Here is a 72,089-nt window from a genome sequence, read left to right on the forward strand (position 1 = left end):
CTGCCCCTTAACAGTGACCTTCACAGTGACCTCCACAGCAGCTGCCCCTTTAATAGTGCCCCTGCCCCTTAACAGTGACCTTCACAGTGACCTCCACAGCAGCTGCCCCTTTAATAGTGCCCCTGCCTCTTAACAGTGACCTTCACAGTGACCTCCACAGCAGCTGCCCCTTTAATAGTGCCCCTGCCCCCTTAACAGTGACCTTCACAGTGCCTGCCCCTTTAACAGTGACCTCCACAGCAGCTTTCCCTTTAATAGCACCCCTGCCCCTTAACAGTGACCTCCACAACAGCTGCCCCTTTAATAGTGGCCCCTGCCCTCATAGGGTACATTCACACATCCGCATTTCCGTTCCACCAAAAAATAGAACATGTCCTAGTCTTGTCCGCAATTGCAGACAAGAAAAGGCATTTTCTATGAGAGTGCTGGCAAAGTGCGGTCCACAAAATGCGGAACGCACATTGGCGGTTTCCGTGTTTTGCGGATCCGCAAAACACATACGGACGTGTGAATGGACCCTTAACAGTGACATCCGCTGCCCATTTAATAGTGGCCCCTGCCCTCTTAACAGTGACCTCCACAGTGCCCTGTCCCTTTAAGGTTAGTGCCACATGACAACCTTTAGTTGTACCAATGTGGCGCAACAATTTGTGACATACTGAGACATGACAGTCTCAAAAAATCCATCCATGATGGATGCGTGTCGCAGTGTAGTTGTTACCTATGTGTTGTGCGACTTATTGTCGTTGTGTAGCCCTAGCCTAAAGCTGACCAATAGCAGTGAATATGGCTGGGTTTGTTATGGAAACCTGGTGTGTAAAACTGTGTATATGTGGAGACTAAGGGCCTGCAAGCTTCTATTGGCTGATAAGGGACATGTACAAGGGGCTTGTATTGGCTAAAACAGGTAATTTTTTGGGAATATCTCAGGAACGGTACGTGCTAGAGAGTGGAGACCCGGTCTAAAACGTTCCCTGATGTACCTGTGTGCCAAATATGGTGAAGATCGGTCCAGTCATTTGGTCGTGCATAAAGAACAGACAGACGGACAGAAACTCGTTTTTATATATATGAGACTCTTTCCTTTATCTGTTATCTTTTTCATCATGCAGGTAGTTTTACAGCACCATCCCTCCTCTATATCGACAGTATAGTAACAATGTTATTCATAATACACTTGCTGCTTATCCTCTTTTTCCCAAACAGGAAGTGACGTTGTGTGTTCCACTGTGGAACGCATGTGCTTCACTTCAGTGTGTGGCCACACACGCGCTCTCCCCCAGCTGTTTATCGTTTAACCTTGCTATACATATATAAAAGGTGCCCTACTAACACTACATGCACACCCCCCTTGAGGAAATTTACGTGAAACGCACGTCGGGGCTACGGATCACTACTCTGGTATTTATGTGACTTCTATCTATACCTTCCAGTTACATTGTACTTTGCACTTTATATACACGAGACCGGTGTGCCCATTGCCGTGCCTAGTACCTGGCGGTACCATTGACCGTCGAACTGGAAAACGTTATTTGTAAGAACGAGGTCCAGTCCTTCATGGACGAAGTTTCTAAACACTGCATCCTTGTTGCTTCTGCTAAGGGCAAGGCTAATTGCCCGAAGCCCCAAATCATGGGGGATTCTAGTGTATAGACTTTCGACGTCTAAGGACACCAGGCTAAACTCACTCCGCCACTCAAGGGATCGGAGTGCCCGGAGGAAGTCGCCCGTGTCCTTTAGGTACGTCGGAGTGCTGGCTAGCAGTGGTCTAAGGAGCCAGTCGATATAGCCGGACAGGGGCTCAGTCACTGACCCGATCCCAGCGATGATTTATGAATTTTTGGTACAAAATACCAAATAGGGACCTTGGGATGCGCAGGGATGAGTCCATCTATCATACCCTTTGGTAAAAATCCAGCCAAAGTATACTGGGTTAAAAGTGGAAAGAGCTTAGACGAGATCTCAGGAACGGGATCTCCCCTGAGCTTTAGAGTACACTGTACTATCCTCTAATTGCCTGTGCGCTTCCTCTAAGTAATACTCCCTGGGCATCAGGACCACATTCCCTCCCTTGTTGGCTGGCTTTACTACTATATTATCCTGTTTATTCAACCACAAGAGAGCGCAAGATTCTTCTGCCGTAAGGTTAGATGGTGCCACGGGATATACCAGGGCACGCATATCTCTCAAAACTCGTTTGTGGAACAGGTCTATCGCCGAACCTAACGCCCCCTGTGTATTTATCAAACTGGCCCTGGTTGTCCAAAGGCTCCTCTGGCTCCATATCGGACAAAAGATGAATGCAAGCTATCTCCTCCTCACTGAATCTACCCTGTAAATGGAAATCAGTTTGGGACATAGTTGCTGGGACTTCCCCTGATAGAGGAACAGAGCCCTGCATAGGAGTCTCAGCAAAAAACTTTTTCAAGTACAGTTTGCGAATTGACAGAAATAAGTCAATCTCAAAATCCGGTGCTGTGGTTGTGTACACTCCGCTCTGTGGTGCTTAGCGAGGAAGAAATCAGATCAATGGTTCTTTACCTGATGTGTCTATCAGATGTGTCTCTTATGGAGACCCAGTTAGAAGTTCTGAGTTTGGGTCTTAATTTTGTGCCTGCTACCAAATTTGATGTTTTCACAGCGATAAAGGATCTGAATCTGTTTGCAAGGAACCTGGTTTTTAAAAATATTTTTAACAAGGAGGGAGACCGTTTGACCACACTTTCAGATAACGAACAAGGAGCTATACAGGATTTATGTGACCTACTTGATGAACAGGACCCCGATCCAGTAAGTAGATTACCTAACACACTATTGCCAAAGTCCAAAAGGTTTCCTAACATAGACATTTTTGTCAAATTGGTGATGGAACATTTTAAGAAGACCTCGACCAGACTTTGTGATGACAAACTGGATGGTAAATCACATATAGCGATTAAACAATTGAGGGGCATGAAGGATTTGATTATTAAACCTTCTGACAAAGGATGTAATGTGGTTGTTTGGCCAGCCACATTATATGAAAGGGAGACATACCGCCAATTAAGAAATACCATATGTTACAAAAAGTTGACATTTAACCCTTTGAATTCCTTTCAGGAAGCCCTAGGGAAGATACTACATGTGGCCTATGACCAAGGCATTATTAACCAAAAAGAATTGAAATGTCTACATGTGGATCATCCTACAATAGCTACATTTTAGTTAGTACCTAAAGTGCATAAGAATTTGGAAACCCCACCAGGTCACCCCATCGTGGCAGGTACAAACAATATGTGTAAACCTATATGCAAACTAGTCGACCATGTTTTTTACATCCTTTGGTTGAAAACCTTCCTTCCTACCTTAAGGATACTAGAGACATCCTACGCAAACTTAGTGGCATACAATTGGAGGAGAATCTGTTGATTGGAACCTGTGATGTGGAATCACTCTATACCTCTATATGCCACAAGGACGGAATGGAAGCAGTTGTTCAGTTTTTGGCGATGTCTGATGTGGAGGGTGAATATGCTGCCTTTATTTTTTTTCCAGATTTTGGATTTTGCCCTGAGTCAATTTCTTTATGTTTAGAGGGTCTTTCTACCTACAGCTCCAGGGAACGGCTATGGGCGCGGCCTGCGCGCCATCCTCTGCCAACCTTTTCCTGGGGCTGTGGGAGAGAGTCATCTTTCTCACTGATCCTGTCCCCCTCATTGATAAGGTACACCTTTGGAATCGTTATATTGACGATGTGCTCATAATGTGGCAGGGCACTATCGATGAGTTGGATACCTTTTAAGATGAATTTGAACAAAAATGACCTCAATATCCACCTGACACATAAATCTGGACGAGATAATATGGATTTCTTGGATGTACTCCTACAAGTGGATCATGATGGGTATATTTATACTGATCTTTATCGTAAATCTACCTCGGTGAATAGTCTTCTACACGCAGAGTCTTCCCATCCAAGGAAACTGATTGATGGTATCCCTATGGGTCAGTACCTACGACTCAGACAAATATGTTCCAGTGATGCCCTCTTTGAAACACAAGCCCAAGAATTGACCAAGAGATTCAGAGAGAGAGGCTTTAATGAATCCTCACTGAAGAGGGGTTATTTCCGAGCCAAACGGTCATGAAGGGATAAACTTTTACAACAACAGCCAAAAAGGATGCAGAATTCTCAGGATAGTATGGTACGTATCATCACTACAAACAATTCGGGTTATACTGATGTTTTAGAATCATTGAAGAAACATTGGGGCATTTTGTGTATGGACTCCACTTTGAAAAAACATCTCTCTCAAACCTTCTCTTACTTTTCGACGAGACAAGAACATTCGGGATGCTCTAGTTCATGGTCATTACCAGGGCAGTAGTTCCCCCAGACTATTTGGATCCAGGGGTTGTCACCCTTGTGGTAATTGTGTTGCCTGTGTCAATATCTTAGCTACAACCTCCTTTTCAGACTCCACTGGACACAAGACCTACCAAATTACCCACACGATCACGTGCAACACCATTGGGGTGGTTTATGTTGCCAGCTGTCCATGTGGTCTTCAATATGTGGGTCTCGCGTCACGTGAACTTAAATGTCGTACTAGGGAACATGTTCTGGGGATACAGTCTGCCTTGGATGAAGATTACTATGCCTGTCTTAAGACGATTCCACACCACTTCAAGGCCCATCATGCGTGTGATGGTTCCCTTTTGAAGGTAAGAGGGATAGACAGGGTTTTCGTAGGTAGTAGGGGAGGGAACTGGAAATGCCTTCTAGCCCAATGTGAAGCTAAATGGATTTTTGAGTCGAACACTGTGATCCCTCATGGTCTAAATGAGGGTTAAGCAAAGAATGGTCAGGAGAAGCCGGGGTCAAATACCAGGAGAGTAGAGAAGTACCAGAGGAGTCCGCAAAGAGTAGTCAGGTGGGAGCCGAGGTCACAATACCAGGAGAGATAAAGGACTCTTTCCTTTATCTATTATCTTTTTCATAATGCAGGTAGTTTTACAGCACCATCCCTCCTCTATATCGATAGTATATTCATAATACACTTGCTGCTTTTCCACTTTTTCCCGAACAGGAAGTGACATTGTCTGTTCCACTGTGGAACGCATGCGATTCACTTCCGTGTGTGGCCACACACGCGCTCTCCCCCAGCTGTTTATCGTTTAACCTTGTTATACATATATAAAAGGTACCCTACTAGTACTACATGCACTTACACCCCTTGAGGAAACTTACGCAAAACGTGCGTCGGGGCTACGGATCACTACTCTGGTACTTCTATCCTTCCAGTTACATTGTATTTTGCACTTTGCACTTTATATACTTATGTTGTATCTGGTCTGACTGTTATGGTCTTTGATCAGGTTTGTTTCACTTTATACTTATTAACTATTCTACACCTGTCTGACTTAGTCATCTATATGTCCTAGAATTTATCCAGACTGTGATCCTTTTTGTATCCATCTTGTGTGTCTTTTATCCACCATCGCTTTGCTTGTTATTGTATTTTATCTTATATTTTTTGGTACATCAATCCAGTATTTATATATTGTCAGTTGTGTTATGCCTTCTCCTTATTGGTGTTGACATTTGGTATGTAGGCTTAGCACTCATTTTGTGAGCTATTTCTCTATCGGTGCGTATATAAGAGACTAGCAGAAGGACTCGGCTTCGCACAGGTATATTTCATCTATTTCATTTTATGTTTCCGTGTGTCGTAAAAAGACATTAACAATTTCACCCATAACAGTGACCTCTACATTACCCGCCCCTTTAACAATTACCTCCACAATGCCTGCCCGTTAACAGTAACCTCCACAGTGCCTGCCCCTTTAACATTGACCTCCACAGTCCCTTTTAAATGGGTGAGCACTGTGGAGGTTACTATTAAAGGTGCGGGCACTGTGGAGGTCACTGTTAAAGGGGTGGGCACTATTAAAGAGACAGGCAATGTGAAGGTCACTGTTAAGGGGCGAGCACTATGAAGGTCGCTGTTAAAGTGGCGGCCACTATGAATGTACTGTTGAAGGGGTGGTCAACCCTTTTCCGACATATGACTTAATAGTACGTCATGGCGGCAGGTGCGTTCCTGCATTTTGAAAAACTATTACGTCATGGTAATCGGACGGGCACCAGAGTGGCATAGAAGGCATTCGCGGCGGGTGAGGGAGCCAATCGGGTCCCCGCACTGCTGTGGAGTGGATTCGATGGGTGAGACCACAGTGACCTCCACAGTGCCTGCCCCTTTAACATTGACAACCCCTTTAACAGTGACCTTCATAGTGGCCACCCCTTTAACAGTGACCTCCGCACTGCCTGCTCCTTTAACAGTGACCTCCGCGCTGCCTGCTCCTTTAACAGTGATCTCCACTGCACCCTGCCGCTTTAATGCTAGTGCTACATAATGATAGGCTATGGTGTCACACTGCGACATGCTGTGACTGCAACATGACAGTCACAAAAAATCCATTCAAGATGGATGCATGTAGCTGTGTAGTTGTTCCCTATGTGTCTTGTGACCTAATATTGTCCTGTAGCCCTAGCCTAAAACTGACCTACAGCAGTGAAGAAAAATGGCTCATTTGTTATGGAAACCTGGAGTAAAACTGTGTGTATGGCAGTTGGGATTTGTATTGGCTAATGCAGGGAATATCTCAGGAATGGTAGGTCCTGGAGAGCTAAGACCCAGTCTAAAAGCTTCCCTGACACCTGATGTACCTGTGTGCCAATTTGGTGAAGATCGGTTGTAGTTTGGTCACACATAAAGAACAGACAGACATGCAGACAGAAACTAATTTTTATATATATGATATACTAGCAGAAGGACCTGGCTTTGCACGGGTATATTTAATCTATTTCATTTTATGTTTCCGTATGTCGTAAAAATATATCAACAGTTTCCCCCATAACAGTGACCTCCATAGTGGCTGCCCCTTTAACACTGACCTCCACAGTGCCCGCCCCTTTAACAGTGACCGTTCCTTTAGCATTGACCACCCCTTTAACAGTGACTTCCACAGTGCCGGCTCCTTTAACAGAGACCTCCACAGTGCCCACCCCATTAAAAGTGACTTTCACATTGACTACCCGTTTAACAGTGACTTTCACAGTGACCGCCCCTTTAACAGTGACTTTCACTGTGACTGCCCCTTTAACAGTGACTTTCACAGTGACTGCCCCTTTAACAGGGACTTTCACAGTGACTGCCCCTTTAACAGGGACTTTCACAGTGACTGCCCCTTTAACAGTGACTTTCACAGTGACCTCCCCTTTAATAGTGACTTTCACTGTGACCTCCCCTTTTACAGTGACTTTCACAGTGGCCGCCCCTTTAACAGTGACTTCATTTTCACCTTAAGGTCCAGGCAATTTTTTGGCAAATCTGATCAGTGACACTTTATGTGGTGATAACTTTAAAAAGCTTTGACTTCCAACTTTCAATTTCTCTACTTCTATAATACATAGTAATACCTACAAAAATAGTTATTTATTTACATTGCCCATATGTCTACTTCATGTTAGGATCATTTTGGGAATGATATTTTGTTTTTTGGGGGACGTTACAAGGCTTAGAAATTTAGAAGCAAATTTTAAAATTTCTCTGAAATTTTCAAAAAACTACTTTTTAAGTACCAGTTCAGGCCTGAAGTCACTTTGTGAGGCTTATATAATAGAAACCACCCAAAAATGACCCCATTCCACAAATACACCCCTCAAGGTATTCAAAACTGATTTTACAAACTTTGTTAACCCTTTAGGTGTTCCACAAGAATAAATGGAAAATAGAGATACAATTTCAAAATTTTACTTTATTGGCAGATTTTCCATTTTAATAATTTTTTTCCAGTTACAAAGCAAGGGTTAACTGCCAAACAAAACTCAATATTTATGCCTCTGATTCTGTAGTTTACAGAAACACCCCATATGTGGTTGTAAAAACCGCTGTACGGGCACACGGCAGGTGCAGAAGGAAAGGGATGCCATACAGTTTTTGGAAGGCAGATTTTGCTGGACTGGATTTTTGACACCATGTCCCATTTGAACCTCCCCTGATGCACCCCTAGAGTAGAAACTCCCAAAAAGTGACCCCATTTTAGAAACTACGGGATAGGGTGGCAGTTTTGTTGGTACTAGTTTAGTGTACATATGATTTTTGGTTGCTCTATATTACACTTTTTGTGAGGCAAGGTAACAAGAAATAGCTGTTTTGGTACCGTTTTTATTTTTTGTTATTTACAACATTCATCTGACAGATTAGATCATGTGATATTTTTATAGACCAGGTTGTCACGGATGCGGCGATACCTAATATGTATACTATTTTTTGTTTATATGTTTTCCACAATGATTTCATTTTTGAAACAAAAAAAAACACATGTTTTAGTGTTGCCATAGTCTGAGAGCCATAGTTTTTTCAGTTTTTGGGCGATTATCTTGGGTAGGGTATGGTTTTGATGATGGATGATGGTTTGATTGGCACTATTTTGGGGTGCGTATGAATTTTTGATTGCTTGCTATTACACCTTTTGATGTACGGTGACAAAAAATGTTTTTTACACTTTTTTTTTTTTTTACAGTATTCACCTGAGGGGTTAGGTCATATTATATTTTTATAGTGCGGGTTATTACGGACGCGGCGATACCTAATATGTATACTTTTTTTTACTTTATGTAAGTTTTACACAATTATTTAAATTTTTAAACCCCCAAAAAATTTTGGGGGCGATTATCTTAGGTAGGGTCTCATTTTTTGCGTGATGAGATGACTGTTTGAATAGCACTATTTAGGGGTGCATATGACTTTTTCATTGCTTGCTATTACACTTTTTGTAATGTAAGGTGAAAAAAATAGTTTTTTTTACACCATTTTTATACATATTGTTTTTACGGTGTTCATCTGAGGGGTTGGGTCATGTGATATTTGTATAGAGCAGGTTATTACAGATGTAGTGATGCATAATATGTATGCTTTTTTTATTTTCTTAAATTTTACACAATAACAGCTTTTTTAAAACAATAGTTTTTATTTTTTGTGCAAAATAAACAGAGGGTGCGGGAACCGCGCTCTAAATAAACAGTTTATGTCAGTTATTTGAGTTGAATCCTATAAAAACGGGAAACTGAAATCTTATCCAGCTATCAGAGGCAATAATCGCAGAGACGTATTGTTCATACGAAAAAGTTGTAATCCACCTCCTGCTGGTCCGCAGATCTCGTCATGAGTCACCAACCACTGATTCCAAACACCGAATCCGAATACCTTCAAGAAGGAACAGAACAGATGGTGCAATACCCTCGATATCCTTAAGGTAAGGGGTTTATTGTACTCACAATTATAAAGTTGTAAACATGCACATAGAATTGCCCGACCCGGGTTTCGCTATTAGCTTCTTCAGGGGCTGCGGTACAAACACGAGTAAAAGATCACTTCTACCCCAGAACTAAAACGGACTTCCGTTGTCCAATATCATGTCAATCAAACAATAAATGTCGGATGTCAGACATATGCATAGTGTGCAACATAAACAATCACATAAAATATAAAATGACATATAAATAAACAATATAGTAAAACAATATCAATATCATATAAAAACAATGGTACACATATATGATGTATATAGATATAAAAATATATATTAGAAATAGTACTATCAGATGAGTCAAACCATACAGACTGCTTTTATAACCCATTCAATATTTAGTCCTTGTGGCTGTAAAGTGTCCATTTCAAATATCCATTGCGCTTCTTTCTAATTAATTTGTGTGGCAGGATTGCCTCCTCACCAATACCGTTTAAAAAATTCAATGCCGCAAAATTTCAAGCCAGTGGGATCCTTTTGATGAAATCTCTTAAAATGGGCTTAGACACTGTGTCTCCAGCCCCTTCTTAATATTTCTTATATGCCCCGCCACCCGGACTTTCAGCTTCCTTAGAGTTCTACCTATATATTGGAGCCCACAAGGGCACTCCAACATATAGATGACTCCCATAGATTTGCATGAGATGTTTCCTTTTATCTTTAATATAGATGTTTTGGAAGTAGACACAATCTCCTCTATTCTGGATTTTTTCTTATCTTCCCTGGAGCGGTTTTTACAACAAGGGCAAAAGCCGCACCAGGTGAAAACACTACGGGGTTTGGGTGTGATAAGATCGTCTTTCACATAGCTATGTACAATACGGTTCCTAACAGTGGGGGCTCTTTTAAAAATAAACAGTTTTTTTTTTTCGGATGAGGTCATTTTTCAGCACATTCCAATTTTGATGAATGATCTTCTTGGTTTGAGGGCAGATAGTGGAATAAGAGGTAGTTTCATAGATATAGGGGGTATGAAAAAGAATAATTTTAGTAGAAAAGAAAAAGAGGCTAAAAAAATCTTGAACAGCATGATCAAATAGTGATCAAACTGGCCGATAAAGAGGGGGGGGGGGGTATAGTTGTGTTAGATAAGGCAGATTATAATGCCGAAATGCAGAAAATCCTTAGTGATAAAAACATTTATAAAAAATTGAAAAATGATCCGGTCATTGAATATAAAAAGGAACTTAAAACCCTCCTTGATAGAGGGCTAGCTCAGGGGGTCCTTAATCAAAAGGAATATCAATATCTAAATAATATATACCCTAAAACTCCCACAATATATTATTTACCAAAGGTACATAAAGATGCAGAGCGCCCCCCTGGGAGACCGATAGTCTCTGGTATTGACTCAATCACTAGCCGCGTATCAGAGTATATAGATATTTTCTTACAGCGGTATGTGGTCACTACTCCTTCTTATTTAAGGGATACAGGACATATCCTGGAACTTCTAAAAGAGGTTGGCAATATCCCAGATAACACTTTTTTGATGACTCTCGATGTTACATCATTATATACAATGATACCTAACAATATCGGTATGGAAGCAGTCAGATTTTATTTGGATGGTGATGAACAGATGGGTGAAGAACGGAAAACGTTTATCCTAGACTGTATACAATACTGTTTGGGACATAATTATTTTTGGTACGATGATTATTATTTTTTACAAGTTTCTGGTGTGGCGAGGGGTGCGAAATTCGCACCCAGTTTCGCCAACCTCTGTATGGCGTATTGGGAGCATTTTAATATCTCCCCCGCCCTAAAGAGAGATACCGAGAATGGCAGTCTCCAACATTGGAAAAGGTATATCGATGACTGCATCGGTATCTGGCACGGTACTGAAAAAGGATTATTTGATTTTATTTCAAACATTAATTCTAATGTGTGGAATATAAAATTCACTGAAGACATAAGCAGAAACACCATCCATTTTTGGGATCTTGAGATCAGGCTAGAACAAGGTAAAATTATAACCAAAACTTATTTTAAACTGACTGATCGTAATGGGTATATCGAGAGGAGTAGTTGTCACTATAAGCCTTGGATATGCAATGTACCAAAAGGACAGTTGCAACGTATTAAAAGGAATTGTACTAACATAGAAGACTATGAAAAACAGAGTAACATTATTATAGACCGGTTCATTGAAAAAGGATATGAAAGGGAAACATTGTATAACCAGAGGGAAGAAGTGAAGCGAGATAATCACAATACTAAAAATAAAAATAAGGACCCTAGCGAACATAAAAAACAGATTAGGGATAAATACCAATTCGCTTTCTCTACCTCTTATTCCACTATCTGCCCTCAAATCAAGAAGATCATTCATCAAAATTAGAATGTGCTGAAAAATGACCGAATCATTGGAGACCTCATCCCCAAAAAAAAAGTTTATTTTTAAAAGAGCCCCCACTGTTAGGAACCGTATTGTACATAGCTATGTGAAAGACGATCTTATCACACCCAAACCCCGTAGTGTTTTCACCTGGTGCGGCTTTTGCCCTTGTTGTAAAAACCGCTCCAGGGAAGATAAGAAAAAATCCAAGAAAAAAATCCAAAAATTGTGTCTACTTCCAAAACATCTATATTAAAGATAAAAGGAAACATCTCATGCAAATCTATGGGAGTCATCTATATGTTGGAGTGCCCATGTGGGCTCCAATATATAGGTAGAACTCTAAGGAAACTGAAAGTCCAGGTGGCGGAGCATATAAGAAATATTAAGAAGGGGCTGGAGACGCTTAGTGTCTGAGCCCATTTTAAGAGATTTCATCAAAAGGATCCCACTGGCTTGAAATTTTGCGGCATAGAATTAGTTAAATGGTATTGGTGAGGAGGCAATCCCGCCACACAAATTAATAAGAAAGAAGCGCAATGGATATTTGAAATGGACACTTCACAGCCACAAGGGCTAAATATTGAATGGGATATAAAAGCAGTCTGTATAGTTTGACTCGTCTGATAGTACTATTTCTTATATATATTTTTATAATTTTCATAATTTTTATATCTATATACATCATATATGCGTACCATTGTTTTTATATGATATTGATATTGTTTTACTATATCGTTTATTTATATGTCATTTTATATTTTATGTGATTGTTTATGTTGCACACTATGCATATGTCTGACATCCGACATTTATTGTTTGATTGACATGATATTGGACAACGGAAGTCCGCTTTAGTTACGGGGTAGAAGTGATCTTTTACTCGTGTTTGTACCGCAGCCCCTGAAGAAGATAATAGTGAAACCCGGGTCGGGCAATTCTATGTGCATGTTTACAACTTTATAATTGTGAGTACAATAAACCCCTGTTTATATTGGTACTATTTTGGTGGGCATACGCCTTTTTTGTCGCTTGCTGTTGTATTTTTTGTAATGTAAGGTGACAAAAAAAATTGCTTATTTAGCACAGTTTTTATTTTTTACGGTGTTCATCTGAGGGGTTAGGACATGTGATATGTTTATAGAGCGGGTCGATACAGGTGCGGTGATGCGTAATTTTATTTTTACTTTATTTGGGGAAAATGATGTTTTTGTTTATTTTTACTTCAAACTTTTAATTTTTGGGAGGGAAAACTTTATTTTTTCAACTATTTTATTCAGTTTATTTTTTGTCCCACTTTGGGACTTTAACTTTTGGGGGTCTAATCCCATTTACAATGCAATTTAATACTTCTGTTTTGGAATGCATTGGCTGTATGAGGAATACAGTGTGTATTACTCATACAGCTTCTGGCCTGCACAGGCTCGTCATTGGAAGGCAGTGCCGATTACTAAGGAAGGCATCGCGCTGCCTCCCATGCCATTGGGTCCCCCCTAAAGCCGCACGGGGATCCGATGGCCTCGGGCGGCGGTGATCGGAACTACACATGATGTACCGGTACGTCATCTGTTAAGTACCGGGACATCATGCAGTACCGGTACGTCATGTGTCCAGAACAGGTTAACAGTGACTTTCACAGTGACTGCCCCTTTAACAGTGACTTTTACTGTGACTGCCCCTTTAACAGTGACTTTCACAGTGACCGCCCCTTTAACAGAGAGTTTTACAGTGGCCGCCCCTTTAACAGTGACTTTCACAGTTTCTTCCCCTTAAACAGTAACCACCCTTTTAACAGTGACTTTCACAGTGACCGCCCCTTTAACAGTGACTTTCACAGTGACCGCCCCTTTAACAGTGACTTTCACAGTGACCGCCCCTTTAACAGTGAATTTCACAGTGACCGCCCCTTTAACAGTGACCACCCCTTTAACAGTGACTTTCACAGTGGCCGTCCCTTTAACATTGGCTTTTACAGTGCCTGCCCCTTTCACAGGGACCTTCATAGCAACCACCTCTTTAATAACTGTGACCTCCACTGTGCCCGCCTCTTTAAAAACAGTGATTTTCACAGTGCCCACCCCTTTAAGCAGTAATGAAAAATGTCTGTGTTTATTGCAGTTGGGATTTGAAGAGAAAGACTTGCAGACTTGTATTGGCTAATGTGGGTAATTTTTTGGGAATATTTCAGGAACGGTACGGCCTAGAGAGCTAATTTGGTGAAGATCAGTCCAGTCATTTGGTCGCGCATAAAGAACGTCCAGACAGAAACTCATTTTTATATATATGTATGTAAAATTCGTTTCTGTCTGGACGTTCTTTATGCGTGACCAAACGACTGGACCGATCTTTACCAAATTTGGCACACAGGTACATCAGGTGTCCAGGGGAGGTTTTAGAGCGGGTCTCGGCTCTCTAGGACATACCGTTTCTGAGATATTCCCCCCAAAATACCTGTATTAGCTAATAGAAGCCTGCAAGTGTTTCTCTTCATATGCCAACTGCCATACACACGGTCACATGTCCCTTATTACCCAATAAAAGCTTGCAGGTCCTACTCCAGGTTTCCATAACAACTGATCACAGGTTTTAGCAGTTCGCAGGTCCTTAAATATTCAGTCATATGACGTGTATCAGCCAATATTAGCTCACATTTAATTTACCAGCTTTTTATAAGAACAATGTCAGCCTTTCAAGCAAATGTTCAGACCAGGAGACAAAAGAGATAAAACAGTTACACGATTAGTCGCTGAAATGATCTGTCAGGACAACCAACCACTATCCATAGTAGAGGATAAAGGTTTCAGAAAGTTGATAAACCACCTAGAGCCAAGATATGTCATCCCAAGCAGGAAACACATTGCAGAAAAGGTAATTTTAGAAATGTATGAAGAGGTAAAGAAAAGTTCAGGACCTTCTAGTAAAAACATATTTTATTGGAGTAACAACAGACACGTGTACATCTAAATATTATGATAATTATCTCAGTTTGACAGTTCACTTCATAGATGACAACTTTCTGTATCATCACCTGTGCTTGGAATGTATTTCCTTACACATACAGCATCTGCCATAGAAGCGTTCATTACCAGCAGTATGACAGAATGGAATCTGTCACAAAAAATTGTGTGTGGTCCTAATGTGGTAGCAGCTTTACAGCGCAGTCCATTTCACCACTTGCCTTGCCTGGCTCATACCTTTCAATTAGTTCTGAAAGATGGTTTATTGAACAAGAGTAAAATTAAGGAAATGATGGCATCCTGCCGAAGTATTGTAGTAGGACATTACAAACACTCTTCAAAAGCCATGAAACCCTTACGATCCGCTCAAGACAAGTTAAATCTGAAACCTCATCGTCTCATACAAGACGAACCTACTAGATGGAACTCTCAGCTTCACATGATAGCTTGTCTCCTGGAACAAAAGCCAGCTGTTTTACTATCTGCTTCTGACCAAAATTTTCAGGTAGATCTTGGTGCTCGGCAGTAGACAATTATAGAAGAAGTGATACGAATCCTTGATGTGTTTAATAGAGATACTTTTGTGGCCAGTTCAAGCCAAGTGACAATCTCAGAAATAATTCCTTTAGTCAACAGTACAATTTGTGCTTTTCCGAATTTCAAATCCACTATAGTTTCCATACAGGGATTCAGAAATGATTTGCTTGCATCAGGACTAGGAGATAACAGTCAAACATCACAAACTGAACAACAAGCAGGTTATATATAGCATGTGGAGTTATTATTCTCGATCTTCCAGCAGCAGCAAGCAGTCTCTATCTCCGGAGGAAGAAATAAACGCCTACTTAGCAGAACAACTGATTCAACCATCCTCTGATATTTTCAAGTACTGGAAGGAAAACAAAAAATATCCGAATTTTAGAGCACTCTCTAAAAAGTTCTTAATTACACCACCTTCCACGGTAATTTAAGAAAGACTATTCAGCACATCAGGCATCATAGTTGATAGGAAACGAAGTAGACTGGACCCAGAACGAGTTCGTATGCGGGTTTTCCTGAACAAAAATCTTCCTTGAACGAACAACTTTATTAAATCCCAATATGGAGAAGGGTGCATTGTTTTAGCTTGAGGCCGGGATAAGGAGTGTGCCATATTTATATACGGGTTGCCTGTTGTCCTGTTGATCTCTTAACCACATACCTGTAGGTGCAAACATGATCTTTAAAATTCCTGTAAAACTTCAGTCTGAAGTAGACAGAAAATCCAACTGCCTGCTAGAGATGTTGCGAACATACAATTTTCCGTACGCGAATGGCGAACGCAAATTTCTGCAAATGTTCGCGAACTGCCATTGACTTCAATAGGCAGGCGAATTTTAAAACCCACAGGGACTCTTTCTAGCCACAGTAACATAGTAACATAGTACATAAGGCCGAAAAAAGACATTTGTCCATCCAGTTCGGCCTGTTATCCTGCAAGTTGATCCAGAGGAAGAAAAAAAAAACACTGCGAGGTAGAAGCCAATTTTCCCCACTTTAGGGCAATAAAAAAATTCCTTCCCGACTCCAATCAGGCAATCAGAATAACTCCCTGGATCAACGACCCCTCTCTAGTAGCTATAGCCTGTAATATTATTAAGCTCCAGAAATACATCCAGGCCCCTCTTGAATTCCTTTATTGTACTTACCATCACCACCTCCTCAGGCAGAGAGTTCCATAGTGTCACTGCTCTTACCGTAAAGAATCCTTTTCTATGTTTGTGTACAAACCTTCTTTCCTCCAGACGCAGAGGATGTCCCCTCGTCACAGTCACAGTCCTGGGGATAAATAGCTGATGGGATAGATCTCTGTACTGACCCCTGATATATTTATACATATTAATTAGATCTCCCCTCAGTCGTCTTTTTTCTAAAGTGAATAGTCCTAATTTTAATAATCTTTCAGGGTACTGTAGTTGCCCCATTCCAGTTATTACTTTAGATGCCCTCCTCTGGACCTTCTCCAGCTCTGCTATGTCTGCCTTGTTTACAGGAGCCCAGAACTGTACACAGTACTCCATGTGTGGTCTGACTAGCAATTTGTAAAGTGGTAGGACTATGTTCTTATCACGAGAATCTATGCCCCTTCTTATGCAACCCATTATCTTATTGGCCTTGGCAGCAGCTGCCTGGCACTGGTTTTTGCAGTTTAGTTTGCCGTTTATTAAAATTCCTAGATCCTTTTCCATGTCAGTGTTACCGAGTGTTTTACCATTTAGTATGTACGGGTGACTTGCATTTTTCCTTCCCATGTGCATAACTTTACATTTATCAGTGTTAAACCTCATCTGCCACTTATCTGCCCAAGCCTCCAATCTATCCAGATCCCTCTGTAGTAGTATACTGTCCTCATCAGTGTAAATTACTTTACACAGTTTAGTGTCATCTGCGAAAATTGATACTTTACTATGCAAGCCTTCTACAAGATCATTAATAAATATATTGAAGAGAATAGGGCCCAATACTGACCCCTGAGGTACCCCACTAGTGACAGTGACCCAATCTGAGTGTGTACCGTTTTCTATCATTGAGCCAGTTACTTACCCACATACAGACGTTTTCTCCCAGTCCGAGCATTCTTATTTTATATACTTTTTATGTGGTACAGTGTCAAATGCTTTGGAGAAGTCCAGATATACGACATCCATTGATTCGCCACTGTCAAGTCTAGAACTTACCTCCTCATAGAAACTGATTAAATTAGTTTGACATGACCAATCCCTCACGAAGCCATGCTGATATGGTGTTATTTGCTTATTTCCGTTGAGATGCTCTAATATAGCATCTCTCAGAAATCCTTCAAACAGTTTACCCACAACAGATGTTAAACTTACCGGCCTATAGTTTCCAGGCTCTGTTTTTGGCCCCTTTTTGAATATTGGCACCACATTTGCCATGCGCCAATCCTGTGGGACATTCACTGTCAGCATAGAGTCTGCAAATATCAGAAATAAAGGTCTGGCTATGACATTACTTAATTCTTTTAGGATACGGGGGTGTATGCCATCCGGTCCTGGCGATTTGTCTATTTTAATCTTTTTAAGTCGCTGATGTACTTCTTCCTGGGTCAGACAGAACACTTTTAATGGGGAATTTATTTTTGCATTCTGCATGTCATCAGACAGTTTATTTTCCTCAGTGAATACATTGGAGAAAATATTTAACAGCTTTACTTTCTCCTCATCGCTCTCTGCGACTTCCCCCTCATTACTCTTTAAAGGGCCGACACCTTCAGATTTATACTTTTTAACATTTATATAATTGAAGAACATTTTAGGGTTAGTTTTACTCTCTTTGGCAATTAATCTCTCGGTCTCTAGTTTGGCCGCTTTTATTAGTTTTTTACATGTTCTATTTTTTTCCATATAGTTTTTCAGTGCTTCCGTGCTACCCTCCTGTTTCAGTGAATTATATGCTTTCTTTTTGTCATTTATTGCTTTCTTTAAAGTTCTATTTATCCACATTGGTTTCTTTTCGTTCCTTAACCTTTTATTACCATACGGTATGTACCTCTCACCATGAGATTTTAGGATGTTTTTAAAGATATCCCATTTTGTGGCTGTATTTTTATTTTTGAGGACCTTGTCCCAGTAAGTTCGGCCTATGGCCTCTCTTAGTTGGCTAAACTTAGCTTTTTTGAAGTTTGGTATTTTTGTTCCTCCCTGTAGAAACGCTCTTTTGAATGATAATTGGAAGGTTATTACTTTATGGTCACTATTTCCCAGGTGTCCCCCAACCTGCACGTCTGTTGTTCTGTCAGGCCTATTGGTTAATACTAAGTCCAGTATGGCCGTCCCTCTAGTCGGGTCCTGAACCAGTTGGGAGAGGTAATTGTCTTTGGTTATTGCCAAGAACCTGTTTCCCTTATGAGATATACAAGTTTCAGTTTCCCAGTCTATATCTGGGTAGTTGAAGTCCCCCATAATAACCACCTCATTATGATTTGCGGCGTCGTCTATCTCGTTTAGTAGTAGATTTTCTGTGGACTTCTGTGGTATATTAGGTGGTTTATAGTAAACTCCTATTAGTAATTTATTGTTGTTTTTAGCTCCATGTATCTCTACCCACAGTGACTCCACATGTTCATGTCCCTCACTTATATCTTCGCGGAGTGTTGGCTTTAGACAAGACTTTACATAAAGGCAGACCCCTCCCCCTCTCCAGTTTTGACGATCCTTTCTAAACAGACTGTAACCTTGTACATTAACTGCCCAGTCATAGCTATCATCCAGCCATGTCTCAGTTATTCCCACTATGTCATAGTTCTCCTCACACATCACTAATTCCAGCTCCCCAGTTTTATTAGTCAGGCTTCTGGCATTAGTATACATACATTTGAGAGGTTTATGTATATTTTTTACCCTACACCTTTCCTTCTGAACTGTTCTAGTCCCTCCTTCCATTCCTCCCCCAGTCCCACTACCTTGCCCCCGGTCTCTATCTGCATCTTCCCCTCCTATAATGTAATTTCCCTCCCCCCACTCCCTATTTTAAACACTCCTCCAACCTTCTAGCCATCTTTCTCCCCCAGCAGTAGTGATGGAAAAGTTGTTTCATGGGGACTAACACCTGGATTGTGGCATGCCGGAGGGGGATCCATGGCAAAACTCCAATGGAAAATTACATAGTTGACGCAGAGTTGGATTTTAATCCATAAAGGGCATAAATCACCTAACAATCCTTCATTTTTTTGAACAACGTGGTTTAAAACATCCAGTGTGTGTATACGATCAGGTATGATGTTGTATCGATCAGGTATTGTAATGGTTACGCCCGCTTCAAAGACATTGACAGACCAAACTCCCCTTTTAATGCACTGCAAACAACCGCAAACAGTCCATTTGCCCAACCGCAAACTTCCCATTTGCACAAGGTTGGATACCAAGCTAACCATGTCCCGTTGATGTCATTGACTGTTTCTTCCTCCACCCAGCAACGTACAACACCAAGGGTCCCCAAAAAGTGAATTGATTTTTCGAACGAGGAGATGGTTAAAAAAAACGCTGGCTCCCTCCCCTTTGTTTGAATCCACGCCATGGTCACTGCGTCTGCGCCGTGCAATTTACTGTCACACCCGATATGAGTGGTATTTTCTGTAGTACTATTCTTATCAGTTTAATCCCTGTTACGTGACGTCAACAATCTGGGGTCCATTTATTAAATAGATTTTTCGAACGGGGAGATGGTTAAAAAAACGCTGGCTCCCTCCCCTTTGTTTGAATACATGCCACGGTCACTGCGTCTGCGCCGTGCAATTTACTGTCACACCCGATATGAGTGGTATTTTCTGTAGTACTATTCTCATCAGTTTAATCCCTGTTCCGTGACATCCCCAATCTTAGGTCCATTTATTAAATTGATTTTTCGAACTGGGAGAGGGTTAAAAAAAACGCTGGCTCCCTCCCCTTTGTTTAAATCCACGCCATGGTCACTGCGTCTGCGCCATGCAATTTACTGTCACACCCGATATGAGTGGTATTTTCTGTAGTACTATTCTTATCAGTTTAATCCCTGTTACGTGACGTCAACAATCTGGGGTCCATTTATTAAATAGATTTTTCGAACTGGGAGATGGTTAAAAAAACGCTGGCTCCCTCCCCTTTGTTTGAATACATGCCACGGTCACTGCGTCTGCACCGTGCAATTTACTGTCACACCCGATATGAGTGGTATTTTCTGTAGTACTATTCTCATCAGTTTAATCCCTGTTACGTCCCATATCAGGGATTGCCTTTTGTGAAAAAAAAGTTTAGGCCGGGTACCTTCGACTGCCATCACAGTGACAGACCAAACTGTGATACACCAAACTGAATTAATTTTAGGAACCGGGAGATGGAAAAAGCAGCTTGGTCGGTCCTCTTACTCCCAAGTTGGGGCACTGCACGTGCACGGAGCAATGTGCTGTGACACCCTATATGAGTGGTGTCTTAACTAGTACTATTCCTTTCAGTTTAATCCCTGTTACGTCCCCTATCTGGGGACATGTGTCGAATTGATTAATCATTGTCAAATTAACGACATCCTGAAATCCAGTTCTGAGCTCTGTACTTGCTTTAATGGGGATTTTTTAAATTGTCTGAATTATTTCTAATAAAAAAAATCATGATAAAGTCTCTTAATAGTTTATTTTATGCATTAAAAACCCATACAACTTAAAAAATTTAAAATTATCCAGCCGATCGCTTTTAGTCTGATCATAATGAAGCAACGGCCTTATCTGGGGTGTGGCAACATTGCCAACACACTCATAGAGGTAATGATCGCTTCATTGTGATACGCAAGCCCCTTCACCACAACAAGGTACCGATCACGAAGGGGAATTGACACATGTATGTGCCTTTTTTTTTTTTTTTGCAGCCACAGTGCAGCACTAGAGGCCAGAAAAATTAGGCATGTACACATGCCTGAAAAATTTGGTATTGTTGCAGCCACTGCTGTAAAAATACTGCTGCTGCAGAAAAATTGATGTTTTCCAGGCAGAAAGGTGACTAAAACATTGCGGCTTGAACCCTAGTTGGTGGCGGAGAATTCACGAAAGTCATCCGGTATGCAGACATTAAATACAGCAGCGTGGGGACCATTTTGAGGCCAAGGCATGTCATCAGGCCTTTTGTTAGTCAAACGTATCCCCCATTGTCAGTCCCTTCGGGATCCATGCCTCATTGATCTTAATGAAGGTGATGTAATCAACACTTTTTTTAAACGAGGCGACTTCTTTTGTCAGTGACAATGCCTCCTGCTGCACTGAAGGTCCTTTCTGACAGGACACTTGAAGCGGGGCAGGCCAGAAGTTCTATCGCAAACTGGGATAGTTCAGGCCATAGGTCAAGCCTGCACACCCAGTAGTCAAGGGGTTCATCGCTCCTCAGAGTGTCGATATCTGCAGTTAAGGTGAGGTAGTCTGCTACCTGTCGGTCGAGTCGTTCTCTAAGGCTGGATCCCGAAGGGCTGTGGCGATGTGTAGGACTGAAAAAGCTCTGCATGTCCATCAACAACACATCTGTAAAGCGTCCTGTCCTTGCCGCCGTGGTTGTGGTAGGAGGAGGAATACTTTCACATCTTCCCCTGTTAGTTTCCCGTTGTGCTGTGTACACATGCCTGAAAAATTTGTGCTGTGACAGCTTTGTAAAGCATATTTTTAGTTTGGTTTTGAACAGCTGCATCCTTTCTGACTTCCGGTAATTTGGTAACATTTCCACCACTTTCTGCTTAAACCGGGGGTCTAGTAGCGTGGCCACCCAGTACAGGTCGTTCTCCTCCATCCTTTTTATACGAGGGTCCCTCAACAGACATGACAGCATGAAAGACCCCATTTGCACAAGGTTGGATGCCGAGCTACTCATTTCCCATTCCTCCTCCTCACTGATGTCATTTAAAGTCTGTTCTTCCCCCCAGCCATGTACAACACCACGGGTCCCAGATAGGTGACAACAACGAGCACCCTGGGATGCCTGCTGTGGTTGGTCTTCCTCCTCCTCAAAGCCACATTCCTCCTCTGACTCCTCTTCCTCATACTCCTCCTTCCAGCATTGCCGCAGGTCCGGCAAGCAATGATGAAAAGGCTGTTTCTGGTGGTGATGGTGACCACAACTCTTCCTCTTCACGCTCATCTACAGCCTGATCCAGCACTCTTCGCAGGGCACGCTCCAGGAAGAAAACAAATGGGATGAGGTCGCTGATGGTGCCTTCGGTGCGACTGACTAGGTTTGTCACCTCCTCAAAAGGACGCATGAGCCTACAGGCATTGCGCATGAGCGTCCAGTAACGTGGCAAAATTCCCAGCTCCGCAGAGGCTGTCCTAGCACCCCGGTCATACAAATACTCGTTGATGGCTTTTTCTTGTTGGAGCAGGCAGTCGAACAGGAGTGTTGAATTCCAACGTGTCGGGCTGTCGCAAATCAAGCGCCTCACTGGCATGTTGTTTTGGCGCTGAATGTCTGAAAAGTGCGCCATGGCCGTGTAGGAACGCCTGAAATGGCCACACACCTTCCTGGCCTGCTTGAGGATGTCCTGTAAGCCTGGGTACTTAGACACAAAGCGTTGTACGATGAGATTCAACACATGTGCCATGCATGGCACATGTGATAACTTGCCCAAATTCAATGTCGCCAACAAATTGCTTCCCTTGTCACACACCACTTTGCTGATTTCCAGTTGGTGCGGGATCAGCCACTGATCCACCTGTGCGTTCAGGGCTGACAGGAGTGCTGTTCCAGTGGGGCTCTCTGCTTTCAGGCAAGTCAACCCCAAGACAGCGTGACACTGTCGTATCCGGGATGTGGAATAGCCCCTGGGGAGCTGGGGGGGTTTAGTTGATGTGCAGCCAGACGCCGCAGCAGAAGAGGACTCAGCCGAAGAGGTTATAGAAGAGGTTGGAGTAGGAGGAATAGAGGAGGTGGCAGTAGTTCTGCCTGCTAGTCGTGGCGGTGTCACCAACTCCGCTGCAGAGCCACGCATTCCATGCTTGGGAGCCGTCAGCAGTTTGACCCAATGCGCAGTGTAGATGATATACCTGCCCTGACTGTGCTTTGCAGACCAGGTATCAGTGGTCAGATGGACCCTTGCCCCAACACTGTATGCCAGAGATGCCATGACTTCCTTTTCAATTACTGAGTAGAGGTTTGGGATTGCCTTATTTGAAAAAAAAAAATTGTCCGGGTACCTTCCACTGTGTTGTCCCAATAGCGACAAATTTCTTGAAGGCCTCAGACTCCACCAGCTGGTATGGTAAAAAGCTGGCGGGCTAAGACTTCCGTCAAGCCAGCTGTCAGACGCCAGGCAAGGGGGTGACTTTGTGACATTGGCTTCTTAAGCTCAAACATGTCCTTGACAGACACCTGACTGTGGGCAGATGAGATGGAACTGCTGAAGGTGAGAGGCGGAGTGGCGGGTGGTTGAGAGGGGGCAAGGAGGACAGCAGTGGTTGATGTGGCTGAAGATGCTGGACCAGGAGTAGGATGGTGGCTTTAAGCTTGTGTGCTGCTTCTACTCGTTATCATGTGTTGATCCCATAGGCGTTTGTAATGTGCAATCATGTGCCTTCGCAAAACAGTTGTACCTAGGTGGGTGTTGGATTTCCCACGACCCAGTTTCTTTTGGCACAGGTTGCAAATGGCATCACTGTTGTCAGAGGCAGACACACAAAAAAAATGCCACACTGCTGAGCTTTGCAATGACGGCATTCTGGTGGTGGCAACAGTATGCGTTGATTGGCGTGCTGTCTGGCTGGCCCCAGGTGCCGATACATGCTGTCTGACTGTGCCACTAGCTCCTTGCGACGACCTCCACCTGCTTCCAACTAGTCTCTTCCTTCTCTCTGTCTCCCCTTCTGAACTTTCCCCCTCTTCTTCATCTCTTCGAGCAGGCACCCACGTGGCATCCACGGACACATCGTCATCATCAACCACTTCACTTGTATCTGACACTTCAGCAAAGGAAGCAGCAGAGGGTACAACATCATCAGCAGCAGCATCACACTGTACGTCCATGTGTGTAATGCTGCCTGACTGAGACATATCCCTGTTATCTACATCCCCTGGCAATAATGGTTGCGCATCACTAATTTCATCCAACTGATGTGTGAATAACTCATCTGAGGGATCAAGTGAAGCGGCTGTGGTGGTAGTGGTGGTGGTGGTGGCGGTGGGCGGGAGAGTGGTAACTTGAGAGCAGGTGTCCAAAGCTCTTAGCGGAAGCTGTTGAAGATTGGGTGTCCTGTGTAAGCCAGACAACTATTTTTTCAGAATCTTTTGTGTTCGGATGGCCTACCTCTGCCTGTCATTTTTTTTTTAGATAAGTGGTACTATGCGTGCTAGGTACTGTGCCACCCTATATAAGTGGTGGGCAGTGGGCACAGTACAGTCTGTGTGTGCCTGACACACACGGGCTTGCAAATGTGATTATATCACTGAAAATTTTTAAATAGTTTTTTTTTATTTGCAAGGTATTTGAGTGAATGACACCCTGTAACTGTATAAGTGGAGGCCTAGCCACTAGCCAGTGGCCACAATACAGTCTGTGTGGGCCTGGCACACACGGGCTTGCACATGTAATTATATCACAGAAACATTCTAAATATGTATTTTTTTATTTGCAAGGAATTTGATTAAATGACACCCTGTAACGGTATGAGTGGAGCCTGACACACACGGGCTTGCAAATGTGATTATATCAGAGAAAAATTTAAATATAATTTTTTTTTATCTGCATGGTATTTGAGTAAATGACACCCTGTAACGGTATGAGTGGAGGCCTAGCCACTAGCCAGTGGCCACAATACAGTCTGTGTGGGCCTGACACACATGGGCTTGCAAATGTGATGATATCACAGAAAAATTTTAAATATAATTTTGTTATCTGCAAGGTATTAGAGTGAATGACACCTTATAACGGTATGAGTGCAGGCCTAACCAGCAACTAGCCAGTGGACACAATAGAGTATGTGTGGGCGCCTGACACACATGGGCTTGCTAATGAAATTAGATCACAGTTAAATTTGAAATAGATTTTTTTTTTCTGAAAGGTATTTGGGTGAATGACACCCTGTAACGGTATGAGTGCAGGCCTAACCAGCCACGGGACACAGTAGAGTATGTGAGGGCGCCTGACACACACGGGCTTGCTAATGTGATTAGATCACAGTTAAATTTTAAATATAATTGTTTTTCTTAAAGGTATTTGGATGAATGACCCCCTGTAACGGTATGAGTGCAGGCCTAACCATCCACTAGCCAGTGTACACAATAGAGTGTGTGTGGGCGCCTTACACACACGGGCTTTCTAATGTGATTAGATCACAGTTAAATGTTAAATATAAATTTTTTTTCTGAAAGGTATTTGGGTGAATGACCCCCTGTAACGGTATAAGTGCAGGCCTAACCAGCCACTAGCCAGTGGACACAAAAGAGTATGTGTGGGCGCCTGACACACATGGGCTCGCTAATGTGAGTAGATCACAGTTACATTTTAAATATATATTTTTTTTTCTTAAAGGTATTTGGGTGAATGAACCCCTGTAATGGTAATGACCCCCTGTAACGGTATGAGTGCAGGTCTAACCAGCCACTAGCCAGTCGACACAATAGAGTGTGTGTGTGCGCCTGACACACACAGGCTTGCTAATGTGATTAGATCACAGTTTAATTTTAAATAGATTTTTTTTTTTCTGAAAGGTATTCGGGTGACTGACCCCCTGTAACAGTATGACTGCAGGCCTAACCAGCCACTAGCCAGTGGACACAATAGAATATGTGTGGGCGCCTGACACACTCGGGCTTGCTAATGTGATTAGATAACAGTTACATTTTAAATATTTTTGCAGCCACTAGCCAGTGGACACAATAGAATATGTGTGGGCGCCTGACACACTCGGGCTTGCTAATGTGATTAGATAACAGTCACATTTTAAATATAATTTTTTTTTCTGAAAGGTATTTGGGTGAATGACCCCCTGTAACGGTATGAGTGCAGGCCTAACCAGCAACTAGCCAGTGGACACAATAGAGTGTGTGTGGGCGCCTGACACACACGGGCTTTCTAATGTGATTAGATCACAGTTAAATGTTAAATATAATTTTTTTTCTGAAAGGTATTTGGGTGAATGACCCCCTGTAACGGTATGAGTGCAGGCCTAACCAGCAACTAGCCAGTGGACACAATAGAGTATGTGTGAGCGCCTGACACACACAGGCTTGCTAATGTGATTAGATCACAGTTACATTTTAAATAGAATATTTTTTTTTCTGAAAGGTATTTGGGCGAATTACACACTGTAACGTTGTGAGTGCAGGCCTAACCATCTACTAGCCAGTTGAGACAATAGAGTATGTGTTGGCGCCTGACACACACGCGATTGCTAATGTGATTAGATAACAGTTACATTTTAAATATTTTTGCAGCCACTAGCCAGTGGACACAATAGAATATGTGTGAGCGCCTGACACACTCGGGCTTGCTAATGTGATTAGATAACAGTTACATTTTAAATATAATTTTTTTTTCTGAAAGGTATTTGGGTGAATGACCCCCTGTAACGGTATGAGTGCAGGCCTAACCAGCAACTAGCCAGTGGACACAATAGAGTGTGTGTGGGCGCCTGACACACACGGGCTTTCTAATGTGATTAGATCACAGTTAAATGTTAAATATAATTTTTTTTTCTGAAAGGTATTTGGGTGAATGACCCCCTGTAACGGTATGAGTGCAGGCCTAACCAGCAACTAGCCAGTGGACACAATAGAGTATGTGTGAGCGCCTGACACACACAGGCTTGCTAATGTGATTAGATCACAGTTACATTTTAAATAGAATATTTTTTTTCTGAAAGGTATTTGGGCGAATTACACACTGTAACGTTGTGAGTGCAGGCCTAACCATCTACTAGCCAGTTGAGACAATAGAGTATGTGTTGGCGCCTGACACACACGCGATTGCTAATGTGATTAGATAACAGTTACATTTTAAATATTTTCTTTTTTTCTTAAAGGTATTTGGGTGAATGACCCCCTGTAACGGTATGAGTGCAGGCCTAACCAGCCACTAGCCAGTGGACACAATAGAATATGTGTGGGCGCCTGACACACTCAGGCTTGCTAATGTGATTAGATAACAGTTACATTTTAAATATAATTTTTTTTCTTCTGAAAGATATTTGGGCGAATGACACCCTGTAATGAAATAAGTGCAGGCCTAACCAGCCACTAGCCAGTTGACACAATAGAGTATGTGTGGGCGCCTGACACACACGGGCTTGCTAATGTGATTAGACCACAGTTAAATTTTAAATATCATTTTTTTTTCTTAAAGGTATTTGGGTGAATGACCCCCTGTAACGGTATGAGTGCAGGCCTAACCAGCCACTAGCCAGTGGACACCATAGAATATGTGTGGGTGCCTGACACACACGGGCTTGCTAATGTGATTAGATCACAGTTAAATTAGATTTTTATTTTTTTTCCTAAAAGGTATTTGGGCGAATGACACCCTGTAACGGTATGTGTGCAGGCCTAACCAGCCACTAGCCAGTGGACACAAAAGAGTATGTGTGGGCGCCTGACACACATGGGCTCGCTAATGTGAGTAGATCACAGTTACATTTTAAATATAATTATTTTTTTCTTAAAGGTATTTGGGTGAATGAACCCCTGTAATGGTAATGACCCCCTGTAACGGTATGAGTGCAGGTCTAACCAGCCACTAGCCAGTCGACACAATAGAGTGTGTGTGTGCGCCTGACACACACAGGCTTGCTAATGTGATTAGATCACAGTTTAATTTTAAATAGATTTTTTTTTTCTGAAAGGTATTCGGGTGACTGACCCCCTGTAACAGTATGACTGCAGGCCTAACCAGCCACTAGCCAGTGGACACAATAGAATATGTGTGGGCGCCTGACACACTCGGGCTTGCTAATGTGATTAGATAACAGTTACATTTTAAATATAATTTTTTTTCTTCTGAAAGATATTTGGGCGAATGACACCCTGTAATGAAATAAGTGCAGGCCTAACCAGCCACTAGCCAGTGGACACAATAGAGTATGTGTGGGCGCCTGGCACACACGGGCTTGCTAAAGTGATTAGATCACAGTTAATTTTTAAATAGAATCATTTTTTTCTGAAAGGTATTTGGACGAATGACACCCTGTAATGGTGTGAGTGCAGGCGAAACCAGCCACTAGCCTGTGGACACTTTAGAATATGTGTGGGCGCCTGACACACACGGGCTTTCTAATGTGATTAGATCACAGTTACATTTTAAATATAATTTTTTTTTCTGAAAGGTATTTGGGTGAATGACACAATGTAACGGTATGAGTGCAGGCCTAACCAGCCACTATCCAGTTGACACAATAGAGTATGTGTGGGCACCTGACACACACGAGCCTGCTAATGTGATTAGATCACAGTTGCATTTTAAATAGAATTATTTTTTTCTGAAAGGTATTTGGACGAATGACACCCTGTAACTGTGTGAGTGCAGGCCTAACCAGCCACCAGCCAGTGGACACAATAGAGTATGTGTGGGGGCGCCTGACACTCACGGGCTTGCAAATGTGATTAGATCACAGTTAATATTTAAATAGATTTTTTTTTCTGAAAGGTATTTTGGTGAATAACACCCTGTAACGGTATGTGTGCAGGCCTAACCAGCCACTAGCCAGTGGACACAATAGAGTATGTGTAAGTGCCTGACAAACACGGGCTTGCTAATCTGATTAAATCACAGTTAAATTTTAAATAGATTTTTTTTTTCTGAAAGGTATTTGGGTGAATAACACCCTGTAACGGTATGAGTGCAGGCCTAACCAGCCACTAGCCAGTGGACACAATAGAGTATGTGTGGGTGCCTGACACACACGGGCTTGCTAATGTGATTAGATCACAGTTACATTTTAAATATAATTTTTTTTCTGAAAGGTATTTGGGCGAATGACACCCTGTAATGGTATGAGTGCAGGCCTATCCAGCCACTAGCCAGTGGACACAATAGAGTATGTGTGGGTGCCTGACACACACCGGCTTGCTAATATGATTAGATCACAGTTACATTTTAAATAGATTTTTTTTCCCTGAAAGGTATTTGGGCGAATTACACCCTGTAACGGTATGAATGCAGGCCTAACCAGCCACTAGCCAGAGGACACAATAGAGTATGTGTGGGCGCCTGACACACACACGGACTTGCTAATGTGAGTAGATCACAGTTAAATTTGAAATAGATTTTTTTTTTTCTGAAAGGTATTTGGGCGAATGACATCCTGTAACGGTATGAGTTCCGGTCCTAACTAGCCACTAGCCAGTGGACACAATAGAGTATTTGTGGGGATCCTGACACACGGGCCTGCTAATGTGATTAGATCACAGTTAAATTTTTAATAGAATCCTTTTTTTCTGAAAGGTATTTGGACGAATGACCCCTGTAACGGTGTGAGTGCAGGCCTAACCAGCTACTAGCCAGTGGACACAATAGAGTATGTGTGGGTGCCTGACACATGAGCTTGCTAATGTGATTAGATCACAGTTATGGATGAGCGAACCCGAACTGTATAGTTCGTACCGAATTTTGGGGTGTCTGTGACACGGAACCGAACCCGAACATTTTCGTAAAAGTCTGGGTTCGGGTACGGTGTTCGTCGCTTTCTTGGCGCTTTTTGAAAGGCTGCAAAGCAGCCAATCAACAAGCGTCATACTACTTGCCCCAAGAGGCCATCACAGCCATGCCTACTATTGGCATGGCTGTGATTGGCCAGTGCAGCATGTGACCCAGCCTCTATTGAAGCTGTAGTCACGTAGCGCCGCACGTCACTCTGCTCTGAACAGTGTAGGGAGAGGTTGCAGCTGCGACTGTTAGGGCGAGATTAGGCAGTGATTAACTCCTCCAAAACATTTAAGTCAGTAATCGATCTACAGCTGTGGATCACTTAACTGCTGCTATTCAATTGCTCACTGCTTTTAGGCTGCCCAGAGCGTTTTTCAGTCACTTTTTTCTGGGGTGATCGGCGGCCATTTTGTGTCTTGTGTTGCGCCAGCACAAGCTGCCACCAATTCCATTTAACCATCAATAGTGTGGTAATTTTTTTGGCTATATCCTATATCAGGGGCAAGCTGTCACCAAGTGCATTTAACCATCAATAGTGTGGTTATTTTTTGGCTATATCCTACATATGGGGCAAGCTGTCACCAAGTGCATTTAACCATCAATAGTGTGGTTATTTTTTGGCTATATCCTACATATGGGGCAAGCTGTCACCAAGTGCATTTAACCATCAATAGTGTGTTTTTTTGGGCTATATCCTACATCAGGGTCAAACTGTCACCAAGTGCATTTAACCATCAATAGTGTGGTTATTATTATTTTCTTACCTTGTTTATTTTACTTTCATAGCCGCAAAACACGACAGTAGGTTACAGGGAATAATGTAACATGGAAAAGGTACATAATATTCAGTAGCATAAAATTCAAGCATATATAGAGGAAGCAAGCATGTCAGTGACCAACATGAGACAGTCGGGTATAGTGTACGGTGAGGCTGACCATATTCACAACAATTTGTGTACAGAGAGTGCTATCCAGTCAGGTTCGAAGGCCTATAACTATGAATGGGCATGTCTAATCCTAGGAAGCTTGGATGTAATTTGAACTATGATGTCGAAGGCATTCATATAAGCATGGGCAAGCTGGGACCTAGAAAGCTTAGACTTCATGTGATTTATGGCAACAGAGCACCAGAGATAGGAGGTATAAATAACTAGGGGAGGGAGTTGCTGGAAAACCTAAAAGTAGTCCAGAGTGACCAACGCTTCAGGAAGACTGGATGTGTGCGAGATTCCCAAGCAGAAAGCTCTTCAAAACGATAGAGCTGGTCCACCTTAAGTTTCCATTATTCAATTGTTGGCAATGAGGTCTGAAGCCAATGTTTGGGAACAAGTAGTCGTGCTGCACTCAAGAGCTGTTTGAAAAGATAGCTAGGGGGGGGGGGAGTTGGTTTGCGTCTGTATGAAGGAGCTAGGTAAAGGGATTGGGAGGACCTGTTGGAGGTATGTCAGGCGCGGTAAGATTAATGAAGTGAGAAGATTTTTACGCCCAAACCAGGATAGCATGGGTGCCCTGGTCTGCAAGTTGTCTATGGCTTTAAATAGAGAATTTTTAAGGGGGATGTAGTTTAGAGAGAAGAGATCTGAGATTTGTGGGCCAATTTTAACTCCTAGATAAGTAATGGTTGGGGAAGACCAATTAATGGGGGAATTTTCCATCAGTAAGGACTTGGTATGAGTAGATATTCCTATCGTAAGGATCAGCGATTTGCTAGTGTTTATCTTAAAGGTAGAGATGGAACTATAGTGTTGTAAGTGATTTTGTATGTAAGATAGGGAAGTAGTGGGATTTTTTGTCATGATCATAACATCATCGGCGAACGCCGCAATTTTGTGGTCCCTTCCTCCCAAGGTAGTACCTTTTAATATTATGATCTTTCCTAAACGTGGACAGAAGGGGTTCCATTGCTAATACAAATAGGAGGGGGGACAAGGGACAACCCTGGCGGGTACCGTTGTGTATGCAAAAGGGCAATGAAAGACTACCATTAACCATTACCAGGGCAGTGGCCTGTGCATACATAGCAAAGATCGCTTGAACAAAGGGACCAGGCAGACCAAAGCCCAGAAGAGCTTGTCTCAGATATATTCAGTTGATCCTGTTGAACGCTTTTTCTGCGTCGGTGCTAAGCAAAAGGAGAGGAGAGGAAGTGTGTTTGGCATGGCACATTGCATTGATAACTCTCGTAGTGTTATCTTTGCCCTCCCTATTGCGGACAAAGCCTACCTGGTCCCCATGTATCAAAGAGGGAAGGAAGTTTGCAAGCTGGTTGGCCAACATTTTAGCTAAAAGTTTGAGATCTATATTCAAGAGGGAAATGGGTCTGTAGTTTGCGCAGAGTTTGGGATCCTTCCCTTCTTTGGGGATCAGTGCTATGTGTGCAGTTGTCATGTCCCTAGAAAGGGCATTACCTTGTAACGCAGAGTTGCATACATCAAGAAGGTGCGGGAGTAGTTGAGTCTTAAAGGTTTTGTAGTATGATGACGGTAAACCGTCGGGGCCAGGACTTTTTCCCAGGGGGAGTTGGGAAAGAGCTACAGAAAGCTCCTCGATTGAGAAGGGATCTGCCAGTAGGGTTTTCTGAGTATCGGTGAGCGTAGGGAGGGTATTCACCTCTAAAAAAGAGGAGATTAAAGACAGGTGAGTTTCAGAGGATGGAGGGGACGGATATTGTAGACCTCTTCATAGAATGCTCTAAATTGATTAGCTATTTGGTTTGTGGAGAAAATGGTTTCACCAGTTGGGGAACTTAGCTGGTGTATGTAATTGGTGTCTCTTCTTGCCTTAATTCTATTCATCAAGAACTTAGTAGTCTTATCGCCGTGAGCATAGAATTTATGCTGCGAGTTCAAATAGTATTTAGCGGACTTAGCATCCAATAAAGCTTTCAGTTCTGCTCTAAGACTAGAGAGGTCTTGACGCTGAGAATCAGCTAGGGAGCGTTTGTGTAGAGTCTCAAGTTTTTTAATTTTAGTGAGGAGAGAAGCTATCTTTTGTTCCCTGAGCTTCTTAATGTATGATCCAATGCTAATGAAGTGTCCCCTTATGAAGAGTTTATGTGCATCCCATTGAGTTTGAGGGGAAAGAGAAGGGTCAGTATTCAATTTAAAGTATTCCTCTAGTAGGGAAGAGATTTTTGTAATGATTTTGAGGTCTCCTATAATGGATTTGTTTAGACGCCAGTTAAAACATGAGGTATTACGTGTAGGGGACGTGACTGTGAGGAATACAGGAGCATGATCGGATATATGAATAGAGCCGATCTTGGCCGCTGAACAGTGCTGGAGGTGTTCCTTGGACACAAATAAGTAGTCAATACGGTGGTATGTATTATGGACATGCGAAAAAAAGGTGTAGTCTACCTCACTAGGATGCAGAGTACGCCATGAGTCAACCAGGTGTAATTTCCAGAAAACATCTCTCACCCATCTCAGTGAGTTCAGTGAGTGAGCTGATCTATGGGAGGATAAGTCAAGTAATGGGTCAAGCGCTATATTAAAGTCGCCTCCCAACACAACAATACCTTCTTTGAAGGACTCAATGATTTTATACATGTTGGAAAACCAGGATGTTTGTTTGGTGTTGGGGGCATACAAGTTTACAAATGTGTATATCTGAGGGCCTATATTCCTTTTCACCAAAAGGTATCTCCCATCTGGATCTTGAGTATGTTCTGAGTATTTAAATGGGATTTTTCTTCTAAAACCAATGCTAACACCTCCTGACGCTGACGAATTACCACCACAGTGGAACCACACAGGATAATGTGAGAATTCCAAGTTGGGGTAATGATTGAACCTGAAGTGTGTCTCCTGGAGAAGCAACACATCTGATCCCTCTTTGCGTAACATCGCCAAAATTTGGCTTCTCTTAGAAGGAGAATTAAATCCTCTCACATTGTAGGTGGCAATTTGTAGATCAGCCATGATTGATTAGAGAGTGGGGATCTAGGCGCATCAATGTGTCAGTCCCCCAGGGGAGAGCACTTACCGGTATAGTGTCAGTCAGCTAGTCAGAAGAAAAGGATAGGGTCCATAAGTTGGTGTGGAGTCCTCTACTAAGATGTGAAAATAGTATCATGTACCTTAGAACAAACCGGGGAAAAAAGGAAAACATTAGAACAAAGGAAAAAGAACATTTCAAGCGTAGGGTCACCCCTAAGCTAGTCATCTTGGGGGGAATGAGGTCTACTGACCGAGTTGTGTGCCGTCCAGCACATTAATAAGCAGCCTACATGGGATAGTAGGGCCTTATAATAAGAAAGAAGGTGTAGAGCATTTATGGAAAAGGCCAACTAACTAATGGCAGTGACTAGGCAAAATTGGCATTAGGAAATTGGGCATAGCTGACAGACCAAATAGGTATGAAAAGTGAAAGCACAAGGCAGAAGCGATCAAGTGACAGAGGGTCACGAGGGAGGGGAGAGTGGAAAGCGTAAGTCAATCAGACAGACAGTAAGATACTACAAATGGTTATGACTTCTCCAGGTTTCGCTGTGGCAAGTCCATTCCGTGAGGTATCCATCGTCGTCTGTTCTAGAATATATGGAAAGGGTTCAGGCAAGCAAGTAATAACAAAGAAAACACAGGATTGGCCCTTAGTAAGTTCACTGGTCTTGGGAAAGTCTCTTTGGAGTTAGTTGTCTTCCTCTTTTACCCGTTTTATGGGCTTTAGGGGTGTGCATCAAGGTGAAAGGCGTGACGGTCGGGACTTCTGGAAGAGCAGCAACATCCTGAAATAAGTCCCAGTTCTCAATCTGGAAGGGAGGGATTTGCAAAACGTCGTACATTGCATCTAGATCTGAGTGTGAAGATATATTAAAACGACGCCTTTCCTGGGTAAAAGATAGCCCAAACGGAAAGTTCCATTTGTATTGGATCCTGTTAGCACGTAGCCATTCTGTCAAGGGTTTCATGATCCAGCGCTTTCTGAGCGTAGAGGGGGCTAAATCTTGATAGATGGATATTTGCGCCCATTCAAATACAATATCAGGGCGGTTTCTAGCCGCTTCTTGCACCGCAGCTTTTACCTGGAAGTTAAGAAATTTACAAATTACGTCCCTAGGGGGATCTTCTGCTTTAGGCTTAGGGCGTAGAGCCCTCTGGGCTCTCTCCAATGTTATTTCTGGAGTGAAATTTGGGCCCAGGAGTGATATGAAGAGATGTTTGACAGCATTTGGGACGTCACCTGGGGCCACCGTTTCAGGGATCCCTCGTATCCTGAGGTTGTTGCGGCGCCCCCTGTTCTCCTGGTCCTCCAGGGCATTATGCAGTTCGTTGAAATAAGCGCTGCACTTCTGTAGTGAAGTTGATGTGGCTTTCTGGTGTTCCAGAACCATGGCCTGATGGGTCTCGAGGGCCTCCACTCTGTCCCCCACTTGCCTCATGTCCTGGCGCATGGCCGCTATCTCAGTGAGGATTGCTTCCATGGCCTTGCACAAGGTATGTTTTAAGTAGTACCGGGTTATGGGGAGAGTCCCTTTACATTGCGGCTCGTTGGCATCGCTGTCCTCGTCGGACTTCTCCTGTGTGCTGGCTCTATGGGGCTGCGTAGGCTGAGTCGGCGCCATCTTAGAATCTCGCGCTACAAACGAGGCCGCAGCTTTTTTAATAAACTTGTCCATTTCGCCGCTCGCTGGCAGGGTCTTTTGCAGAGTCGGGTGTTCACCGATCTTTGGGTTGGCAATTTTCACTATGATGAGGCTAATAGCTGCTGATAGCTAGTGATATGGACGGCGGTAGAGCAGGAGCTCAGCAAAGTGCGGCCATCTCAGACCGGCGCAGGCTCCGCCCCCCTAGTGTAGTTATTTTTTGGCTATATCCTACATCAGGGTCAAGCTGTCACCAAGTGCAGTTAACCATATATAGTGTGGTTATTTTTGGCTATATCCTACATCAGGGTCAAGCTGTCACCAAGTGCATTTAACCATCAATAGTGTGGTTATTTTTTTGCTATATCCTACATATGGGGCAAGCTGTCACCAAGTGCATTTAACCATCAATAGTGTGGTTATTTTTTAGCTGTATACTACATCAGGGTCAAGCTGTCACCAAGTGCATTTAACCATCAATAGTGTGGTTATTTTTTGGCTATATCCTACATCAGGGTCAAGCTGTCACCAAGTGCATTTAACCATCAATAGTGTGGTTATTTTTTGGCTATATCCTACATCAGGGGCTTGGCTGTGCTTGCTATTTTATTGAGGGGTGAAATACAATTGCCAAAATAGCAGTACCCTAAATCTGGTGTTTCAGCTGTGGCCAGCCAATTGTAATACTGGCTGATGTCTGGCAAAGGATATGTTTTTGTTCAGGGTTGAAATACAATTCCCAACTTAGAAATTTCCTAAATTAGTGGTTTCTGCTGTATCAGGGCTACTTTAAATCTATTCATTAAAAGGGTATATTAGATTCAAGGTGCTGATAGGGTCATATTCTCAATAACTTCACACACGCTACTGTGCAATTCAAAGTCTAATTCTGTCTGTAAACGTATACCTGTCACCCAGCGCCTAAATAATAGGCCTCAAATTTATATTCAGCTAAATCTGTGGTTATTGCTGTAGCTGGTCAAGTTATTTTGTGTCCGTGAAAGCACAGTTTTTGTTCTGGGTTGAAATACAATTCCCAACTTAGCAATTTCCTAAATTAGTGGTTTCTGCTGTATCAGACCTACTTTAAATCTATCTATAAAAGGGAATATTAGATTCAAGGTGCTGATAGGGTCATCCACAATAACTTCACACGCTACCGTGCATTTCCAAGTCTAATTCTGTCCGTAAACATATACCTGTCATCCAGCGCCTAAATACTAGGCCTCAAATTTATATTCCGCTAAATCTGTCGTTACTGCTGTGCCTTTATTAGTGTAATACGGTACCTAAATAGATAGCCAGATAGTGTTAGGTGTCTGTAAAAAAAAGGCCTGAATTTGAATTCAATACATTGGGCCAAATAATATTTTTCTTATTGTGGTGAACGGTAACAATGAGGAAAACATCTAGTAAGGGACGCGGACATGGTCGTGGTGGTGTTAGTGGACCCTCTGGTGCTGGGAGAGGACGTGGCCGTTCTGCCACAGCCACACGTCCTAGTGTACCAACTACCTCAGGTCCCAGTAGCCGCCAGAATTTACAGCGATATTTGGTGGGGTCCAATGCCATACTAAGGATGGTAAGGCCTGAGCAGGTACAGGCATTAGTCAATTGGGTGGCCGACAGTGGATCCAGCACGTTCACATTATCTCCCACCCAGTCTTCTGCAGAAAGCGCACAGATGGCGCCTGAAAACCAAGCCCATCAGTCTGTCACATCACCCTCATGCATATCAGGGAAACTGTCTGAGCCTCAAGTTATGCAGCAGTCTCTTATGCTGTTTGAAGACTCCGCTGGCATGGTTTCCCAAGGGCATCCACCTAGCCCTTCCCCAGCAGTGGAAGACATAGAATGCACTGACGCACAACCACTTATGTTTCCTGATGATGAGGACATGGGAATACCACCTCAGCACGTCTCTAATGATGACAAAACACAGGTGCCAACTGCTGCGTCTTTCTGCAGTGTGCAGACTGAACAGGAGGTCAGGGATCAAGACTGGGTGGAAGACGATGCAGGGGACGATGAGGTCCTAGACCCCATATGAAATGAAGGTCGTGCCACTGACTTTCACAGTTCGGAGGAAGAGGCAGTGGTGAGACCGAGCCAACAGCGTAGAAAAAGAGGGAGCAGTGGGCAAAAGCAGAACACCCGCCGCCAAGAGACTCCGCCTGCTACTGACCGCCGCCATCTGGGACCGAACACCCCAAAGGCAGCTTCAAGGAGTTCCCTGGCATGGCACTTCTTAAAACAATGTGCTGATGACAAGACCTGAGTGGTTTGCACGCTGTGCCATCAGAGCCTGAAGCGAGGCATTAACGTTCTGAACCTTAGCACAACCTGCATGACCAGGCATCTGCATGCAAAGCATGAACTGCAGTGGAGTAAACACCTTAAAAACAAGGAAGTCACTCAGGCTCCCCCTGCTACCTCTTCTGCTGCTGCCGCCTCGGCCTCTTCCTCCGCCTCTGGAGGAACGTTGGCACCTGCCGCCCAGCAAACAGAGGATGTACCACCAACACCACCACCTCCGTCACCAAGCATCTCAACCATGTCACACGCCAGCGTTCAGCTCTCCATCTCACAAACATTTGAGAGAAAGCGTAAATTCCCACCTAGCCACCCTCGATCCCTGGCCCTGAATGCCAGCATTTCTAAACTACTGGCCAATGAAATGCTGTCATTTAGGCTGGTGGACACAGAGGGCTTCAAACAGCTCATGTCGCTTGCTGTCCCACAGTATGTTGTTCCCAGCCGGCACTACTTCTCCAAGAGAGCCGTGCATTCCCTGCACAACCAAGTATCCGATAAAATCAAGTGTGCACTGCGCAACGCCATCTGTGGCAAGGTCCACCTAACCACAGATACGTGGACCAGTAAGCAAGGCCAGGGACACTATATCTCCCTAACTGCACACTGGGTAAATGTAGTGGCGGCTGGGCCCCAGGCAGAGAGCTGTTTGGCGCACGTCCTTCCGCCGCTAAGGATCGCAGGGCAACATTCTTTGCCTCCTGTTGCCGCCTCCTCCTCTTCTTCCACCTGCTCATCCAGTCAGCCACACACCTTCACCACCAACTTCAGCACAGCCCGGGGTAAACGTCAGCAGGCCATTCTGAAACTCATATGTTTGGGGGACAGGCCCCACACCGGACAGGAGTTGTGGCGGGGTATAGAACAACAGACTGACGAGTGGTTGCTGCCAGTGAGCCTCAAACCCGGCCTGGTGGTGTGCGATAATGGGCGAAATCTCGTTACAGCTCTGGGACTAGCCGGTTTGACGCACATCCCTTGCCTGGCGCATGTGCTGAATTTGGTGGTGCAGAAGTTCATTCACAACTACCCCGACATGTCAGAGCTGCTGCATAAAGTGCGGGCCGTCTGTTCGCGCTTCCGGCGTTCACATCCTGCCGCTGCTCGCCTGTCTGCGCTACAGCGTAACTTCGGCCTTCCAGCTCACCGCCTCATATGCGACGTGCCCACTAGGTGGAACTCCACCTTGCACATGCTGGACAGACTGTGCGAGCAGCAGCAGGCCATAGTGGAGTTTCAGCTGCAGCACGCACGGGTCAGTCGCACTGTGGAACAGCACCACTTCACCACCAATGACTGGGCCTCCATGCAAGACCTGTGTGCCCTGTTGCGCCGTTTCGAGTACTCCACCAACATGGCCAGTGGCGATGACGCCGTTATCAGCATTACAATACCACTTCTATGTCTCCTTAAGAAAACACTCAGGAGGAGGAAGAGGGGTCAAGAAGGGTCATTTTTAGCACTTTCAGACCAGTCTCTTCAAAGTGACTCAGAGGGAGGTTTTTTGCAACAGCAGAGGCCAGGTAAAAATGTGGCCAGCCAGGGCCCACTACTGGAGGACGAGGAGGACGAGGATGAGGAGGAGGTGGAGGTGAAGGAGGATGAGAATGAAGCATGGTCACAGCGGGGTGGCACCCAGTGCAGCTCAGGCCCATCACTGGTGCGTGGCTGGGGGGAAACGAAGGACGATGACGATGCGCCTCCTACAGAGGACAGCTTGTCCTTACCTCTGTGCAGCCTGGCACACATGAGCGACTACATGCTGCAGTGCCTGCGCAACGACAGCAGAGTTGCCCACATTTTAACGTGTGCAGACTACTGGGTTGCCACCCTGCTGGATCCATGGTACAAAGACAATGTGCCCACCTTACTTCCTGCACTGGAGCGTGATAGGAAGATGCGCGAGTACAAGCGCACGTTGGTAGACGCGCTACTGAGAGCATTCCCAAATGTCACAGGGGAACAAGTGGAAGCCCAAGGCCAAGGCAGAGGAGGAGCAAGAGGTCGCCAAGGCAGCTGTGTCACGGCCAGCTCCTCTGAGGGCAGGGTTAGCATGGCAGAGATGTGGAAAAGTTTTGTCAACACGCCACAGCTAACTGCACCACCACCTGATATGCAACGTGTTAGCAGGAGGCAACATTTCACTAACATGGTGCACACCCCTCCACGTACTAACTGATGGTTCGGCCCCATTCAACATCTGGGTCTCTAAATTGTCCACGTGGCCAGAACTAGCCTTTTATGCCTTGGAGGTGCTGGCCTGCCCGGCGGCCAGCGTTTTGTCTAAACGTGTGTTTAGCACGGCAGGGGGCGTCATTACAGACAAATGCAGCCGCCTGTCTACAGCCAATGTGGACAAGCTGACGTTCATAAAAATGAACCAGGCATGGGTCCCACAGGACCTGTCCATCCCTTGTGCAGATTAGACATTAACTTCATCCCCTTAACCATATATTATTGTACTCCAGGGCACTTCCTCATTCAATCCTATTTTTATTTTAATTTTACCATTATATTGCAGGGCAACCCAAAGTTGAATGAACCTCTCCTCTGTCTGGGTGACGGGGCCTAAATATCTGACAATGGACGGTTCCAATGTTGGGTGACGTGAAGCATTATTCTCTGTTATGACATGAAGACTGATCCTCTGCTGACATGAAGCCAGATTCTCTGTTACGGGACCTCTCTCCAATGCCTGGGCCTAAATATCTGACAATGGACTGTTCCAGTGTTGGGTGACGTGAAGCATGATTCTCTGCTATGACATGAAGACGGATTCTCTGCTGACATGAAGCCAGATTCTCTGTTACGGGACCTCTCTCCTCTGCCTGGGTGCCTGGGCCTAAATATCTGACAATGGACTGTTCCAGTGTTGGGTGACGTGAAGCATGATTCTCCGCTATGACATGAAGACTGATTCTCTGCTGACATGAAGCTATATTCTCTGTTACGGGACCTCTCTCCTCTACCTGGATGCCGGGGCCTAAATATCTGACAATGGACTGTTCCAGTGGTGGGTGACGTGAAGCATGATTCTCTGCTATGACATGAAGACGGATTCTCTGCTGACATGAAGCCAGATTCTCTGTTATGGGACCTCTCTCCTCTGCCTGGGAGCCGGGGCCTAAATATATGACAATGGACTGTTACAGTGGTGGGTGATGTGAAGCCAGATTCTCTGTTATGGGACCTCTCTCCTCTGCCTGGGTGCCGGGGCCTAAATATATGACAATGGACTGTTACAGTGGTGGGTGACGTGAAGCCAGATTCTCTGCTATGGGACCTTTCTCCAATTGATATTGGTTCATTTTTATTTATTTTATTTTTATTTTTATTCAGTTACCTATCCAAATTTGTTTGCAGGGGATTTACCTACATGTTGCTGCCTTTTGCAGCCCTCTAGCCCTTTCCTGGGCTGTTTTACAGCCTTTTTAATGCCGAAAAGTTTGGGTCCCAATTGACTTCAATGGGGTTCGGGTTCGGGGCAAAGTTCGGGTCGGGTTCGGATCCCGAACCCGAACATTTCCAGGAAGTTCGGCCGAACTTCTCGAACCCGAACATAAAGGTGTTCGCTCAACTCTAATCACAGTTAAATTTGAATTCGATTTTTTTTCTGAAAGGTATTTGGGTGAATAACACCCTGTAACGGTATGAGTGCAGGCCTAACCAGTCACTAGTCAGTGGACACAATAGAATATTTGTGGGTGCCTGACACACGGGCTTGCTAATGTGAGTAGATCACAGTTAAATTTAAATTTATTTTTTATTTTTTCTGAAAGCTATTTTGGTTAATGACACCCTTTAACGGTATGTGTGCAGGCCTAACCAGCCACTAGCCAGTGGACACAATAGAGTATGTGTGGGCGCCTGACACACACATGCTTGCAAATCTGATTAGATCACAGTTAAATTTTAAATATATATTTTTTTTCATAAAAGGTATTTGGGTGAATGACACCCTGTAACGGTATGAGTGCAGGCCTAACCAGCCACTAGCCAGTGGACAAAATACAGTATGTGTGGGCGCCTGACACACACAGGCTTGCTAATGTAATTAGATCACATTAAAATTTAAATAGAATAATTTTTTTTTTTCTGAAAGGTATTTCGACGAATGACACCCTATAACAGTGTGAGTGCAGGCCTAACCAGCCACTAGCCAGTGGACACAATAGAGTAAGTGTGGGCACCTGACACACACGGGCTTGCTAATGTGATTAGATCACAGTTAAATTTTAAATATTTATTTTTTTCTAAAAGGTATTTGAAAGAATGACACCCTATAACGATATGAGTGCAGGCCTAATCAGCCACTAGCCAGTGGACACATCAGAGAATGTGTGGGCGCCTGACACACGGGCTTGCTAATGTGAGTAGATCACAGTTAAATTTTAAATATAATTTATTTTTTTCTTAAAGGTATTTGGGCGAATGACACCCTGTAACGGTATGAGTGCAGGCCTAACCAGCCATTAGCCAGTGGACACAATAGAGTATGTGTGGGCGCCTGATACACACAGGCTTTCTAATGTGATTAGATCAGAGTTAAATTTAAAATAGAATCATTTTTTTCTGAAAGGTATTTGGACGAATGACACCCTGTAACGGTGTGAGTACAGGCCTAACCAGCCACTAGCCAGTGGACACAATAGAGTATTTGTGGGCGCCTGACACACATAGGCTTGCTAATGTGATTAGATCACAGTTACATTTTAAATATAATTTTTTTTCTGAAAGCGATTTTGGTTAATGACACCCTTTAACGGTATGTGTGCAGGCCTAACCAGCCACTAGCCAGTGGACATAATAGAGTATGTGTGGGCGCCTGACACACACGGGCTTTCTAATGTGATTAGATCAGAGTTAAATTTAAAATAGAATCATTTTTTTCTGAAAGGTATTTGGACGAATGACACCCTGTAGCGGTGTGAGTGCAGGCCTAACCAGCCACTAGTCAGTGGACACAATAGAGTATGTGTGGGCGCCTGACACACACGGGCTTGCTAATGTGATTAGATCACAGTTACATTTTAAATATATATTTTTTTTTCTGAAAGGTATTTGGGTGAATGACCCCCTGTAATAGTATGAGTGCAGGCCTAACCAGCCACTAGCTAGTGGACACAATAGAGAATGTGTGGGCGCCTGACACACACGGGCTTGCTAATGTGATTAGATCACAGTTACATTTTAAATAAAAAAAAATTTCCTGAGTGCAGGCCTAACCAGCCACTAGCTTTTGGACACAATAGAATATGTGTGGGTACCTGACACACAGAGGCTTGCTAATGTGAGTAGATCACAGTTCAATTTTAAATATAATTTTTTTTTCTGAAAGGTATTTGGTGAATGACACCCTGTAACGGTATGAGTGCAGGCCTAACCAGCCACTAGCCAGTGGCCACAATAGAGTATGTGTGGGCGCCTGACACACACGGGCTTGCTAATCTGATTAGATCACAGGTAAATTTTAAATAGAATTTTCTTTTTTTTTAAAGGTATTTGGGTGAATGACACCCTGTAACGGTAAGAGTGCAGGCCTAACCAGCCACTAGCCAGTGGACAAATATTAAATATAATTTTTTTTTTATTTGCAAGGTATTTTTTGTCACACCCTGTATGAATGGTGTGCACTGTGCACACAGTGCTGTCTATGACTGAGCCTGCAGCCTCTCACTCACGGGCAGCCAGGCAACTGCAATATATATATATATATATATATATATATATATATATATATATAAATATAAAAAGAAAAAGCAGGCTGATGTACCAGCCCTGAAAAGGGCTTTTTGGGGTGCTGTCTGGATGCTGTCCTTACAGCAGATGAGTTTGTAGACACAGAACAATGCCCTAGCTAACGCTTTACCTATTGAATCAGCAGCAGCTACACTCTCCCTCCTCTCTCTGTGACTGCAGATTCTGAATGAATCTAAAATGTATGCTGTCCTGGAGGTGGGAGGGTCTGGGAGGGATGGTCTGCTGCTGATTGGCTGGAATGTGTCTGCTGACTGTGAGGTAGAGGGTCAAAATTTACACAATAATGATGTATAGGGGGCGGACCGAACATCGCATATGTTCGCCCGTGGCGGCAAACGTGAACAAGCTATGTTCGCCGGGAACTATTCGCTGGCGAATAGTTCGGGACCTCACACTGTGCGCCGCGATACACAGCCGACAGCAGAATGAAGAGGATCGCAATGGTAACCGGGAGCAGGAGAGGTTTTTTGCACTGGGGGCTAACATGGGGGGCAGATTGCTGGTCTGACCTGAGATGAATGAAATGGTAATGAATAGTAATGAATGGTAATGAAAAATATTTATTTCCTATTGTTCTACTCTAAAAGCTAGGTGCATCTTATATAGGGCGAAAAATACATTACAGTGCAGCAGAGACTCTAGTCAGTTTATATAGTCGTTACATAGTGTTATATATTTTAATATACACCTTGTGTTTTGTTATGCGCGTGAATCAGTCAGCGACAGCCAAGCCCCGCCCACCCCAAGCCCCACCTTCAGAACCCCCACCCCTTCCACCCGGTCCCTGGGAAAATGGCTTGCATGAAACTGGTCCTTGGTGCAAAAAAGGTTTAGGACCACTGCTATAGGGTATTGTGGCTGGGTTATTGACGGTTTGGGGAACTAAACAACACTTCTGCAATTAGATACGGGGTTATTGGATGGTGTTATGTTTTTTTAAGTTACTTTTGGTGGCTGCCAGCGTTATACTGTCTGCCAAGCCACATATTCATGATCTGCAGCCTGCCCGACCTGCCTCCCTGTTGACTTAGTTGTCACAGTCACTTATTAGAAGGGGGCTTAAAGGGATTCTGTCACTAGGATTTCACTTACTGAGCTGTTAACATGACCACATCAGTCTTCACGATTTATATTACAACCTACTAGTATTACTGCGCTGTGTCTTGTAATTTGTCTGTAAAATCGCTTTTATTAATATACAAATTACCTAAATAAGGAGCCCAAGGGGCTGTCCCTCTGTCCGGTGAAGCCCAGCCACACCCCTTCTCCTTGAGCCCAGCACCGCCCCACTGCTAATTTATTCATTCCTCATTGCCGACCTAATATGCCTGGTGCCACGTAATCTCGTGCATGCGCCGTGGATAGACCTGGTGACGATGCTGATAGGGTTTATCCTCCAGTAATCAAGGGAATGCCAGAGAAAGGGCTGATGAGAAATCCACTTTCTAGTTTCGCCTGGACCAGAGGACCCACCGAAGCGGAATGGCGGACCTGAGGTTGGGGCCTTCCTAACATGACTGAGGAAGGGCCACGAGACCAGAGTGGAACCCTTCCTTGAAACCCTTGATGAGGAAGTGAACCTGGTGGGGGTTGTGATGGTCGCGGAGAAGTGCGGCTAGCAGGTCCACGTTGACCCCGCCTAGTCACTTGTTTCTGGCCGATCTGTTTGGGCATACCGATAGGGGGTGGGCCCTTAAACAAGTGGAGCAGACGTGGAGTGCTCTGCACTGATTGTAATTGCAGGCTGCAAAATTGTAATTGTTGCATACCTGACTATTTTCTAGGAAAACTATTGGGCGACCCAGCTTGTCCGTGCCCGAGTTGTGTCTAGGCTGGGACCCCAAAGTGCCTACCATAGACCTAGGCTGGGACGAGGAAGGCTGGGATTTGGACACCAATCTGAGGCATGCAGAATGGATTGGCATGATGAGCGGGGGCTTTGAGGTCGGCAAAATGTTGGCATGTCCAGGGATGCACAACTGGTGACCCGTTGGAACTGGGCGAGGGCTGCCGCAGCTTTGGCCGAGAAGGAGCGATGGTAGTCATAAAATGCGTACCCTCCGTACTTGTGCCCCAGATCCTTGACCCTGTACAGGTACAAATCTAGCTCCTCGCGCCTTTCGGGGAAGGCGGAGCAGATTATGTCCCTGAACAGGCTGAAGGCCAGGACGAACTCTGGATAGAAAGTTTCCTGTTCAATCGGGCGTCCATGGACCTCAGAACTATCGACACATTTTCGCAGGCGATGGTCCTATTCTCAACCATGTCGTGGGTGGCAATGAGGATGGCGGCCAAATTGACGTCCTTGCCCTCCAAGATGTCTCGTTTGAGGGTGTCAGTCACGAAATGGGACGGGGCTACCTCGGACAAGACGGGAATCCTACCTGAGGATGTGGATTGGGACGTGGAAGCGACCGGGAGAGGAGGGAAGGGGAGGCTGGGAGGCGGATCTCTGGACTCCACTGCCGACAGCCTGGTCTGAATGTCTGAAACGGAAGTGGCTAGGGTGTTGATGGTGGTGCGCAGCTGAGTCAATGACAGCTGGATTGTTGACATTGACACCTGTTCTTCGGAGTGGGAGGAATCGGACACCAGGAGTCGATAAAGCTCCGCCCTCCTGGCCGAAGCTGGGTAACAAATCCCTCTTTTCGTTAACTCAGCTATGATTTTGGGGATCGTCCAGCTCTGAAGTGACCCCACACTGGCGTGGCAGGATGACAGGGAATCCGGAAGAGAAGCGGAGTAATCGATTTCAGAACGATGTGACATGTTGGAAAGCTGAAAGAGAGAGCAAGATTTAGTGTTCTTTTGGGGTTAGCTGAGATGTATTTGTTCCAAGAGCAACCCTGCATATGAAAAAAACGCTGCTAAAAGAAATAAAAAAATAAAAAAAATCTGTATCTTCCTGTCACGCCTGACATTCTTCTCCAAAAAGCAGTGTAACACAAATTTTGTTCCACTACAAGTGTCATTATATTCTAAATATCGACAAAATAAAAGTTATGTTTTAAAGTAACTACAATATAGGTGCACTCAGCACAATAATTATAATTAGCCGAGATGTAGCCTCGTAATCATTAGAACCCTGGATCCGAGGAGGTGCGTTGTGTTTTCTGCCCCCAGATGAACGCTTTGGAGCGATCTGAAGAAGACGTGACGAGGCTTCGTAACGAGGCCTCAGGTCCTGAAGGTTCGTGGCGGCGTAGACGAAATCGGGTCTTTGACTGAGATAAAAGTAAAAGTTTTAGTGGAGGGGCCTACGGCCAGTGAGCAAGATTGCGAATTAATTAACCTGATGCTTGGGTAGGCTGCCATAAAGACAAACGAACATGAATGAGGGACCAAAATGACCTGCCTGACGTGGCAGGTGTGAGACCAAGAGTGACAGGGGTTTGACCAGAATGATAAAACCAGGGCGTGTGTGTGAAACGGAGTGGCCTGATGGAAGATGAGGATGGAACACATGGATGGAACGAGAAGAAGAGATGTGGCTTGAAATTTGAAAAGGAGGGGGACGTGAGAAGACAAGACATGGCCTGAATAACGAAAACAGGCATGAGACGTGGATGACTGACGTGGCCAGAATAACTAAAACAGGCGTGAGGCGTAAAAAAAGACACACGTGGCCTGAATAACTAAAACAGGCGTGAGAAGTAAATGACAGATGTGGCCTGAATAACGAAAATAGGCGTGAGGCGTAAAAGACAGACGTGGCCTGAATGACGTAGACAGGCATGAATAATGTAAATTTTTTTATTGTTTGTTTGTTTTTTAAATAAGCCTGAGTAACGCAAACCAGGCGTGAAGCGTAAGACAGACGTGGCCTGAATAACGAAAACAGGAGTGAGACGTAAAAGACAGACATGGCCTGAATGACGTAGACAGGCTGTCACGGCTGAGGATGGGGAAAACCCTCAGCCGTGCGATGCCCGATGATGTTGTGGCTGCTCAGCCAGGAGAACAGGATAGGGAGCAGGTCACCTCCTCAAGCATCCCTAACCTGACCCTAACTCCTACCTGCATGGGCTGACCTTTAAGGTAGGAGGACCCATGCGCAGGAACCTCGGAGCCCTGACTTACCCTCCGCAGATCCCTGAGCTAGGAGCTGGGTAAGACGACCTACTCCTCCAAGGTACGGAGGAGCTGGAGTCTCAATGGCCAAGCTGCTGGGAAAAAGGGGAACCAAAGCAGACTAATGGAAATGGCAGGTGAACTAAGGAGTTCCACCAACCTGCTGACTGGATCCCTGAGCACACACAGAATCCAGAACCATTAGCTGCACAAACCAAACGAACAAAAGGTCCCAACAGTACATCACATGGACATCACATACAACATGACATAAAACATAAAGTGACATTCTCTTTATGACCACAGGAGTGGCTCTCACTGGCAGATAGAAACACAAGAGGCTGCTCCAGCAAGCATGGCTGGAACAACCCACAGACCTGAGCAAACAGTGAGGCTTTATAGGCCAAAAAGCCACACCCCACAGTCGAACACACCCAGTGACACACACACACCCCCCAGTGAGTTAACCCTTCCAGCACCACAGGAAAGGGAAAACACCAACTTAAGAGGAAGTGCACACATACATAAAACACAGTGCACACATACACACACACCTAACAGAAAGGTGCTAGGTGCAACCGCATGCACAGCATAGAAAGCTGCCACATACATAACGTTGCCAGCGGCAACCACAGGTGAGGCAAATACCACTGTTCTCACCTGTGATTGAAAACCAAACTAAACCGCTGACAACTGCATGCGGTTCAGGAGTCACGGTCATGGCCATGGCCGTGACACTGGCGTGAATAATGTAAACTTTTTTTTTGTATTTTTTTTACATTTTAAGTGTTTTTTTTTCTATGCCTGAGTAACGTAAACCGGCGTGAAGCGTAAGACAGACGTGGCCTGAATAATGAAAACACTCGTGAGACGTAAATGACAGGCGTGGCCTAATAATGAAAAAAAAAGGGCATGGGATGTGATGACAGACGTGGCCTAAATAATGAAAACAGGCTGGGACGTAAATGAAACAGGAGACGTGAAAAAACAGCCGTGAACCGGATAACAAAAATGGCATGGAAACGTGGACAAAAACGTGACCTGAATAACGCAAACGGTGAGAGATGTGACTGACAAACGAAGGCTGCAGCATTAAAACAGGCATGGACATAGATGAGCAGACGTGTTCAGACTACCGTACCCAGAGCGCGAATGAGACAATGGTGAGAGTAAAGCAAAATACCAACCTGTTGATGAAGAATTTGACGGACAAAAGATCAGGTAAATATCGTATTAAATGCGGTTGGCGTACAACAGCTCTGTCAGAAAGAAACCAGAGAGGTAGTTCTGTAACATAAAACGGGCAGCATTGCAGAGTTTTTATAATGATATGTAGATTCGTGCACATTTTTATTTATTTTTTTAACACTGCTGGGCCATTGGAATGTGTGACCTGAGTGGACTGTCAAGAATAGTTGTATTATGGTGATTTATCCTCTTGCCTGCCTGTAGGGGAGCATGCGCAGAGTGGCGGCGCCTGGTTTGATGCCTGTGATGCTGAGAAGGGGCGTGGACGGGGAGGAGCCGGCCACAACCCCCACCGCCGTGGATTGAAAGGACGCGGGAACTGAGGTGGAAGAGCCAACGCATGCCGTCTGCCGGGCCGGCCGGCCCCCGGAGTGCATCGGCCTGAGGTGAGATGGGAGAGGGGCGGGTGGCCGGGTGATGTGGGCGGGAGGTGCTGTGAGAGGAAGGGCGGGTGGTAGGAGGCACCGGGAGGCTGGAGCCGAACCACCCTCCCCCTGGAAACATTGGTAGCGACCCTCGAACCTGGGACGGGGCCGGAGACGAGCCATGCGGGCGGCACGCCGATGCCCGGGCGGCGGGAGCCCTGAACGTAGGTAGCTGAAGCTGTCGGCACCCTGGCTGTATTTAAGGGGAACATGAGGGGGAAGTGAATCCACTTGAGGCCGAACTGCCTGCTGGATAAGACGAGGTGGCAAGGAAACGGCGTGAAGGAATGTTAGGCCGCACATACTTACCTGGCAGGAGCCTCGTACGTACAGGACTGGCGAAACTGAGTGCAAGCACAGAATAACGCCAGCATCGGATGACCGTGAAAGGGGAGCTTATAAAGCCTACGCCCCTCCCACAATCACAGGCTGCAACAGCCTTGACAATAAACGAACACAATGGATATTGCCTGTGACACAATCCACAAACACAATGTATATTGCCTTTGATGCAATCCACAAACACAATGGATATTGCATGTGACAGAATCCACAAACCTCTGAGACATTTAGAAAACACAATAGTCTTAGTCATCAACCGCATGTCTGTCCCCTTTATCCAATTATCTCCAGGATAGAGAGGAGAGATTTTACTATTCATGTGGGAGTGTGTTATATCTTACTGTATATTGATTGGTCACTGTATTTTGTGTGCCTGTTCCCCACAAGGGCCCCATGTGTGTAAACCCTTGCCGGAGGTTAACCCTACTACATCTGTACGGATTAGCAGCATTACTGTATATATACATTACAGAGTGTTGTTGTAATGACCGGCAACATGCACAGGGAGGAAAACAGGGAAAGCCCTACCCAAGGGAGAGGGAAAGGTGGTGACCCCTAACTCACCTTGCGGCTGGTACCTGACTGCCCTGACGTCCCTAGACAGGTTCCTCACCCGTGCGGCGATCACGTGCCTAAACCCTGGCTTTCCCTGAAATGAGCCCTGGATAGTGAACGGGCCGGTGTGATCGCTAGTCCTCACCACTGCACTAAGAGGGAAACACCATGGAGAGGACAGACAAACACAGACAAACACAAACACCCAGGTGGGCGACCACAGCAGTCCACAAAGGTCCAACAGGGATCCGGAGGGTAGCGTTCTGATGCAACAATCAGAGAACGCAGCAACACAGCTCCAGTGGGTCAGAATAGATGTCCAGGCAGGAAGCTCTATATCTGGCAACCAGAGAAGTGTGAGAGGGGAATATAAGGAGGATTGGGAGTGCTGGACAAGGAACAGCTGAGAGAAGGAGCTACGGATCCCTGAGTGAGCCAAAACGGTTTGCAAAGCAAACCCAGAAAGCTACAATAAGGAAACATCCCTATCTTACATAGAGCGTGCAGCCAACCGCTGCGACCTCCTGACCCCGGGTACAACGGAGTCAGGCGTGGCTCTTGACACCCTCGTGACAGTTGTAGAGAGAGGCACCAAATTCATGTAAGCATTGTACCTGGACGTCATGTGCTTTTTCATGCATGTTTACGTTACCCGCTTTATTTAATTGGGGACAGCAATAGCGAATAAAAAAAAGAAAATAAAAAAATTGAATATTATTCTAAACAAAATCGAAATCAATGGCTGAATATTGCCATATATTCTTTTTATTGGAATATCCACGAATATTCGAAAAAAACTAATATATAGCAACATAGCAAATATATTCGTTATTTAATCAACTTCGGCATACACCTCCGACAATCGTCCCCGTCACCATGGGAATGCCTGTGGGTTAGAATATACCATCAGATCAGAGTTTTCCCTGAGATCGTGAAAACTCAGATCCGATGGTATATTCTAACCCACAGGCTTTCCCATGGTGATGGGGACGCTTGTCGGGGAGCAGTATGCCAAAGTGGAATAACAGTACAGATTGAAAAAAAAATGACAAATATTTTCGCTATATTGCTATATATTGTTTTTTAGAATATTCGTCATATTCTAAAAACGAAGTTATTGCAATATAGCGAATATTCGGAAAATACACATATAGACTGCAATTTAGCTAATATAGTGCTATAATCAATTTTTTATTGTCTATTTTTTTTGTCCCTTCTGAACTACATTTTTGGAAAATATTTACACTATAAAAAAATACTACAGCACTATATTAGCTAAATTGCAGTCTATAGGTGTATATTATGAATATTCACTACATTGCTATAACTTCATTATTTAGAATATTTGTCATATTCAAAAAAATCTAAGTTATAGCAATATAGCGAATATTCGTAATATACACATAGACTGCAATTTGGCTAATATAGTGCTGTAGTATTATTTTTTTTTAATAGTGTACATTTTTTTTATAGTGTACATTTTTCCCCAAAATATTTACTATAAAAAAAAGATTATAGCACTATATTAGCTAACTTATGTGTATTTTACGAATATTCGCTATAGTGCTATAACTTTCTATTTTAGAATATTCTAAAATAGAAAGTTATAGCAATACAGCGAATATTTGTAAAATACACATATTAGCCATAGCCAACCAATATAAAAGTTGCCTTATACAGTTTAACCGCCTCCAGACCGCCTAACGCAGGATTGCGGTCTGGAGGCGGTCGATTCATTCCTCCTTGACGCTTCGGTGCGTCATCTCGCGAGACGCATGCACATTGCGGGCCAGCAAAAGTCGCAGGAGGAGTTTGTCACCAGCCTGCCGGCCAATGATCATCACTGGCAGGCTGGTGATTTTCAAAAAAACAAATCACAAGCCAGTTAACACATAATATTTTTTAAATATAATGTGTTAAATGGCTTCTGTGCTCCTCTGCTGGTCCTTTTCGTCAGTTGGTCCCAGCAGAGGAGCACAGATCACTGTAAGTGCACAAACACCACACATTTAGCCCCCATCACCCCAATTAACCCCTTGATCACCCCTGTCAATCACTAGTGAAAGGGAAAAAAGTGATCAGTGTAAACTGTCACTTTTTTTCCCCACTATAATTGACGGTTAGGTTTTAGGATAGTTTAGGCCCCTTTGTTAGGTAGTTAGCATCGGTTAGCGCCCAGCCCACCGCACCGCAGTCACTGATTTGCTGATTAGCATATCGCTAATCAGCATTGGTACTTTTATAGTATCTGTAAGTGATCAGAACTGATCACAGTCAGATCTATAATAGTATTAGTGTCACCTTAGCTCGCCCTCCACCCAAAACGCAGTGTTTGCCCGATCAGGCCTGATCGGTCGCCCTCATGAGCGTTCACCCACGCCCGGCCCGCCGCAGTGACAACATTTTTATTTATTTTTTTATCACTGCACAATCACTTTACAAGCGCTGTGGCGATAAAAAAATCAGTTTTGATATTTTTTATCAATCGCAGCATCTTTCGGTACTTTGCTAGCCGCCCATTTGTAAGACAGGCTTGCTTTTTTTCTTGGGTAGTCTCAGGGAATACCCCCTAAATTTAGTTGACCAAATGGCAAGCGAGGGGTATTCTTCTGAAGAGACCTACAGGCTTCTGACCCAGTTGGATGAGGAATGGGAACCCTCATCTGACGAATCCAGCGGATCAGAATACGAACCTGTAGAAAGCAGTAGCAGTCTGACCCAAAGTTCGGACGATGAGGTTGAGGTCCCTGATACCACCAGGTGTACCCGCCCCGTGTTGCTAGACCCTGACATACTGGTCTGACCCTGACATACTGGATAAATCACTGGAAATTATGGTGAAAAAGTTCAGACATAGAGGCTACCCTCCTGAGTTGCTATCATCTCAAGTGGACCGTGTCCAAAATTTGGATAGAGATGACACACTAAAGAGAAGGGAGAGACAGGGTCCCCATAATAGGATTCCCTTTATTACTAAATATACAGAACATAGTGGTATGATTAATCGTATCATTATTAAACATTGTGGCATCTTGGGGGGTTGCCTCAGTCAGGTACTAGAATGTAAATCTCCTCCACTTTTTTCTTATAAAAGATCCAGAAATCTACGTGACCAACTAGTTCATGCTGATATAGGTCCGGGACCTGGTTTGACACAGACATCTTTGACACAACGTAGCATGGGTTGTTTCCCGTGTCTTAGTTGTGTCAATTGTAAACACATATGTAAAGAAAAAATGTTTATACATCCGCTGACTGATGTGAGATACCCAATTTCTTTTTATCTCACCTGTAATTCGAATTTTGTGGTCTACGTCTTGAGTTGCCACTGTAAATTATTGTACGTAGGTGAGACATCTACGGATCTTAAAACCAGATTAAATAATCATCGCTCCACTATTAGGAAAAAACGTCGGGATTTACCCATCCCTAAACACTTTGTGGAGATGAATCATACAGAACACCAATTAAAGTGCTGGATTATAGATCATATTCCTTTGCCCAGACGAGGAGGCAATAGGAATCTATTATTGAAAAGAGTTATTTTGGATACACACGTTGAATACATTGAGACCTAATGGCCTCAATGTGGATTTCAATCTAGGGGTTTGTACATGAAGGAGTGGTTTGCCCTATGATGTTCTGTACTATCTGCTATTAGGCCTTCATTTGTTGTAGGTATTAACAAAACACAAATGTTGTCATCATAAGATCTAACCTACAATTTTATTTCTTTCTCTAAACAAATATTGTTCATCTTATATTGCAGATGATGGGTTGATACACGAAGAGGAGTTATGGAATGACTATGCTATCCTACCACATTGGGATACACCGTGTTCCACATTTTGACTGTGTCCATAATTTGGTTACACCTGGATTGAATTGCGTATTGGGGTCGGGCTATCTTCCGATATATCCCATTAATCCCTCATATTGTACATATTTATAAGGAGAACCCTATATGTGACATCTTTAGGAGGCGTTATTGGGGCGGCACTTGTTGCGCGATCAGTACGGGGGTGTCGATCGAGCACTTATCGCACGCCCACTGTAGGGATACCATGACCCCTTGACAGGGTTGCGTGGATCCCTTGTTTTGCCTTCAGATTAGCCACATAGTATATATAGTAATTAATGATGGGCAATTGTCCAGTATCAAATATGGTGTTTCTGCGGTCGCAGCATTGTGAGCATGCGCATGAAAAATAATGGAGACTCTGGACTCCGCGGCGCAAGTAATGACATGAGACGCGGCATTTAAACGTAGTATGACGCAAATTTGCCGGGACGGATCTTGACTCCTGCGCATTCCATCGGGTTAGACGCCAACTGTGGCCATTGCAGACATGTGGATAAACGCTGACCCTGTGGTAGGTCACCATTGATCCTTCTTACTACTCCTTGTTTTTAATTAATGGGATTAAAAATATCTGTAGCAGCTGATATATATTGGTGCCACTTATATTTATATTTTGCATGTAATAAGTTTACATTATTTTGTTATAGATTGTGAATATAACATTATATCACTGGGTTTGTCCCTACACATTGTCACTTTTGAAACTATTATGTATGTATTCATTCATTGATTTATGCACTAATTGTGACTATTGATCATTGTCATTTTTGTAATTATGTACACCTATTTATAATGTGCACTTCCACTAGTGTTTTGTTGCTTGAGAAAGGATCTGGATTTTGAGCCGAAACGTCACCTCACTGTTGTCACGGACGGTGTACAGGAAACAAGACAAAGCAACATGCATATATGACTGAGTGGATCTAAAGCTAAGGAACCAAAAGGGAGACCCCTGCACAAGACCTAAAACTTTCCCTTGCTGCTCAGCCTATGCAAAGATCCCAGAGGTGGAAGGTTGCATATCCACGTACCTTGACTATATAACCCCTGAACACCCTACAATACTGAGGGGACACAACCACCGGCTCCCTACACCAGACACGGAGGGAGTCAGGGTCACCTGGGATCCAGCAAACGGAAAATAACAGATAAATGTTCAGCACTTAACTTTGTAGCAGACTGGAAAACAAGATCAACATGCACACACACTCCAGGAAGTAGTATAAGCCGCCCAGTAATGCATTATGGGGCGGAATTTAAAGGGATGCAATCAGTCCAACTCCATGACAGCTGAGAGAGGCTAACGAGATGAGGAACTAAACAGCACAACAAAGAGAACTCAAGGAGGAGGTTCTGAAAGGCCTCTGTCAGAGCTTCTCAGCTGTCTGGTTGTGACAGTACCCCTCCCTCTACGAGTGGACTCCGGACACCCAGAGCCCACCTTCTCAGGATGGGACCTATGGAAAGCCCTGATGAGACGAGAGGCCTTAATGTCCATCACTGGGACCCACATCCTCTCCTCAGGACCATAACCCTCCCAATGAACAAGGTACTGAAGAGAACCGCGGACAAGACGAGAATCCACAATCCTAGAGACCTGAAATTCAAGATTCCCATCAACCATAATCGGAGGAGGAGGCAAAGGCGAGGGTACAATGTGTTGAACATAAGGTTTTCAATAAGGACTTATGAAAAAACATTATGAATCTTCCAAGTCGGAGGAAGATCAAGACGGTAGGCAAAAGGATTTTGTAAGGCCCAATAAACCTAGGGCCCAACTTCCAGGAGGGAACCTTCAATTTGATATTCTTGGTAGACAACCACACCAGATCACCAACATTCAGGTCCGGACCAAGCACACGTCTCTTATCTGCCACACGCTCATATCTCTCACTCATGATCTTTAGATTATCCTGAATCTTTTGCCAAATAGATGACAAAGACGACTGTCTTGTGCCACTGTGGCCCAATAAATAATCTTTTTGGTAATATTGGAGTTGCTGTCCTTTTCCGACTCTATATATATATATATATATATATATATATATTTGTGGGAGGAGCTGAGCGAGGAACAGAATAGGCATGCCTACGTACTGTCCTGACCTAACTGGCTGGAGTGTGCCCGGCGCCAGTGACGAGGTAAGGCCTGAATAAGTGGGCAAAAAGAGAACTGGCACGGTGCAAGGTATAATACATTTATTGAAGCATTTGTGGGACCTACAATGCCAAAGAACAAAAGGCTCTGGAGATCTCAGCCCGCGGATTCGGAATGTACCTCGCGAAGCAGGACAACCGCCAACGACCCATCTTGCGGATGACGTGCGCCGGTACCTGATGACTAGATGCTGCGGAAGCGGCCCCTATACGAAAGGAGTGCCCGGATATTGTGCTAGAGTTGTACCCCAACCCTGCTGCCAGGGTGCGGATATTGGAGATGAACAGGGCCGAAGAAAGGGGCTTACCGTTAACCGGGAGCAACGGGTCGTCTAAAGCGGGAGACTGGAGGGAGGCCAGGAGCTCCTGGAGCACCTTGATGGGACACCAACAGTTGGCCGTAGGGAAAAATTCCACCTCGGTGGGAGGACCAGCTTGAATGGTCTTGGAGGATGGAATGGACAGGATGAAGTGGTCGGAGTGCCAGGTGAGATGTCGCCTGAGCAGGGTTGTTCGGGAGATGGCGCTGCAGGTGAACTCCCCGGGTCTGAGAAACCCATAGAACCCGAGGTAATGATGCTCGCTGAGTGCCCAAAAGGGAGACCGTCTAGGGCTATGGATAACCTGTGGAAAAGCTCACCTGACACCGGTTGCCTGCACCTGGACTGCCGCGCTAACTTTCTGAATGCCCCTGAGGGTGGCTTTTATGGCCTGATTCGAAAAGATGGATTTGGCAGAGGGGTCGATGAGCATCCGATGGGGCTGGATGCCGGCCAAATACAGCTTTATAGTGTTGAAAGAGAGGTGGCGGTGGGTGTGGCAATGGGCTATGAAGGCCATGATAAAAGTGACCTCGTCCACCTCCCCTTGTGGATGGGTGTCAATGAACTGCTTGAACATGCTGAACCCGGCGTCATAGTTCCTGGCAGTGTTGGCGGCTAGCGACCGCTGGACTAATGATTGTGCGGTTGCTATCAGGGGCTCTAGTCCAGCAGGAGGGCGCTGTATGGTGGAGCTGGAACGCCGACTGGGTCTGCCTCCGGGAGTCCCTGAAAGAAAACATCGAGGTTAAAACGAGACAAGGCGTCGGCCGCCATGTTCTGTGCTCCCTGGATATGGAAAGCGAAGATATGGAAGTTGAACGTTAAGGACAGCCAGACAAGCCTACGTAGCAGGGACATGATCCTGAGAGATTTGGCCCTCCCCTTGGAGATTACCTCTACCAGGACCTGACTGTCTGTCCTGAAGATGACCGACTTGTTCGCCCAGAGCAGACCCCAAACGTGGGCAGCCGCCACTATGGGGTACAGCTCCAATAGCGGTGAGAATCTCATAGCCTCAGCCTCGGACAGGAGCTCCACTGGCCAACTGCTGACCAACCACTGCGGATAGAAGATGGCCGCAAACCCGCGGGAGGCCGCGGCATCTGTGAAAACCGTGGGGGATGCTGCATCCGGGGGTGGCACAAACAAGGAGATGCCATTCCACCCGGCCTGGAAAGCCTGCCACATCTGAAGATCCGCCATGGCATGGTGGAGTCCTGATCCGGGGCTGCTGGGAGGAGATTGAGGAGCCGGGAAGTGAAGGACCTGCCGGGCAGAGTGCTTGTAGTCCCCGGGAGGCACTGGGAGCATCCATTAACGGAGGTACCCGGTCGGGGTGCTAGGAGATCCGTTACAGTACCCGTCTGCCCAATGCAACCCATAATATTGCCACAACTGGAAAAGGATGGGGAGCAGCTTAAAGGCATCCGCAATGTCGGCCTTGGCCAATCAAGCCCCTTCTCCGGCCAGCGGGATGTACTGGATGGCTTCGTCAATGGACGCGTAGGACATGGAGAACTCCTCTAACGGGATGAGGGAGTTAAGGCTGGGAATAGGCGACATGTGTGGAGCCGACAAGTCATAAATTAGACGTTTTTTATCGGAGGCCTGCTTGGAGACCAAACCGATGGGGTTTATCCTCCAAGTGACCAAGGGGATGGATTTGAACAGGCCCAGCAGGAATCCCTTCCGAAACTCGTCCTGTAACAGGGTGGCTACCACCTCCGGGTCTTGACTAGCCGACTGTAGGTTCCTTCCCTCCCAGGAAACTTGAGGGAGGGCAACGAAGCCCGTATGGAAGCCCCTCTCGAATCCGGTGAGAAGAAACTGTACTGACTGGCGATCGGGGTGGTCTCGCAGCAGGACGCCCAAGAGTTCGATGTTAATGTCAGCTAGTCATAGATTCTTACGTTGTCTCTTCGGACAGCGGGGGTGGGCCCTGAAGCAGAGGGAGCAAACGTGCAAGGCTCTACAGCTATTGAAACCACAACCCCCGGTGTTGAAGTTGTTGCAGACTTGACTCTGCCCCAAGTAAGTAATGGGCCTGCCCAGCTTGTCGGTGGAACCATGGAACCTCCGTGTGCCAGAGGGGCCTGGCAGGGAGCCCTCCCGGGCCGGGCCGGGGTGGGGAGGTTGGGACACCAGTCGGCCGTGTGCTGTATGGATTGGGAGCCTGCAACCCGGCAAAATGGAGACAGAACAGCTCCATGTCGAGGTTTCCCCCCAGTCCGTGATGAATTGGAACTGGGCGAGGGCGGCGGCCGCCTTGGCCGAAAATGACCGGTGATAGAAGTTGGTTCCGCCGTACTTGTATCCCAAGTCGGTGACCCGGTACAAATATGAGTCCAGCTCCTCACGCCTGTGTGGCTGGACGCCGCAGATGGTATCCCGGTAGAGGCTGAACGCAAGGATAAACTCGGGTATCGACAGCTTACGGTTCAGGCGGGCGTCCTTGGCCCGGAGAACCACCGAGACCTCCCTGCAATTGATCACCTTGTTCTCAGATACGTCCTGCGATGCAATGAGAATGGACGCCAGGTTGACGTCCCTCCCTGCCAGGATGTCCCTTTTCAGGTTTTATGGGATGAAATGCAAGGGGGCAATCTGGGGGCTGGTAAGGACCGTACCTGGCGCCGCATCCTGGGAAGTAGAAGGTAAGGCTGGAAGGGCTGGGGAAGGTGGTGCCGCCGGAGGCCGGGACTCCAATTCCCCCATCCTGGTTTGGATATCCGCTACCGAACCTGCCAGACTGCCGATGGTGGCCTGCAACTGCAGGAGGGATAGCTGGATTGACGAGAGAGAGGGCTGGTCGCTTGAGCCCGACGGCTCTGTCATTAGGAGACGTACAGCTCTGCTTTTCTCGCGGAGGCGGGATGGTGAATTCCTCTCCTGTTGAGCTCTGCAACGAGCTTCGGGATGGTCCAGCTCCGCAGAGAGGGGTTACTGGTGCGCCCTGACACGGAGGTCCCGGGTAAAGACAGGCTATCATCCAATTCCGGGGCCTGCGACACCTTCAAGCTGTATGGAGGAGGTATGAAAGCAACAGATGATATTTTTATTTATTTTTTCCCCTCCCCCCAAACAACCGAACGAGAGCTGCAGGAGGACGGGTTTGACCGAATAGAGAGGATCGCTACTTACCTGGAATGAAATGAACAACGCTACTAACTTCTGCGGTGAGCTGAATACCTATGAATGGAAGCTTGTGAAGACATATACTTAACGCAGGGACAGGGTGTAACAGCAGCCTCGTGGCTGGATCTTACCTGGACAAGGAGGAACTTGGCGCAGCGACAGTGGCTTGCTTGCAGCTCTGGTGGCCGAGGCCCTGTTTACGTGAAGAAATAAGCTGTGTTTGGACCAATACCCGGCGAGGGATGCGAACAGCCGGTCCCTCATGCAGCGAAAAAAGGGGGGGGGGTCCATGCGGACCTGGATCAGAAACCACACCCGAGTGACTCAGGGAATATACCATGCCTGAGTGATTCAGGGAACACACAACTCCCGGGCACTACAGTACACATGACACCTGACCAACACAGGGAACACATGACTCCTGAATGAACAGGGAACACATGACCGCTGAATGCACAGGGAACACATGATACCCGGCCAACCAAGGGGACACATGACACCTGAACGAACAGGGAACACATGACCCCCAAATGAACAAGGGACACATGACCCCCGAGCGACCCAGTGAACACGTAACACCAAAACGAATACGGGAGGACATTACACTTGAGCGACTAAGGGGAGACATAACATCTGAGCGATTCAGGGGAGACATAACACATGAACGATCCGAGGAGCCATACTACCTGAGCGATTCAGGAGAGACATTACACCTGAGCGATTCAGGGGAGACATAACACATGAACGATCCGAGGAGCCATACTACCTGAGCGATTCAGGAGAGACATAACACATGAACGATCCGAGGAGCCATACTACCTGAGCAATTCAGGAGAGACATTACACCTGAGCGATTCAGGGCAGACATTACACCTGAGTGATTCAGGGTAGACATTACACCTGAGTGATTCAGGGAAGACATTACACCTGAGTGATTCAGGGAAGACATTATACCTGAGCGATTCAGGGAAGACATTACACCTGGGCGATAGAGGGAAAACATTATACTTGAGCGATTCAGGGAAGACTTTACACCTGAGTGATTCAGGGAATACATTATACCTGAGCGAATTCAGGGACGACATTACACCTGAGCTATTCAGGGAACAAATTACACCTGGTGGTTACAGGGATGACCTGACATCTGAGCGGATCGGGAAACATATGCACTTGAGCGGTATCGGGAATGACGTAGCACCTGAGCGATTCAGGGAAGACGGAACCCCTGGGTGATTTAAGGGCAGCCGCAACACCTGCAAGGCTCAGGGAACACCTGACCCTTGAATTCAAGGAATACCACAGCCCTCAGTCACCCAGGGGGTGAAGATTGATGAACGTAATAGTGAGATTGGCATAGGAGCCCAGGGTGACCGGGGCCTGCACCTGGCATTAAATCAAAAATTCCCTTTTTTTTTTTTTTTTACAGCAGTGCGGGGGTTAACGGGCAGCAGGCCAACAGCCAGGCAGTCAGCCAGCGACTCGCCCCCACGGAGAAGCGGTGCCCCCTGCAGACAGGGCGGCTGTGCTGCTAGTCCTGCCGCTCGGGACCCCCACACTGGGAACATAGGCAGGAAGACGGCAAGAACGCCACGGTGCTAAAACCTTCCCTTGCAGCCACCACCACCCAGAACTGGCCAACAGATGATTTAAACCACTGTGCTGCATTCAAGCTTCCTAACTTCAGTTTGGCTTGCAGGCGTCTGCAAGTATCGCCGGGTGGCACCTAGAACCACAACCCCACCATTCATACCTGCGGCACCGTCCCCGCCTGCCCCCCTCTCTCGCCGCGCCGCACCACTTTACGGCGCATGAGCCGGAGGGCCCAGTACCTAGAGGGGGGAGGCGTCTGGGCGATGCATGCTCCGGATGCAGTCGCGAGGCCGGGAGCCAGCGTGGAGCTTCCGGCCGGGCTCTGAATCGGGGGAACACAAGGTGCAGGCGCGTCCGCCCGGGCCACAGAGCGGTGATACTCACGGGAGGCGATGCGGCTGGCTGCACGAACCGAGATGAGGAGTGACGACACGACTGAAGACGTGACTGGAAGTGACGTCAAGCGCAGGTGCTTCTAAGGCAAGAAACGGAGGCCCTCCTGCTTGTAGGAGAGGGTTTAAATAGGGGGAGTGCGCTCATCCCACAATTACAGGCTGCAAGCAGCCTTCAATAATTATATATATACACACACACACACACACACACACACACAAATATACTAAGGGGTATCAGGGTACATTATTATACAGGGGTACTATAACTAAGGGCTATCAGGGTAAATTATACAGGAGTAATATAACTGAGGAGGGCTATCAGGGACATTATACAGGGGTAACATAGTAACATAATACATAAGGCCAAAAAAGTTCGGCATGTCATCCTGCAAGTTGATCCAGAGGAAGGCAAAAAAAAACCTGTGAGGTAGAAGCCAATTTTCCTCACTTTAGGGGAATAAAAAATTCCTTCCCGACTCCAATCAGGCAATCGGGATAACTCCCTGGATCAACGACCCCTCTCTAGAAGCTATAGCCTGTAATATTATTACGCTCCAGAAATACATCCAGGCCCCTCTTGAATTCCTTTATTGTACTCACCACTGCTCTTAGCGTAAAGAATCCTCTTCTATGTTTGTGTCCAAACCTTCTTTCCTCTAGTCGCAGTCCTGGGGATAAACAGATGATGGGAAAGATCTCTGTACTGATATATTTATACATAGTAATTAGATCTCCCCTCAGTCGTCTTTTTTGAGTGAATAACCCTCAGTGAATAACCCTAATTTTGATAATCTTTCAGGGCACTGTAGTTGCCCCATTCCAGTTATTACTTTAGTTGCCCTCCTCTGGACCCTCTCCAGCTCTGCTATGTCTGCCTTGTTCACTGGAGCCCAGAACTGTACACAGTACTCCATGTGTGGTCTGACTAATGATTTGTAAAGTGGTAGGACTATGTTCTCATCACGGCATCTATGCCCCTTTTGATGCAACCCATTATCTTATTGGCATTGTTAGCAGCTGCCTGACACTGGTTTTTGCAGATATGCCCCTTTCTGAGAGACAGGCACAGCTACTGCAGAACACCAACCTCCCGAACTGGATGAAAAATAGCACTCCAAACTGGAACCTCACAAATAGCTGCTGGCAGACGAACAGGAAAAGCATCCAATCAGCTTACACTCCTGGCAATCAGTCTCCAACAGCATACAGGGAATCCCCCCCAATAACGAGACAAGGCTCCGTGTTGAGGGTCAAGCAGTGCTCTGACTGTACTTCAGAGACAGCCTCTTTTATTCATAAAACAAACATAGTACGGCCCACAGGGTTTTGAAATCCAACCAATCAGTAATTCACAACACACACACAATGTAAATACAGCAACCAATCGTTCACGCCCCCAGAGGACCAGAAGGGAGACTGCGACACAGGACAGATACAACATATCCCCACAATGCATCATGGTTTCCTCCTCTCTGCCTGGGAGACAACCGAGGGCAATCCAATTATCTCTCAGGACAAAGGGAGGTCACCAATACACATGTGGAGACAACAGGACAGACATCACCATTTAAACACACAATGGGACAATGGGACAATAGAACCACACCCAGCATATTCCTCCCAAGCTGACAAGTTACACTTATTATAAATGGTTACAACTTTGTGAGTTTACATTGTCCATACATATAACTTACATCAATTTAAACAGTATAACTTGGGGACAAACCTATCCAAAATTCACTTGAATAGGTTCAGGGGTTTAAAAGTTAGTATGGGCCATAATCCTGAGGCAAGAGGCCTTCAAACAGCCCCCTCCAAAACACTGTGGCGAGGTTGGTTTCGCCACAGTCAGTGTTACCAAGTGTTTTACCATTTAGTATGTACGGGTGACTTGCATTATTCCTTTCCATCTGCATAACTTTACATTTGTCAGTGTTAAACCTCATCTGCCACTTATCTGCCCAAGCCTCCAATCTATCCAGATCCTTCTGTAGTAGTATACTGTCCTCATCAGTGTTAATTACTTTGCACAGTTGTAAGGTACCTGTAAAAGGTAGTGTCCGAAGTGGAAATAGCGTGCTTGAGATCCAGGCAAAGCGTCGTCAGGCAAATAGTTCAGAATCAAAATCCGGAGAAGAGTCAGGCAGGCTAAGGTCATTCACGATCTGGCGGCAAGGTACAAAATCAGCAGGCTGTAGAATAGTCGGGATATCAGGCAGGAGTTCAATACAAGGAAGATCACTGAAGTCAAAACACCCAGGGAAGAAATCCAAATAAACGGGCACTGAGTGATGACCTCACTTCCTATTTAAAGGCTGTCCAGATTGAGAATTGTCCACAGCTGGCAGCAGGTGGAGCTAGAGAGTATGATGTAGTGTTGAACACAGTAAGGACATTCCCAAAGTCTAGATCTCTTCTGTAGCACAACAGGTAAGACTATGGTTTAAGAGAGATTTTTAAGGAAGATCCCGGTTCGAATACAACCCAGGTCATGACAGGGCCCCCTCCCCAATGGACCCCTCCGGGGGCCTAGCGGGGCTTATTGGGGAACGAGGTATGGAAGTCTCGTATAAGAGAAGGGGCATGCAGATCTTTGGCTGGAACCCAGGAGCGGTCTGTGACAGGATACCCTTTCCAATGAACCAGATACCGAAGGCCACGGCCCTGTCTTCTGGAATCAAGAATCTTGGAGACTTCAAACTCATTTTGTCCATCAACAAGAACAGGAGGAGGTAGTTGTTGTGATCTGGAGTAGCGGTTGAAAATAGCTTTTTTGAGGAGTGAAACGTGGAAGACGGGATGTATCCGGAGAGAAGAAGGTAATCTTAAGCGATAGGAAACTGGTCCAACTCGAGCAATGATCCTGTAAGGACCGATGAATCGAGGGCCCAATTTGGTAGAAGGTTGTTTCAGTCTCACATACTTGGTTGATAGCCAAACTCTGTCCCCCACCACATATGGAGGTATATGGCGTCTTCGTCTGTTGGAAAAAAGCCTGTACTTGCCTGCTGACTTCCGTAGTAATAAACAAATCTTCTTCCAATGTAGTAGAATATTTTTCACCCGCTGATCTGCTGCTGGTACACCAGAAGAAGGCTGGAGTAGGGGAAAAGTCTGAGGGTGATAGCCTAGGGCTGCGTAGAATGGTGTGGTATGAAGAGCACTGTGCCAACGGGAATTTAGGGCGAACTCAGCTAAAGGCAAATACTCAGACCAGTTGGAGTGTAAGGCATTGACATAATGTCGAAGGTAGGTTTCTAGGGTCTGGTTCATGCGTTCGGTTTGACCATCAGTTTGAGGGTGATGTGAGGTAGAGAGTGAGAGCGTTACTCCCAGTTTCTTGCAGAACGCTCTCAAAATCGGGAAACGAACTGGGATCCGCGGTCTGAGATGATATTGGTAGGTATGCCATGATGTCTTACAATATGGGAAAGGAAAAGAGTGGACAGTGCTTTCGCTGTAGGTAATCCCGGAATCGGCACAAAATGAGACATTTTGGAAAAGCGATCCACGGTGACCCATATAGCAGTCATGCCCTCGGACTTGGGTAAGTCTACAATGAAGTCCAAGGTCAAATGGGTCCAAGGCTGGCGAGGTGCCGGAAGTGGATGTAACAGTCCAGCAGGTAATGTGCGGGGTACTTTGTTAGCAGCACAAGTTGGGCAGGCAGCCACATAGTCAGTAACATCCTTTTTCATACGAGGCCACCAGACATGACGCTGCAAGGTCTTAAGAGTGATGGTGACACCAGGATGACCGGATAACACGCCATCATGTGCCCAGAGGAGTATAGGTTTTCTGAGACTAGGGGCTACGTACAGGCGACCTGGTGGTATCTTCAAGCCCTGGGGAACACGATTCTGGGTTTCTTGTAGTTGTTGGGAAAGGGCCGTAGAGATCTGTGCGACAAATTTGTGAGGTGGGATTATATACTGCTCGGCTGGTTGATCTTCTTCAGAGGAAGCGAACTGTCTGGAAAGAGCATCGGCTTTTTTGTTTCTATGCCCTGGAACGTAAGAAAGGACAAAATTAAAACGGGAGAAAAACAGAGCCCATCGAGCCTGACGTGAGTTCAGACGTCTAGCAGTCTGAAGATACAGTAGGTTTTTATGGTCAGTGAGGATAGTAAAAGGTTTGGAAGCCCCTTCCAGAAGATGTCGCCATTCAGACAATGCCAATTTGATGGCCAGTAGTTCTCGATTCCCAACATCATAATTCATCTCTGCCGGAGAAAACTTTCTAGAGAAAAAAGCTACTGGATGGATTCTACCAGACTTTGGCTGTCTCTGGGAGAGTACGGCACCTGCTCCAACCTCAGAGGCATCAACCTCAACAGTGTACTGGAGGTCAGGATTTGGATGCAGAAGAATTGGAGCTTTACTGAACATGTCCTTTAATCGCTGGAAAGCTGATTTTGCTTCTGAAGACCACGCCTTGCAATTTGTACCCTTCTTAGTCATGGCAGTAAGGGGTGCCGCAATGGAGGCAAAACTCTTAATGAAGCGTCTGTAGTAATTTGCAAATCCTAAAAAGCTTTGGAGTCCTCTTAGAGTGGTCGGTTGGGGCCATTGCAAGACAGCGGAAAGTTTTTGAGGGTCCATTTGGAAACCGTCAGCACTTATGATGTACCCAAGGAAAGGAATACAGCTTTGATGGAAACTGCACTTCTCGATTTTTGCATAAAGATGGTTTTCTCTAAGCCGTTGTAATACCTGTTTCACATGCGAGATGTGCTCTGGAAGAGTCTTGGAAAAGATTAAAATGTCGTCCAAGTAGATGATCACAAAACGGTTGCTGAAATCATGAAAAATTTCATTCATGAAACGTTGAAAGACAGCAGGTGCGTTACACAAGCCAAATGGCATGACCAAATATTCAAAGTGTCCATTACGAGTGTTGAATGCGGTCTTCCACTCGTCCCCCTCATTAATTCGAATCAGGTTATAAGCCCCTTGTAGGTCTAGCTTGGAGAATATAACAGCCCCCTTAAGTAGATCAAATAGTTCAAGAATGAGTGGCAAAGGGTAGGAGTCCTTTACGGTGATTTGATTTAACCCCCGATAGTCTATGCATGGTCGAAGGCCCCCATCTTTCTTTTCAACGAAGAAGAAACCTGCTCCTACTGGAGAAGAAGAGGGTCGGATAAAACCTCTTTCCAAGTTGTCTCTTATGTATTCCTCCATAGAGTTTTGTTCGGGCAGAGACAGGGGGTAGGTCTTTCCTTTGGGAAGAGGTGCTCCGGGAATCAATTTAATTGTACAGTCAAAAGGACGATGTGGGGGTAACTCCTCTGCCTTTTGTTTGCAAAATACGTCTGCAAAGTCATGGTATTCACGAGGCAAGGTAGGTGGGATAGTCACAGGAGCCAACATGCAAGCAGAAAGTCTTTTGGGTTGAGACAAACAGCGAAGGCGACAGGACGATCCCCAGGAGGTTAGTTCTCCATTTTCCCAATCAAAAGAGGGGTTGTGAAGTTGTAACCATGGGTAACCAAGGATGATAGGCAGAAGCGGAGAATCAATAAGAGACAAGACAACTTCCTCTTTGCGGAGGAGGCCTACCTGCAGGGTGATTGTCGTAGTCTCGAATTTCACAATACCATCTCCCAAGGGCTGTGCATTCAGGGTGGTAAGGTTCAGGGGTCTAGACTTAGGAACAAACGGGATGTTGTTCTTTCTTGCAAAAGTGTAGTCCAAGAATATACCCGCCGCTCCGGAATCCACAAAAGCCTCACAGAAAACAAGCTTAGAAGATAAATGGATAGTAGCCGGAACAGTAATCTTGGTCTTGGAGGATCTACCTGTAAGGTCTAAGCCAGCTCCTCCAACACTGGTTAGACCCTGCCTTTTACTGGACGGGAGGGGCAGACAGATACTAAATGTCCTTTAAGTCCGCAGTACAGGCACAGACCCAATGAACGCCTCCTTTGTTTCTCTGACTCAGTTAGGTGGAGACGGCTCACCTCCATGGGTTCCACAGGTGTCTGGGGTTCAACAGAGGTTTCAGGTTCTGGCTGAGGTGGTGCTTGGAAGTTAGGGGCCAAACGGTAAGCTGGCCTAGGAAACTTGCGGGTTCTAAGTCTCTCTTGGCACCTTTCATGGTACCGGACATCCAGACGAACACACAGCTCTATGAATTTCTCAAGGTCTTCTGGGATATCCTTATAGACTAATTCGTCCTTGATGCGATCCGTAAGACCTTTTCGGAAGGCTGCACGTAATGCCCTTGAGTCCCAATTTGTTTCAGCAGCAAGGGTACGGAACTCAATAGCATACTGTGCCACAGATCTGGTGTCTTGTTGTATGTCCAAGAGGGAGTACTCAGCTGCAGAAACTCTACCTGGCTTGTCAAATACAATCTGGTGAGAGGCCAGAAATTTTTCAGCATCTTGGAGTACAAGATCGTTGCGTTCCAAATAAGGAGAGACCCAGGCCAGGGCCTTCCCCTTTAACAAGGAAATTACAAAAGTCACTTTTGTGCTAAAAGTTGCAGGGTTGTTGCGGGAATGCAAACGGCAAATATTTAAAAAGCCCCTGCAGTCCTCAGTATCACCACCAAACTTGTCAGGCAAGGGAAGTTTTGGTGGTACAGAAGAGGCGGGTTGGACCGTAGTAGGAGTAGGATCCGGAGTCTGAACCGTTGCAGAGGAACCAGGCAAACAAGATTTGAGCATGGTGCAAAGTTCATCTAACTTGGCGTCCAGGGAAGCAAGATGCTGTTTATGAGCTCCGATCAATTGTCCCTGACGTGTAATCGCCTTAACAATCTTAGCAGGGTCCACTGCCATTGTGGCCCGTTTATTATGTAAGGTACCTGTAAAAGGTAGTGTCCGAAGTGGAAATAGCGTGCTTGAGATCCAGGCAAAGCGTCGTCAGGCGAATAGTTCAGAATCAAAATCCGGAGAAGAGTCAGGCAGGCTAAGCTCATTCACGATCTGGCGGCAAGGTACAAAATCAGCAGGCTGTAGAATAGTCGGGATATCAGGCAGGAGTTCAATACAAGGAAGATCACTGAAGTCAAAACACCCAGGGAAGAAATCCAAATAAACGGGCACTGAGTGATGACCTCACTTCCTATTTAAAGGCTGTCCAGATTGAGAATTGTCCACAGCTGGCAGCAGGTGGAGCTAGAGAGTATGATGTAGTGTTGAACACAGTAAGGACATTCCCAAAGTCTAGATCTCTTCTGTAGCACAACAGGTAAGGCTATGGTTTAAGAGAGATTTTTAAGGAAGATCCCGGTTCGAATACAACCCGGGTCATGACAACAGTTTAGTGTCATCTGCGAAAATTTATCTTTTACTATGAAAACCTTCTACAAGATCATTCATAAATATATTGAAGAGAATAGGGCCCAATACTGAGCCCTGAGGTACTCCACTAGTGACAGTGACCCAATCTGAGTATGTACCGTTAATAACCACCCTCTGTTTTCTATCATTGAGCCAGTTACTTACCCACTTACAGACATTTTATCCCAGTCCGAGCATTCTCATTTTATATACTAACCTTTTATGTGGTACAGTGTCAAATGCTTTGGAGAAGTCCAGATACACAACATCCATTTATTCGCCGCTGTCAAGTGTAGAACTTACCTCCTCATAGAAACTGATTGAATTAGTTTGACATGACCGATCTCTCACGAAGCCATGCTGATATGGCTTTATTTGCTTATTTCTGCTAAGATGCTCTAACATAGCATCCCTCAGAAAACCTTCAAACAGTTTACCCACAACAGATGTTAAACTTACCGGCCTATAGTTTCCAGGCTCTGTTTTTGGACCCTTTTTGAATATTGGCACCACATTTGCCATGTGCCAATCCTGTGGGACATTCCCTGTCAGTATAGAATCTGCAAATATCAGAAATAAGGGTCTGGCTATGACATTACTTAATTCCCTTAGGATATGGGGGTGTAAGCCATCCGGTCCTGGCGATTTGTCTATTTTAATCTTTTTAAAGGGAACCTGTCAGTAGTTTTATGGTTTCCTAACTAAGGGCAACATAAATAAGTGACTGATTCTTTTAGCAAAATGCTGGATCACTTTCTTTAATTGACCCAGTCAATCTGCCCACATCTTGTATTGAAAAGCTCCAGCTGATAATGATGAGTCATGAATATTCATGAGCTCCTGACTCTCCCCGCCCACCTGCTGCTGAGTGACAGTTTGTTTCCATAGGAATCAGCAGCAGGTGGGCAGGGGAGTGGGTATAGCTATGAATTAAATATACGCTGGACTCGATGACCTCACGCCGGACTCCAATCAGCTCATTAGCATGCGGCATCTTTGTGTGTATATTATGAGGTAACCATCTGTCACACCAGTAAGTGAATACATCTAAGGCACTTTTTAGTAGTTAATGATTGTATATAATTAGTAAGATTATAATCAAATATCCACATGACAGGTTCTCTTTAAGTCGCTGTTGCACTTCTTCCTGGGTCAGACAGGACACTTTTAATGGGGAATTTACTTCAACATTCAGCATGTCATCTGCCCAAGCCTCCAATCTATCCAGATCGCTCTGTAGTAGTATACTGTCCTCATCAGTGATAATTACTTTACACAGTTTAGTGTCATCTGCGAAAATTGATATTTTAATATGCAAGCCTTCTACAAGATCATTAATAAATATATTGAAGAGAATAGGGCCCAATACTGACCCCTGAGGTACTCCACTAGTGACAGTTTCCCAATCTGAGTATTTACCATTAATAACCACCCTCTGTTTTCTATCATTGAGCCAGTTACTTACCCACTTACAGATGTTTTCTCCCGGTCTGAGCATTCTCATTTTATATGCTAACCTTTTATGTGGTACAGTGTCAAATGCTTTGGAGAAGTTCAGATACACGACATCCATTGATTCGCCGCTGTCAAGTCTACAACTTACCTCCTCATAGAAACTGATCAAATTTGTTTGACATGATCGATCCCTCACAAAGCCATGCTGATATGGCGTTATTTGCTTATTTCCGTTGAGATGCTCTAAGATAGCATCTCTCAGAAAACCTTCAAACAGTTTACCCACAACAGATGTTAAACTTACCGGCCTATAGTTTCCAGGCTCTGTTTTTGGACCCTTTTTGAATATTGGCACCACATTTGCCATGCGCCAATCCTGTGGGACATTTCCTGTCAATATAGAATCTGCAAATATCAGAAATAAGGACACTTTTATTAGGGAATTTATTTCAACATTCGGCATGCCATCTAACGGTTTATTTTCCTCAGTGAATACATTGGAGAAAAAAATATTTAACAGCTTTGCTTTCTCCTCGTCGCTCTCTCATTACTCTTTAAAGGGCCGACACCTTCAGATTTATACTTTTTAACATTTATATAATTGAAGAACATTTTAGGGTTAGTTTTACTCTCTTTGGCAATTAATCTCTTGGTCTCTAGTTTGGCCGCTTTTATTTGTTTTTTACATGTTCTATTTTTTTCCTTATAGTTTTTCAGTGCTTCCGTGCTACCCTCCTGTTTTAGTGTTTTATATGCTTTCTTTTTGTCATTTATTGCTTTCTTTACTGTTCTGTTTATTCACATTGGTTTCTTTTTGTTCCTTAACCTTTTATTTCCATACAGTATGTACCTTTCACAATGAGATTTTTGGATGGTTTTAAAGATATCCCATTTTGTGGCTGTATTTTTATTTGTGAGGACTTTATCCCATTTAGTTAGGCCTATGGCCTCTCTTAGTTGGCTAAATTTAGCTTTTTTTGAAGCTTGGTATTTTTGTTCCTCCCTGTAGAAATGCTCTTTTGAATGATAATTGATAGGTTATTACTTTATGGTCACTATTTCCCAGGTGTCCCCCAACCTGCACGTCTGTTGTTCTGTCAGGTCTATTGGTTAATACTAAGTCCAGTATGGCCGTCCCTCTAGTCGGCTCCTGAACCAGTTGGGAGAGGTAATTGTCTTTGGTTATTGCCAAGAACCTGTTTCCTTTATGAGATATACAAGTTTCAGTTTCCCAGTCTATATCTGGGTAGTTAAAGTCCCCCATAATAACCACCTCATTATGATTTGCCGCCTTGTCTATTTCATTTAGTAGTAGATTTTCTGTGGACTCTGGTAAATTAGGAGGTTTATAGTAAACTCCTATTAGTAATTTATTATTGTTTTTAGCTCAATGTATCTCTACCCACAGTGACTCCACATGTTCATGTCCCTCACTTATATCTTAACGGAGTGTGGGCTTCAGACAGGACTTTACATAAAGGCAGACCCCTCCCCCTCTCCGGTTTTGACGATCCTTTCTAAACAGACTGTAACCTTGTACATTAACTGCCCAGTCATAGCTATCATCCAGCCATGTCTCAGTTATTCCCACTATGTCATAGTCCTCCTCACACATCACTAATTCCAGTTCACCAGTTTTATTAGTCAGGCTTCTGGCATTAGTATACATACATTTGAGAGGTTTATGTATATTTTTTGCCCTACACCTTTCCTTCTGAACTGTTCTAGTCCCTCCTTCCATTCCTCCCCCAGTCCCACTACCTTGCCCCGGTCTCTATCTGTACTATCTT

The sequence above is a fragment of the Bufo gargarizans genome, chromosome 9, assembly GCF_014858855.1.
Source record: "Bufo gargarizans isolate SCDJY-AF-19 chromosome 9, ASM1485885v1, whole genome shotgun sequence".
In the NCBI taxonomy this organism is placed as follows: Eukaryota; Metazoa; Chordata; class Amphibia; order Anura; family Bufonidae; genus Bufo; species Bufo gargarizans.